This window comes from Populus nigra, chromosome 6 (genome assembly GCF_951802175.1).
Source record: "Populus nigra chromosome 6, ddPopNigr1.1, whole genome shotgun sequence".
Classification (NCBI taxonomy): domain Eukaryota; kingdom Viridiplantae; phylum Streptophyta; class Magnoliopsida; order Malpighiales; family Salicaceae; genus Populus; species Populus nigra.
The window spans coordinates 5,289,738-5,350,995 of NC_084857.1; the positions used below are offsets into that span (position 1 = coordinate 5,289,738).

The 61,258-nt window shown below is 34.8% G+C and overlaps 7 protein-coding genes and 2 non-coding genes across 15 annotated transcripts; 2 read left to right on the forward strand and 7 right to left on the reverse strand.

Moving 5' to 3' along the window:
- Positions 1-6,111: 6,111 nt before the first annotated feature.
- Positions 6,112-8,826, reverse strand: LOC133696922 (pollen-specific leucine-rich repeat extensin-like protein 3). The gene is made up of 3 exons (XM_062119220.1): positions 8,519-8,826; positions 7,131-8,048; positions 6,112-6,870 (listed from the first exon to the last, which is right to left on the reverse strand). Exons 1-3 carry the CDS (start codon positions 8,601-8,603, stop codon positions 6,839-6,841), a joined length of 1,035 nt encoding a protein of 344 aa, XP_061975204.1. The 5' UTR covers positions 8,604-8,826; the 3' UTR covers positions 6,112-6,838.
- A 3,609-nt stretch (positions 8,827-12,435) lies between these two features.
- Positions 12,436-15,348, forward strand: LOC133695742 (pentatricopeptide repeat-containing protein At1g79490, mitochondrial). Its single transcript, XM_062117686.1, has one exon. It carries the CDS (start codon positions 12,647-12,649, stop codon positions 15,167-15,169), a length of 2,523 nt encoding a protein of 840 aa, XP_061973670.1. The 5' UTR covers positions 12,436-12,646; the 3' UTR covers positions 15,170-15,348.
- Positions 15,349-17,123: 1,775 nt separating this feature from the next.
- Positions 17,124-18,923, reverse strand: LOC133696058 (zinc transporter 1-like). Its single transcript, XM_062118085.1, has 3 exons — positions 18,257-18,923; positions 18,002-18,151; positions 17,124-17,556 (listed from the first exon to the last, which is right to left on the reverse strand). Exons 1-3 carry the CDS (start codon positions 18,881-18,883, stop codon positions 17,251-17,253), a joined length of 1,083 nt encoding a protein of 360 aa, XP_061974069.1. The 5' UTR covers positions 18,884-18,923; the 3' UTR covers positions 17,124-17,250.
- Positions 18,924-22,516: 3,593 nt separating this feature from the next.
- Positions 22,517-31,580, forward strand: LOC133697493 (putative cyclin-B3-1). Of its 5 annotated transcripts, none has more exons than XM_062120082.1 (24): positions 22,517-22,671; positions 22,857-22,967; positions 23,057-23,114; positions 23,214-23,271; positions 23,367-23,399; positions 23,751-23,799; positions 23,884-23,965; positions 24,047-24,140; positions 24,711-24,768; positions 25,957-26,014; positions 26,091-26,178; positions 26,324-26,356; positions 26,449-26,503; positions 26,626-26,674; positions 26,781-26,874; positions 27,228-27,282; positions 27,786-28,067; positions 28,143-28,265; positions 29,654-29,743; positions 29,834-29,995; positions 30,105-30,164; positions 30,512-30,610; positions 30,873-31,051; positions 31,130-31,580. In XM_062120082.1, the coding sequence occupies exons 2-24, from the start codon at positions 22,953-22,955 to the stop codon at positions 31,263-31,265; spliced, it is 2,010 nt and encodes a 669-aa protein (XP_061976066.1). In that variant the 5' UTR covers positions 22,517-22,671; positions 22,857-22,952; the 3' UTR covers positions 31,266-31,580. The 5 variants fall into 5 exon arrangements, with proteins under 5 accessions (XP_061976066.1, XP_061976068.1, XP_061976070.1 ...); XM_062120084.1 differs by having other exon boundaries at positions 26,094-26,178; XM_062120086.1 differs by having other exon boundaries at positions 23,932-23,965.
- Positions 31,581-31,727: 147 nt separating this feature from the next.
- Positions 31,728-37,179, reverse strand: LOC133697492 (uncharacterized). Of its 2 annotated transcripts, none has more exons than XM_062120081.1 (5): positions 37,024-37,179; positions 35,547-35,685; positions 34,992-35,136; positions 34,835-34,912; positions 31,728-34,399 (listed from the first exon to the last, which is right to left on the reverse strand). In XM_062120081.1, the coding sequence occupies exons 2-5, from the start codon at positions 35,547-35,549 to the stop codon at positions 32,307-32,309; spliced, it is 2,319 nt and encodes a 772-aa protein (XP_061976065.1). In that variant the 5' UTR covers positions 35,550-35,685; positions 37,024-37,179; the 3' UTR covers positions 31,728-32,306. The 2 variants fall into 2 exon arrangements, with proteins under 2 accessions (XP_061976065.1, XP_061976064.1); XM_062120080.1 differs by lacking the exon at positions 37,024-37,179 and adding an exon at positions 36,718-37,017.
- Positions 37,180-43,230: 6,051 nt separating this feature from the next.
- On the reverse strand, positions 43,231-44,589 carry LOC133696086 (uncharacterized). Its single transcript, XM_062118123.1, has 2 exons — positions 44,109-44,589; positions 43,231-44,004 (listed from the first exon to the last, which is right to left on the reverse strand). The coding sequence occupies exons 1-2, from the start codon at positions 44,435-44,437 to the stop codon at positions 43,518-43,520; spliced, it is 816 nt and encodes a 271-aa protein (XP_061974107.1). The 5' UTR covers positions 44,438-44,589; the 3' UTR covers positions 43,231-43,517.
- Positions 44,590-47,805: 3,216 nt separating this feature from the next.
- Positions 47,806-47,896, reverse strand: LOC133698084 (small nucleolar RNA snoR116). The gene has a single exon (XR_009843008.1). It is a non-coding gene; the product is annotated as a small nucleolar RNA snoR116 (small nucleolar RNA).
- Positions 47,897-47,954: 58 nt separating this feature from the next.
- LOC133698085 (small nucleolar RNA snoR117) lies at positions 47,955-48,041 on the reverse strand. The gene has a single exon (XR_009843009.1). It is a non-coding gene; the product is annotated as a small nucleolar RNA snoR117 (small nucleolar RNA).
- Positions 48,042-49,810: 1,769 nt separating this feature from the next.
- On the reverse strand, positions 49,811-57,785 carry LOC133696588 (metal tolerance protein 10-like). Of its 2 annotated transcripts, none has more exons than XM_062118806.1 (6): positions 57,524-57,785; positions 52,508-52,620; positions 52,170-52,418; positions 51,543-51,623; positions 50,692-50,922; positions 49,811-50,341 (listed from the first exon to the last, which is right to left on the reverse strand). In XM_062118806.1, the coding sequence occupies exons 1-6, from the start codon at positions 57,714-57,716 to the stop codon at positions 49,997-49,999; spliced, it is 1,212 nt and encodes a 403-aa protein (XP_061974790.1). In that variant the 5' UTR covers positions 57,717-57,785; the 3' UTR covers positions 49,811-49,996. The 2 variants fall into 2 exon arrangements, with proteins under 2 accessions (XP_061974790.1, XP_061974791.1); XM_062118807.1 differs by lacking the exon at positions 57,524-57,785 and adding an exon at positions 55,812-55,958.
- Positions 57,786-61,258: the final 3,473 nt, after the last annotated feature.

The following is a 61,258-nucleotide window of genomic DNA, read 5'->3' on the forward strand; positions in this document are numbered from 1 at the left end:
TGAAAATAAATATTGAAAAACATATTGGTTTTAAAAAATAAAAATAAAAATAAAAACAAGTAAATTTGAGCGAATTTTCTAAAACTATGTTAATTTTTTAAAGTTGCAACCCATAAAATCCTAAATACAAACTCAATCAAGAAACTCAATCTACACTAATTTAATATTGAATGATGAAATTAAAAAATATATATATTTAAAAAAATTATCAAGGTAAAAAGTGAAGGGGTTTATTTTAGTATTTGAATAAGTCCATGAGTCCCTGGTCTTCAGGAAGGCATTCATGTTCAAGCATAAGTTAAGGATTTCAGTTGCTTATTTTTCGTTATTGTATGTGCCACGTTACTATGAACGTGAGCTACTTTTCAGTTATCTTGTTATTCTTGTAAGGCTATTTATTAGCCACTTTCTTTCAATAAAATTGATTCATTCAATTCAGTATTGTGCACTTTTGTTCTTATTCTTAACAATTGGTATCATAGCCTACATTGGCTTGTGACGAAGAAATAGAAACAAAAGGGAGGACACATTTTTTGAGTGATTTCAAACACAGAGTGAGTGAGTTCTTGAGTGACTTCAGTGGGTGAGTTCTTGAGTGATTTTAAACACAGAGTGACAAAGTGAGTTCTTGAGGGTCAATATTCAACAAATGGCAGCAGAGTCCAGCAATTTTGCATCACCTTGCATCCTAAAATTTGATGGAAACTATGAGCATTGGAACATGCTAATGGAGAATCTCTTGCGTTCCAAAGAGTATTGGAGTGTTATTGAGACAGGGTATGTCGAGCCTGCATCAAGGGAAATTTTGAATAATGCACAAAAAAAGACATTGGAAGAGACAAAACTGAAAGATTTAAAGGTTAAAAATTACCTTTTTCAGTCCATCGACAAATCCATTCTGAAGACCATTACTCAAAAGGACACAGCAAAGCAGTTATGGGATTCCATGAAGATCAAATACCAAGGAAATACAAGGGTTCGGCGTGCTCAACTTCAAATCTTTCGCAGGAATTTTAAGGTGCTGGAGATGAAACAGGGAGAATTTGTCACAAATTATTTTGGAAGAGTAATGCTGGTGGCAAATGACATACGAAATCTGGGAGAAAACATACCTGATGAGAAGATTCTACGCACACTTACTGAGAAATACAATTACATAGTGTGTTCCATTGAGGAGTCTAAAGATATTAATCATCTTTCAGTTGAGCTGCAGAGTTCATTACTTGTCCATGAACAGAAATTCAAAAGGCATGACACAGATGATCATGCCTTGAGAATCTATGATGACAGATTCAGTGGCAGAGGTCGTGGCAGAAGCAATTATAGAGGAAGGGGTCGTGGAGGTAGAACACAAGTATTCAATAGAGACATAGTGGAATGTTTCAGATGTCACAAACTTGGACACTTTCAATATGAGTGTCCAACCATGAACAAGGCATCTAATTATGTGGAGCTAGATGAAGAGGATGAGATGTTGCTAATGTCCTATGTTACATTACATAAGACAACACGGAATGATGCATGGTTCCTGGATTTAGGATGCTCTAATCATATGTGTGGTTACAGAGGTATGTTTTCCTATTTGGATGACAATTTTCAACATTCAGTTAAACTCGGAAACAATAGTAGAATGGCAGTAGTTGGCAAAGACAGAGTGAAGTTACTGATAAATGGTGTTAAGCATGTTGTTAATGATGTCTATTATGTTCCGGAGCTTAAAAATAATCTTTTGAGCATAGGCCAACTTCAAGAGAGGGGTTTAGCAATTTTAATTAAGAATGGAATTTGTAAGATTTACCATCCTGAGAAGGGCTTGATCATTCAAACTCAGATGAGTGCAAACAGGATGTTCATCCTCCTGGCACAGACTCAATCTCCAGTACATGCACAAACTCAGAATCATGAAAATTGCCTTCACACCAGTTCTCAAAATCCCTCCTATCTATGGCACAGACGTTTTGGTCACTTAAGCTACAAAGGCTTAAGAACATTACAATGGAGGCACATGGTACATGGACTTTCCACCTTCTTGGCTCCCACCATTACCTGCACAGATTGCCTCAATGGCAAGCAACACAGAGAAGTCATGCCAAAACACAGCATATGGAGAGCAAATCAGAAATTGGAATTAATTCATGCTGATATCTGCGGTCCTATTTCCCCCGAATCCAATAGTGGTAAAAGGTATATATTATGTTTCATTGATGATTTTAGTCAAAAATCATGGGTATTTCTTTTAGCTACAAAGTTCGAAGCTTTCTTTTACTTTAAGCAATTCAAAGCTATGGTGGAAAAAGAAAATTTATTACATGTAAAGTGTCTAAGGACTGACGGGGGAGGAGAATTTACCTCAAATGACTTCAACGAGTTATGCAGCCAACAAGGTATCAAACGACAGCTTACCACGGCGTACACTCCACAGCAAAATGAGGTCACAGAGAGGAAAAATCGAACCGTGATGAACATGGTCCGTTCAATCCTCTCTAGTAAAGGGATTCCAAAAACCTTCTGGCCAGAGGCAGTGAACTCGGCCTTCTATGTTCTCAATCGGTGCCTAACTTATGCCTTGATAGACCTTACTCCTCATGAGGCATGGAGCGGAATTAAACCATCAGTAGACCATTTCAGGGTCTTTGGGTGTTTAGCTCATGTCCACGTTCCAGATGTGAAATGGAGCAAGCTTGATAACAAAAACTTTGTTTGTGTGCTGTTGGGTATGAGTGAGGAGTCAAAGGGGTACAGGCTGTTTGATCCTTTAAACAAAAAAATTATGGTTAGTAAAGATGTCATCTTTGTGGAAGACAAACAGTGGGACTGGGATGTTACGTATGAGGAACAAATCTTGACCGATTTAGTTTGGGGTGTGAATGACAGAGAAGGAACAAGTGAGGATGGTGGTGAGGGTGATGATGATCACATGGGTGAGAGTGGTGAGAGTGATGCTGAGTTCTGTGGGGAAGAAGGAGACAAGCACAATGTCTGTGAAGAGAGAATTGGTAGGGATGAAGATGATGACAATAACGAGAGAGAGGGAGAATTAGCTGAGATAGGAAGAAATGAAGGTGATCCTACGGTGTGTATGCTGCCAGCTGGAAGAGTAGGTGAACATGATGATCCTATGGCATGGACACGGCCAGGTGGAGAAATGGAGATGACAGGTGGTGAAATGGATGTTAATCCAACGGCGAGAATGCTGCCAGACAGAGAGTGATCATCTGACAGGTGGCAACAATCTGCAGACAAGTGGAATCAATCCAACGGTGTAAATGATGACAGACGAAGAGAGTGGCCTGCTGACAAGTGGAAGAAGAGAAAGGGGTCCTCCGGTATGGATACAAGATTATGTTACAGGGGAAGACTTATCTGAATATGAGTCAAATATGGCATTAATTATGTCCTCTGATCCCATTTATTTTGAAGATGCTGTGAAAATTAAACACTGGAGACTTGCTATGGACAGTGAAATTAATGCCATCGAGAAGAACAATACCTGGACGCTCAACGAGTTGCTGGAGGGAGCCAAAAAAATTAGAGTCAAATGGGTCTATAAAACAAAATACAATGAGCATGGGGATATTGATAAATACAAGGCAAGGCTAGTTGCCAAAAGGTACTCACAACAACACGGAATAGACTATACAGAAGTCTTTGCACCAATGGCAAGAATGGATACAGTAAGGATGATTATTGCTCTCGCAGCTCAAAAAAAACTGGACTATTTATCAATTGGATGTCAAATCGGCTTTTCTTCATGGGGAGTTGCATGAAGATGTTTACGTTGACCAACCAAAAGGGTATGAAAAGAGGGACAGCGAACATCTAGTTTACAAGCTGCATAAAACGTTGTACGGATTAAAACAAGCTCCAAAAGCTTGGTTCAGCCGAATCGAGACTCACTTCATCAATGAAGGTTTTCTAAGGTGTGAAAGTGAGCAAACGTTATTCACCAAGAGAAGCAGGGAAGGAAAGATTATCATTGTAAGTGTTTACGTTGATGATTTAATATTTACTGGAGATGATGCATATATGTTGTCCGAATTCAAAAGTTCCATGATGAGAGAGTTTGACATGTCAGATTTGGGGAAGATGCGGTATTTTTTGAGAATCGAAGTATTACAGAATTCAGGTGGCACTTACATATGTCAAAAGAAATATGCACTAGAAGTGTTGAAGATGTTTGGTATGATGGAGTGCAATGCGGTGAATAATCCAATAGTTCCCGAATGCAGAGTCAAGAAAGATGAAGATGGAGTTAAAGTAGATGAAACATATTATAAGCAGTTAGTGGGCAGCTTAATGTATCTCACAGCAATAAGACCAGACATGATGTTTGTTACCTGTCTCATCAGCATATACATGGCTAAACCTACGGAACTTCATCTACAAATAGCAAAAAGGGCATTTAGATGTCTGAGAGGGACGATAAATTTTGGAATTCATTACAAGAAAGGGGGAAGTAGTGAACTACTCTCATTTACGGATAGTGATTATGCCGGAGATATGGAGGATAGAAAGAGTACAAGTGGATATGTTTTTTTGTTAAGCTTAAGAGCAGTTTCATGGAGTTCGAAGAAGCAACCAATAGTGACTCTTTCAACAACTGAAGCAGAATTTGTAACAGCCGCAATGTGTTTATGTCAAGCTCTTTGGATAAAAAGAGTCTTGAAGGAATGGGACATTCCAATGAAGAGTGCACACAAGTGAAATGTGATAACAACTCAACTATTAAATTGTCTAAAAATCCGGTGATGCATGGATGCAGTAAGCATATTGATGTGAGATATCATTTTCTGAGAAATCTTACTAAAGAAGGTACAATTGCATTAGTTCATTGTGGAAGTCAGGATCAGGTGGCAGATTTAATGACCAAGCCTTTAAAGCTTGATGCATTTCTGAAACTAAAAACACTACTGGGAGTTCAAGAAATTACTGATGTAAACTAACTGCATACTGCAGTAAGTTTAAGGGAAGGAATGAAGGGGTTTATTTTAGTATTTGAATAAGTCCATGAGTCCCTGGTCTTTAGGAAGACATTCATGGTCAAGCATAAGTTAAGGATTTCAGTTGCTTATTTTTCGTTATTGTATGTGCCACGTTACTATGAACGTGAGCTACTTTTCAGTTATCTTGTTATTCCTGTAAGGCTATTTATTAGCCATTTTCATTCAATAAAATTGATTCATTCAATTCAGTATTGTGCACTTTTGTTCTTATTCTTAACAAAAAGAAGAAAAAGAAATCAAAAGCATAAAGCTAAAATCTAATAGGAAAAAAGAATTGAGGATGAATTATATAAAAAAAATCAATTATAAAAATTATCTCAAATCAAATAAATATCCATTAAAATAATAGATACTAAAAAGGAAAAGCTTATGAGTGTAAGACACAAGTCGGTTATTTTTTTATAAATATTTTATATTAATTAAAATACTAAATTATGCCTAACCAAACCTAATATAAACCAAAAAAAAATCAACAATGCAATCATGAAAATGCCCTCACGCATAAGGTATCGGAATTTAAACTTTAAAAATAATTAAAAAAAATTTATTGTGCTCCTAAAAATAAAATTATGAAAACACCCCTCATAACAAATTAAATATTTTTTATTATAAGAATAAATAAATTATTTTATCATGCATCGAAAACCAAAAAAAAAATCCTGCATGATAGCTTAATAATTTATTATTTTTAAAGACATTGAAGTTAATTTATTGTTAAAAAAAGCAAAATGCCCATCATAGCCCTGGTCGATTTTAAATGTCGAAATGGTTTTACCAAGTATTAGCCCCCCCCCCCCCCCCGCGCCCCCCCCCCCCCCCCTCCCCGTTTTTTTTTTTTGGAAAGGCGAGGTAGAAAAATAATTCCCCGTCGATAGTGTATTATGCCCAGGGAAACAATGTTTTTACCACCCTTTTAATTTTTTTTTTAATACATCTAATGCCAACCCCTCTCCTTCGTCACGTAACAGAAAAAGTAAAGTTACCGATGACTTGAATTCATTGCCACAACCAGCCTTCATTTCCTTGGCTGAACTTTCTGTTTTTATCAGAGAATTGGATTAATGCAGGATCTCTTTAAACCTAACCCAGAAATTAACCCATGATGCAATTTCGCGCAAAGCTTCAATCCATTCATATCGAGCATCAAATGTAACCCATGGAACTAGGAAAACAGCACCTGGAAAACTGTGGCCATGTGTTCAATAACATAACAAGCACTGCATTCATCGGAGCAGTATAAGAGAAGAAGAAGAAGAAGAAGAAGTTCGAACGGAACAATCCCCAGCATGCAATCTCAGTGATCACATATGGATATCAGCCACCAATTCACGGTGCAGTTACAAGATTAAAACTCCGAGGGCACACAACAGCCTGTATCTTCTCTAGCCAGCGAGATGCTATCAATAATCAACACGAAGATATCTCCAGCTAGGAAATCGCCTCTCGTCTTATTTCCTCGAGATTAAGCATCTCCGAGCAGGTATCTTTAATTATTTTAGTGAACCCGCAGTGAATCCGAGTCACCAGACTCACCTTCTCGTATGTTTTAACTAATACAATTTGTACAACTCATGCAGAGAAGTATAGGTCCCTCGTACGAAAAGAAGAATTCCACGACGAGGATGACAACCTAAGAATAAATAGAAATCCAAGCCTGATCTACTTGGGACCCACCTAAGGATACAGCCCACGTGGCATTACTTACAAAATTTATGCTTGAACCTATAAATTCATTGAGAAATTAAAAAAAAAAATGGAAGGAGAGGGAGAGATTGGTCGTGGAGGCTGGTTTGCTATTCCTTATTCTCTCCAAAAGACGAATTGCCTCCGTCTCATCACCCGTAGATAAAATGACAACCGTCATAGCCTGCACAGATGTAAAAAGCAGATTATACTTTTACTTTTGCATGGAAAAAGAAGAATGATTACTGAAAATACTAAAGATATGTAATATCAGGTCAATTCTAGTGAAACTAAAGATTGCAACAGTAAAAAAAAAAGAAAAAAGATTGCAACAGTACTGAATATCTTTTTTTTTTTAAAAAAAAACACAGATTCAGAGATAGCCACCATGTTATCATAACAAGCTTAAATTAGAAATCTATCAATGTGATTTAGAAACCTTACTTGGATCCACGGTGACTAGTATGGCAGTCCCTCCAAATGAGCATGAACCACCAGCCACTCGGGTCCTCTGCCAGTAACTATTGAAAGCATAGGAAGCATGTGCAAACAATGTATTGGGTTCAAAGCATGAACCACTGGGTTGAATCGAGTCACAATCCGCCCCAGACCCACAAGCATAATTCATTGCTTCTTGAATGATCGGATCGGGCACCGAAGGCTTGGCTACACACCATAAGGCTGAGTATGGGCTTCTTCTTGGAGATGGTGGCCCCGTCGGAGGTGGATACACCACAGGTGGGCGAAAACCCCGTGGGCTTGGAACATATCCAGTTGGAGATGGAACAAAAGTGGGCGGGCTAGGGGTATAGCTTGGTGGGCTAGGCTCATAATAAGGGGGACCACGTATAGCTTCTGGTGGGCCTGGAACATAAATGGTTGGACTAGGTACTGATCCTTCTGGTGTGCCTGGAATGTTAATGGGCGGGCTAGGTACTATTTCAGGTGGATTGGGAATCGGGGTAAAACCGGGCGGGCCAGGTGCCTCACTAGTTGGGCTTGGAGGCGGGTTTGAGATGGGAAAAACCGGTGGTAGATAAGCGAAGGGAGGTGGAGGTGAAGATGGCATGGATCCCGTTGGAGTTGGAATTGCTGTGGAAGGTGGTTGTGGGGTGTTTGGGGGGTAGATGCAATTTGGAGGGGCATTATCGGGCAATGAAATTGGTCCTAATGAATCATAAGGCGGCAAAGTAAATGGTGAGCTCACATAGGGACCAGCATTTGATGAATCCATTGTTTCCTTTTGCAGAAGCAATGAAGCCAAGTCAAAGCGCTTCGTCACTTTCAATTCTTGTGCATGCTTGATTATTGAACTTCTTGCATGCACTGGACCTCTGGATAGATGCATTGATCTTCTTGCATCTGCTCAAAGGTTAAAAAAAAAAAAAATAGAGTCATGATCAGTTTCTATCCAAATTGCTTCTCGTGCCCTGAGAAGTATCACATTGGCTAGTAATTAGTTAAAGAGCAATTGTTTGATGTAGTGACTACTGATTCCTGGCTATGTAATTGGCCCTATGCGATGTATCTACCACATGAAATGGTAAATGAGGTGGAATATTCAGCGGAAAAAAGAGAGAGATTCCAGCACACACAATGCTGTAGTTCTATGAGTGTATTTTTAGCAGGGCCGATGAAATAAATTAGCAGCAATTCCTATATTCACAATCTACATTGCAATATAAGATGGTGATTGAGCTACTGAATTGCCCCATTTAATTTCTAGAAATAGTAGATTAGGGGGAGGAAGATGCAAATACAACTCGATTGTCAAAAGTAGATTGTTATGTAACTTGAAATAAATGCAGGGCTAGAGTGATCAGTGAGCTTACCGCAATGAGCGAAGAAGGAAGTAGCCGCAATCGTCAAATAGAGTAGTAGAACGCAGACTTTCTTGCAACCTTTGCTCATTTCCATGCCTTTCAGACAAACCAATGCCTGCAAATGAAAGCTCCAATGCTCAAACTCCACACCCTTCAAAGACTACAAGGTAAGGCTAGCCATTTGCTTATATAAACATAAGAGGGCAACGGCACCCTTGGACGGTCCTAGAATGGCTAAAAGTAAGGCCATGAGGGACAAGTGGCTGGGTTGGCCATAAAGATTGATTCTTTGGCAGCCTCACTTTGATATACAGTCACTTTGCTGAGAGCGGTGAATGTGAAGAAATGCTAAAAAGGGTTAAAAGGTGTGATGGAAGGTTTATTTTATACGACGTTGTCTCTGGATGTGCAAAATGATAATCTATTTCCTCCATTTTCCTATGGGGTGGCTACATATTATGGCATATATGCTTGCTTGACGTTGGGAAAAATGAAAGTGTTGGTTTGTGTTTGCCCCTTTTGTCTTGCTTGCTTTCTACTCAAAGCTGTCTTCCCTTGCTGGAGGCTGCGGCACCCTGTTGCCCTTTGAATGACTTCTTGAACTAGTTAGGCTCTCATTGATAAAACAGGACTTTCAATGCAAAACCTGGTCAAGCAGAATTTACATCTGATCATGGAATTTTCCTCATGAAAGTCAACAACATTCAATCTTTAAAAGATGCAATGCCATTTTCGTTTCGAAGTTCTTGGATGAGTGTGGACTGTGATGCAACTGCACTGAAAAAATATAAGCATGTTTATTTTTACGTTTCATAAGTTTTTTTAAAAAATTAGAATTTTTTTTATTTTCTTTTATATTTTCATATTGTTTTAATGTGATTTCAAAATTGATTTAAAAAAAGAACATTAATTCAAAGTATTTTTAAATAAAAAATATTTTAAAAAATAACCGTTATCACAATACAAAACAAACTTTATATATGAAATTTTTTTATTGGATCACATCAATAGGATCACTCTAAAATCAGTAGCAGAAAAATGGAAATTCTGCAGAAACGTGCCCTGTCATTGATTTATTGTCTCGTGTCTTTGCAAATCTAAAGCTGTTATTTCATTCAATGATCTGTGCTTAATCTGATTCTCCTCTTCCTTGTTATTCTTTCTAAATTGTTCAAATTTCCCTGCTCAGGTCGAGTTTGCCAATTTGTAGTCTAGTTAATAAAACTCCAGCGCGCGACGAACAGTACTATAATTGAAATGTTGATTTCAATTGATCTTTCACTCCTTTACAATATCTTTCAATCTTGAAAATTAAAAACAGAGCACTGGACCCAGAACTGTTAGATACTTAGATTAATGCTCATTTTGTCGGACAGAGCTTTGCTTGCATATATATCATTTGGTGTAATTAATGTGAAAGATAAGATTTTCATAAATCTCTGATTATGACAAAGGTATTCTAGTTTTGACCAGATTACAGATACGAAATTATTTTTGATGCGTAAAATCTGCTTTAATGACACCCTTTAATAATAATAATAAAAAATTCCAAGTATGGGATGGTTTTGGGTTAATGTTTTTCCACATCCCTCTGATCTTTCTTTTATATTTAAAAACTCCCTCTAATATATATATATATATATATATATAGAAAGTCCTTAATTAATATTTTTATGTTTATTATATTTTAAAATAAATATAATCTAGTCCCTAACTTATTTTTTTCAATTAAGTTCCATAACTTAGTCAAAATTAGTTACTAACGTAAATAGGTTAATGAATAAGATAAAAGTCAAGTGGATCTAAATGATTATAATTGTTTAAAAACTAAAAATTTTGTTCAGTATATATCTATTATTTTCTTAATTATAATCCAAAAAAAGAGGAGGAGAATAGTAGATATTAACCTACAATTCTAAGGACCCGTTTGTTTGCTGGAAAATAGTTTTTTTTGGAAAATAAATTCCGGAAAAGTGAATTATGGAAAAGTGAATTACTTTCTGATGTTTGACAGTATAATGAAAAATGAGTTGGAAAATATTTTCCAGTGTTTGGTTATGTCATGGAAAATGAGCTGGAAAATAACTTATTAATATTTTGTTTTTCTCAAGTTTATTAAAATAACGAGGAACAAATCTTACAAATTAAAAAGTTGAATGAGAATGAAATTGAAAAAAAATATAATTTCATAAATTATCTCAAATAAAATAAATAATAATCAAAATAATAGAGATCAAATCTAAAAAATAAAAAAATAATAAAGAAATTAAAATAATAATAATAATTAACATTTCATAAATTATTTTAAATAAAACAAGTAACAATAAAAATAATGAGAACCAAATTTGATACATAAAAAATTTCAATAAAAAAATGATAAGAAAAAAGTAAATAACAATTATAAAAATAAGGACCAAAGTTAATATAAAAATTAAATTTTAAGAGATGAAATTAAAAAATAAATATTCAAAACAAAATATATATAGCAATCAAAAGTTTGAGGACCAAATTTGATATAATCAGCAAATAATATGACATTTCTAAATTTTTCACAACTTTCGGAAAGTATTTTCTGCCCAAATTTTTCAGGAAAACACTTTCCTGGAAATCAAGCCAAATTTTTCTTTGACTGGAAAGTGTTTTCTGTTGACCAACTTTCATAATGACAAATAAACACATGAAAGTTTGAAAAGTGATTTTCTAAAAAATGAATTTTAGAAAACAAATATAGCCTAAAATTTTCACAACTTTTAAAAAGTTTGAAAAATGATTTTTCAAAAATGATTTTTCAGAAAACAAACACAACCTAAAAAAATTATGATTTCTTATATTGTTTTACATTCATATTCATATGAACAATAAAACAAATTTAAAAAAAATATATTTTTTAATTATTTGAATATCAGCATATTATCTAACTTAGAGATCGCGGGTTCAAGAGCTAAAGATAACAATATTTTTTCAAGAAACCAGACAACATGCTATAAAAATAAAGTCATTCGCCCTTTTAATAAAAAAATAAAAAGGGCAAGACATGCCAACTTAGCCTATTATTGCTTGGCTAGGAGCTAGGAGCCTAGGACTATCCTTTTAAGTTTTTTTTTTTCCTTTGGTTTTTCTTGTCATTCTAAATGTATATTTTTTTACCACCTTCACTTATTTTTTCAGTTTGGAAATGATTTTTACTTTAATTTTAATAATTCCTTTTTAGTTATTATGTAGTTAATATACAAATAATAATACTAACAATAAATTATTCATGAAAAATCAATTTAAATTATTTTTTATTCTTAAATTTTAAAAATAAAATTTAAACATGATTTCATCATATTTATAATTGTTTTTAGCTTTTAATCACACATGAAATATAAAAAAAATACTATTTTGATATATTTTTTTAACTTATCTTAATAATCATAAAATATTTTTTTAATAAAAATAACAATTCTTTTTTTAACAAAAACAATAATTTTAATTAAAAATATTATGTTGGCTAAAATAAACTAAAAAAATGTTAATAAAAGTTTAATAACAACGCAAAAAAATTTTTGGTTTTTTTTTGGCTAGAAATAGTTATAGCTCATCAGTTCATAAATACACATAAAGCCATTAAATTAATGAAATATATTGTTAGATCCCATATTAAAACTATAATTCAATTAAAATCATGATTCAATGACTCATAATATTTTTTGATTTTTTTTTCTTATTAGTTATCATTTGTCTAAAAAAATGGCAGATACTCTTTGATTAACGGTCAAAATCATAATATAAATATCGTTGTGTTGATCATCTGCCAGCTTGGATCTGCTTGAATATCTTGTAGTGTTTTTCTTTTATTTAAAGGTCTGTAAGCAAAATAAAAAACCATTTATTTAATTTAAAAAAGAAAAACCATCTATTTATAGTCTTAAAAAATCACAGAAAACCTAAAACAAATAACTAATTGGTCGTGATGCCTTCGCAGCCTCGCAGGTAACTCTATCAATACTCGAGAAGCACCATAGGGTTTTAGCTTTCTTCTTCTCAACAACAGAGGGTTTTAGTTTGGGCTTTGAAGAGGATATACAGGGAGCCACGAGAGTGTAAAACCATCAGGTAAGAATTTCCAAGCCCTGACTTTTCATTTTGAATTCAATGTTTCACATTCATCGCAGTAGACTGTACCCTAGAAATCTTTATACCCTCACCAAAAACCATAGCTCCAGGTCCTCATTTCTAACCCCCAATGTCCAAAACTCTAATTCACACACAAATGCAGCAATTAATAGTTTGAATAAGTTCGGTTTTTTCAGTGCTCTAATGGGTCTCAATTCAATTTCCCCAAATGTATCCCCATCAAAAAGCCCCAATTTGGTTAGTAACGGAGGTCATGTTAAAGCCAATAGCTTTGTGAGAAATTACTGTGCTGGAAAGAATGGTGAAGCTGGGTCTGGTGAATGGACTGAGGATATAGAATATTTAGATGAGTCAGGGAGTGTTATTTATAGTGGTAAAGGTATAAGGTCAGTTGAGCCGGGAGTTGATGACCATGTTATGATTGGTGGGCTAAAGAAGCCAATTTTGAATGCTTCTGCTGTTGCAAAGATAGTTGAGGTTGTTAAGAGGTGGAAATGGGGGCCAGAATTGGAGACCCAATTGGACAAGTTACAGTTCGTGCCAAATATGACTCATGTAGTTCAAGCTTTGAAGATTATTAATGAGAGTGATGCGTTGTTGAGTTTGTTCAAATGGGCTAAGAGGCAAACTTGGTATGTGCCAAATGATGAGTGTTATGTGATGTTGTTTGATGGGTTGAATCAAAGTAGAGATTTTGATGGGATTCAGTCTTTGTTTGATGAGATGGTTTGTGATTCAATCAAGAGTGGAACTCAATTTAGTGCTTATAACAGGGTACTCAAGTATTTGGCTAAGGCAGAGAAGTTGGAGGTGTCATTTTGTTGTTTCAAGAAGGTTCAGGATTCAGGCTGTAAAATTGATACAGAAACGTATAATATACTCATGAAGTTGTTTTTGAATAAGGGCTTGCCATATAAGGCATTTGAGATATATGAGACCATGGAAGCAGCCCATTGTTCATTGGATGGCTCAACTTATGAGCTGATGATACCAAGCTTGGCAAAATCAGGTCGTTTGGATGCTGCTTTTAAGCTTTTCCAAGAGATGAAAGAAAGGAACTTTCACCCAAGCCTTGGAATTTTTTCCTCGCTTGTTGACTCAATGGGGAAAGCAGGGAGGTTGGAGACATCGATGAAGGTTTACATGGAAATGCAAGGTTTAGGGCTCAGGCCATCTGCTATCATGTATGTTTCCTTGATTGAGTCGTACACCAAGGCTGGGAAATTGGATGCTGCTCTCAGGCTTTGGGATGAGATGAAGATAGCTGGCTTTAGGCCTAACTTTGGGTTGTATACATTAATAATCGAATCACATGCTAAGTCAGGGAAGCTCGATATTGCAATGTCCATCTTTCGAGATATGGAGAAGGCTGGATTTCTACCCACCCCATCCACCTATTCATCTCTTCTTGAAATGCATGCTGCTTCTGGACAAGTAGATGCTGCTATGAAGCTGTACAATTCGATGACCAATGCAGGTTTGAGGCCAGGTTTGAGCACATACACTGCCCTTTTGACTCTCTTGGCTCATAAGAAGCTTGTGGATGTGGCTGCCAAAATTTTACTTGAGATGAAGGCTATGGGATTTTCTGTTGATGTGAGTGCCAGTGATGTTTTAATGGTTTACATTAAGGATGGTTCTGTTGATCTTTCTTTGAGGTGGCTGCGATTCATGAGTTCATCAGGGATAAGAACGAATAATTTTATAATCAGGCAGTTATTTGAGTCGTGCATGAAGAATGGTTTATATGAATCAGCCAAGCCTCTCCTAGAGACTTATGTGAACTCTGCTGCAAAAGTGGATCTCATACTTTACACATCAATTCTTGCCTATCTTGTTCGATGCCAAGAAGAGCAGAATGAGAGGCATCTGATGGCAATCCTTAGTGCTACGAGACATAAGGCGCATGCTTTTATGTGCGGGCTCTTCACTGGCCCGGAACAGAGGAAACAACCAGTTTTATCCTTTGTGAGGGAGTTTTTTCAGGGCATTGATTATGAGTTGGAAGAGGGAGCTGCAAAGTATTTTGTGAATGTTCTGCTCAATTACCTTGTTCTCATGGGGCAGATAAACCGAGCCCGATGTGTTTGGAAAGTTGCTTATGAGAATAAGCTTTTTCCAAAAGCTATTGTGTTTGATCAGCATATTGCTTGGTCCCTTGATGTCAGGAACCTGTCTGTGGGAGCTGCCCTTGTAGCGGTTGTGCATACTCTCCATAGGTTCAGAAAGCGCATGCTGTACTATGGCGTCATACCAAGGCGGATCAAATTGGTTACAGGACCAACTCTACGGATTGTTGTTGCGCAGATGTTGAGCTCCGTGGAATCCCCATTTGAAGTTAGCAAGGTGGTTCTAAGGGCCCCTGGCGACTCTGTTATGGAGTGGTTCAAGAAACCAATTGTTCAGCAATTTCTTTTGAACGAGATTCCCTCAAGGGCAGACATACTCATGCACAGGCTAAACATACTTTTTCCTACTTCTGCACCTGAAATTAGATCACTGTCCCCTCCGAAACCACTAATTTCTTCAAAGGCTGTGTAATTATCTATGATATTTGAGATCATTTCCAGGTGATGTACTTGCACATGTTACTATAAACCAAGATACGGCCTTCGATCATCGTTTTCTCCACCCAGGTCCTGTCGAGTTACTTTGCAAACTGATAGTTTGAAATTCTTATTCTAAGCCAAAACAATTAAATCTCCGTGTTACTGTGCTAATCTGATTGGTGGAAATCTTAGCACTCTATCTGTGCATAAAACATATAGAATTTTGCTCTACAGTCCTTTTTGTGTTGTATAATGCAGCTTTATGGAGCTGTCTCTTGTTATTGGACAAATGCTACTAATCTCTTATCACCAATAGATGATCAGATAAGCAGGACACTCCTGGCAAAGACCTAAAATTATGAATCACGATCCTTCTGGGGCCAATACATATAATTTAAGTATTTAACAAAAAAAAATAAAATCTTCAATGCTGATGTAAAAAGCTGCCAAATTCAAGATGATTCCCGACTTTGTTAGACAGCAAGAAATTGCATTAGTTCTTGTTAATAAATGATTAGAACTTGTATATTGGAAAAGAATATATGCCAGGGTCGATTTTGTAATCATGTCACAACCATGACAGCTTTCCAGATCCAGAAAAAAAGGTTTGATGAAAGTTCGATTCCACCAAAGAAATAGTTATAGCTCTAGTTTTTTTAAAATATAAAAGCTTGCAATATTTTTTTTTTGAAAAAAAAAAGACGTGAATAAATAAAATTTCATATTTTTTATTGTCTAGTTATATCTATAGTGTTTTTTTTAAAAAAATTTTAAAGGTTTTGACTTGTAATATATACATTATGTTTCACTCATTATGTGTTAATTGATTTCAGAGCCTAATAATTATTTTATTTTAATGTGTGTGGCAAATAATTAAAAAAAAACTCAATGATTCTTAGTAGTTATTTTGCTTTGTTGTGTGTTACAGAATATGACATACTTATGTGGAAGGAGAAGAAAATATTTATCCTCAAATAAAAATTATCTAAAAAATAATGTGTTGTTTTTATTTATATAAATTGTTATTATTTAAAATTTTGCGGTGAAACTCGTAATAAAATAGCTTATACAAAGTTGTTGTGTTAATAATCTATAATAAAGAAGTCTATATAAATATTAAAGAACTAATAGAATGGTCTACATATAAAATTATTTTATTTTTACGAATGATAATTTATAATTGAAAACTGAAATCAACGAGTTTTTTCCGACTCGAAAAAACTGATACATAAGGGTTGAATTACAGCAAACTTCTTATTCTTTACTCTCGATTGCGTCGAGTTAACACTGCCAATTCCGAATCCCCTAAAAGGGTTGAATATTCTCTTATAAGTGAGTGACCTTTTTAACTCCGTGGGGGAATAGTTACGAGTGGATTTTGAAACACAACCACTCTTTTTGAGTGGCTACAAGCCTAGGCCCTAGAGCACGGCACCAGCCACCAAGCTGCAGTATTTTTGGCCTTTCAGCTGCAACTAAGGTTCTGTTTATCATTGCAAAAACATTTTTAATTTTTTTTTATTTTTTATTTTACTGTTAATATATTTCAGATAATTTTGATATGTTGATGTTAAAAATAATTTTGAAAAAATAAAAAAATATTATTTTAATATATTTTAAAATAAAAAATACTTTAAAAAACAACCATAACCACACTTCTAAACACGTACAAAATATTTATGCATTAAAAGAAAGGTTCTCTAAATACTATATATGGAGGGGAAACAAAATGCTGTCATGCAGGGCTCCGAAGATTTTTTAACCTCGAAAGCTTGATTCGACACTCCACCTGGGGTCGTTGAGGGTGGAGAATTGAGATGCGGTCTTGTTGTTTATGGATAGCTTTCACTGAAATGGAAATTTTAAAATATATAGACCTACGCATGTCGTCATTTTGCCAGGTATCTTTGCCAGTGTACTCAGCAAATTAAAAAAACAATGCCTCCGAATATGAAATAGTAGGTCGTTGATTTTTGCTGCTTCCAAATTAAGAAAAAATATACACCATAAAAAACAAGGGAAAGGGGAGTTGGGAAAAAAACAAAGGCTTGTGCTTATATAGCTTTGACAATTTCAAGCCCATTTGGCCAAGAAAGACATACAACCAGCCCCTAGAAGAAGCGAAACGTTTGCTCCCAGTTGAATCCGGAGATTGCTTTGCATCCTTGGACTCATGAAATCTGCTGCTAACAGGTCAACAAGTGCCATGTATATTAAAATCCCTGCTGAAGCTGCGTTGAAAATGCCCTCAACTACTTGAGCAGTTGGGCTGTTCTCATTGTAAATGCTAGAGATTCCAATACCGACGGCAATCCCCACTGGGGTTGTCAGGGAGAAAAATGTTGCCATTATTGCCATAGATGTAGATTTGAACTGTGCCTGTAAATACCAACAAAAACTCATCAGAGTGCAGAAAAAAACTCAGGTCAATGATAAAATTAACTAGTGAAACTGCAGGTTTCCCATAATCATTCACACGTGAGGCAATTTTGTGCGTGTATGGCCCACCTGTATGCATGATGAACAGTATTTAGGAACGTAGATAGCTACTTAAATCAATTTTGTTACACAAGGAATTGACCATTTGGGATTAATATAGCACAAAGTTTGATGAAAAGCGAAATTAGAAAGAAAGATGTTGCCATTCTGTCGACATCTCCAACCCAGTCTAGCAGACTATAAAAAGGCTTTTAAGACCTCTGCATACAATTCTACTGGTTGGAAAAAAGCATTGATTGCAAATAAAATTTTTCATTGGAAAAGATGTTTAATTTTTCAGTATTCTATACTCTTATAATTATTCGACGCGGCATAAATGTTTTACCAGTGTGATGCAGCCACCAAGTCCCATGCCTTCAAAAAACTGGTGGAAAGACAAGGCTACCATGAGAGGCTTTATTGTTTTTGGACTCCCAGAAGCACCCAGAGATATTCCAATAATTATTGAATGAACTACAATCCCTAGCTCCAATACCTGGAACAACATTCATCCAAGCACAAAACATAGGTTATGTTAGTTCATCATTAAAAACCAGTCTCAAGAAATTGCAAACAGATTAGATCATGAAATTAATCTTACCTGGGATATAATTCTCCGACGAATCAATTCGGACAGGGCCAAATCTTCCTCTGGGGAGGCAGAACCATGGGCATGACCATGTGTAGCATGTGTATGAACATGTACATGACCTTCATGCTCTTCAGCTGTCTCTTCATCTGTAGTGTTTACCGGTTTGCTCTTGTTAAAATGCATCCTCTTGTAAAACCCTGTTGCAAATGTATCCACCATTAGTGTCCCTATTGCAGTCATCATGGCAACAAAACCTGTGAATGGAAAGTCCCCCCATGGATTCTGGGCAAGGCATGGTGAGGTTAGGCTATCAAACGCGTCCGGTAGTATGTGAATGAATCCGGTTGCCAGGATAACACCAGCTGCAAATGCCTTGATCATGAAGAAAATATCATTTTCAGGGCTCAAGGCTTTTATTTTCTTGCCTAACAGAGGGAGGCCAACACCAATAGCACCAGCAACAAGAATTGAGAGTATTGAACCTAGCTTATACTTGAGAGCTTCACCTTTATCATGCTTTGAATCCTCAACCTCGCATGTGCACTCACAAGAGACTATAGTAGGGTAAAAAAGAAGAATGAAGACACATGATATGATCTTACGGACGTTGAAGGAGCAAACTTGAAGATCAGTCATGGCGTCTCAGAGAGGAGGGATTGGGAGAGAATTGACAGCTTTTAGGTTTGCGGGTTTAATTTAGAGAAATGATCAGTGAGTCTGGTCTTATATACACGGAAAGGAAAGAAGAGGAAGGAATGTGTAATATGCCGACTGTTCGAAATCACTGGATGGCCAATAACAACAGAATATTTTATACAGTCAACATGATCACACAAAAATAAGAATTTGCAGGAAAAGAGAAACCGAACCACTGGCCTAGCCTGAAATTAACTCCATTAGTATATATGTGTAGTCTGCATGAGTGATCTGCTTTATATATATATATATATATATATATATATATATATATATATATATATATAAAGCAGATCACTCATGCAGACTACACGCGCGCGCATACACGCACACACGCACACACGCACAAATATATATATATATATATATATATATATATATATATATATATATATATATATATATGTGTGTGTGTGTGTGTGTGTGTGTGTGTGTGTGGGTTGCTCGCTCATGATTTAGTGGTTCATAAACTGGGCACCAAAAGTAAATTTAGCAGTTTATGATTATTAATTACATTCAGTAATTATCACACAGGTGTCGTACGTGTTTACGTTTGTTGTGGCTGGACATATCTGCTGCAACCCTACCAATCGTTGAAATACATGAAAAATTATCTTTCATTTTTTTTAAAAAAAAAATAAACAACTCTTCAGCACATTAATGTCCATTCTACTTTGAACGGCAAATTCCCGTCATTAACAATGCATCCAAAAAAGAATTTCACATTTATGATTTATAGGAAGGATTCCAAGCTTTTATATAGATACGGTAGAATCCCTTCCTTCGAACATGTATGCAAGCATTAGAGATATAATATTTCATATTTGATACGTAATCAATCTATATAATTTTAGTCGTATACTTGTGGATGGTAGTGAAGCATGAAGAATCTATTTGTTTTGTGTTTTAAAAATATTTTTAAAATTTATTTATTTATTTTGTATTTTTTTACTTCAAATTAAATTTTTTTAATTTTTTTAGATCGTTTTGATATATTGTTATTAAAAATAATTTTTAAAATATAAAAAGTATTATTTTAATATATTTATAAATAAAAAATATTTTAAAAAATTATTATTATCTAATTTTCAAAAACTTCAGAAAAATAAAAAAGCTTCGGATGGCAGCAAGAAGATGAAGCCAGCTAAAGAGCCAAGTGTGGACAAAATGTTGTCATGCATTCACCTAAATCAAGAAAGCTTTGCTTGGATTGAAACGGTAGAACTTAATTTAACATTCTACCTAATATGTGTCGATATCATGTCGTTTCTTTTTCTTGGTAAGTAATGCAACTTTTTTTAACATTTTGTTCGGTGCCCCCTTCCCGGGCTTTTCGTGGACTCGGCCATCTCGCTGACTATTTGCTAGACAACTAATTAGTTAGTTAAGTAAGTAATCAGTTTCATGTTTTGTATATATAATTTTCTTGGCCTTGTTAAGCTGCTTAAACGACGCTGATGAAGGGATTTTTTAAAAAAGAAAAAAGAAGGCCCGTTTTTGTTCTCGTCTCACAAAAATTCTCTTTTCGGGTCTTAATTTCAAGTGATGAGAGGAATTCTTCATCCCAGGTGCATTTATTGGAAGTATTCATTTTAGTCCTTGTAATTATGGGGTGCAGCAGGGGCTGGAGTTTTGGCAGGCGTGGAAGTGTGTGAGGCAGATTGTTCAGCACCCAATGTGAGAAATGGGATAAGCCTCTTGTAGGATTTCTGAAGTGTAACAGTGGTGCAGGCATTCTTGATCAAGGCGCTGCCATGGGTGCTGGTTTTGTAATCAGGAATAATGAGGGAGCTGTGGTTCATTTTGGGTGCTGGAAAATTATAGGTTTTTTTTCACCAACGTTGGCTGAAGCATTGTGTCCAAAGAACGTGCTGCAGTTCATGATTTCTCAGGGGCTGTCAAATTTCCTTATTGAGGTGGATGCTAAGATTGTTGTGGATGGAATAAATGCTACTGGTATTAACGATTCTGAGACAGGTATGATATTTGAAGATTGCAGAGGGTTAATTAATCGAGGGAGTAGTTTTAATTTGTATAATGTAAGAAGTTGTAGCACACTGTCTATCAAAAAAAAAATGCAGAAAGTGTTTGTTAAAATCCCCTACTTTAGGGATTATTAATATCAACTTTGTTAAATTTATGAAAATTTCAAATCAACATCAAATTTATCACCTCATATTAGAGACTGGGACTTGGTGATTAAATGGCAGAGCTTACTGGGGACAAGCTCGGTAGTCTGTGAGGGAGAAAAGGTGACTGTTAGGCGATTGAAAGGTGAGAAATTTTAAGGGTTTTTGATTTGAAATTGAAGGTGGTAAGTGGATGCTGGTTGTGGTTGTTTCTTAAATAATTTTTTATACTGAAATGCATGTTAATAATATTTTTTTATTTTTTAAAAATTATTTTTGATATCAGTACATCAAAACAATCTAAAATATACAAAACATATTAAATTTTAACAAAAAAAAAATTAAATTTTTTGAAAACACGGTTTGCATCGCGTTCCTAAACACAATCTTAATAGATTTGGAGGTGGAGAAAAAAAGATCGTTTCGTGCCCTTACTTCTCCATTTTCTTTTTTCCTCCTCTCGAATTTTTTTTTTTAATTTATAATTAATTTCTGTGTATCTCATTCAATTTTTACAAATTTTAAAATTAACAATCTCAATAGCAATAGCAATAGCAATTCCTCCTCTCTTTTCATTTAATGTTAATAATCCCCGAGTCTTATTTTTTCGAACTTTCAAAATTTTATTTGAGAAAACCCTTTAAATTTTCAATTATCCTATTTTTTTTAAAGCCCTCTCAACCTCTAATTTGTCAGATAAATAGGCAATAAAGAAAATTCTAGAAAATCTAAAGCTGACTGTATCTCAACCCTTCAATTGAAATCTTATCTTGTACTCTCATGGATTTTGAACAAATACAAATTCAACTTATGAAATTAGTTGTTGTTTTTGTGTTGGATTGATGGGATGAATTATATGGTTGCTTGCACGTGTGCGAATGAGATTCTCGTTTGATGGGAAAAGGAATCTTCAGAGGAACTGTTTAAAGTGAGGTGGCTGGGACTAATGGATGGCTTGCTTTCTCTTCTGTCTGGAGAGGCAAGGATGATGGCACGTGAGATGGGAAAAGGAAGAAAAAAATATATCAAAATTTATCCTAAAAACCCATCAATCCAATTTCGTACACTTATGGCATTTTATTAATTATGGATGATATTATTGTAATTATTAATTAAGATGGTATTTTCATTATTTCAAGGTATTAATGGCTTTTTAATCGTTGAATAGAGTGATAATTATATAATTCATTAAATGACAATCATATAAATATTCATATATATATTTTTTTGCGGCTAAGGATATAAACTATTATTTAATATGTAAATCTCGTGATGTAAAGTATAATTTATAAAAATATAAAAAGAAAGCAATTTTTAACTTTTCAAAAGTTACTGATGACATTTTCATTAGTTATATGCCTAGAGAGTAGAGACCCAGACATTACATGGTTGAGGCTCCAATATAAAGGTGGCAAGCAAGCCCAAATAATCAGAAACAAAACTCGAATGAGGGCATAACCGTAAAAAACTCGAAAAATTTGAAACCATAAAAATCTAGCACTGATCAACATCTGCAACGGTAACCCAAACTCAGCCCCTCTCTCTCTAAAAATCTTAAGAGAAAACAAAGAAATTGAAGAGAAATTAGCGTCATTAAAGGTATAATCTAACTGTTAATAGCTTCTTTGATTGATCTTTCTTTAACTTCTATTCAATTTTCATTTTATATCCGTTTGCTTTTGTATTTTAATTCGAAGTTTAAGAATTAGGGTTTTTAGAATTATGATTATTTCTTCAATGCCTTCTATGATGTTGAAATTCTGTTTTTTTTTTTCCTTTTTCAGTTTAGGTAAACAAATTTAGTGAGAGAACTTTAGATCTGTTATCGTCATCGAGTTCGAGATCTTTCTATCAGAGGCACCGAGAAAGAAAGAAACATAATGGTGGCTGCTAAAGTATGACACAGACCCACACACTGTTTCTTTTTTTTAGTCTCTTTGATGAATTCATTGTTTATATTCATGTTTTCCTTGTGCTGTTTTAGGGAAAATTCAGCGTGGGGATCAACCGTGTAGCTGAAGATGCCCATACTTCCAGAACAGGTAAAGGGTTTCATTGGTTTTTGTTCGATCTGACTTAATGATTCAGATTCTTGAATTGTTTTATGTACCTAATTCTTTTTACCTTTACATTTATTGTAGGTGTTAGAACTTTTAAAGTCTATTCAGAAAACGAAAAGATGAAGGATGCTGCTAGCATGTAAGTATAATCAAGTTCGGGTTCACTTTGGAAATTCTTATTATTGCTTAATGCTTCTTGATTAGTAAGCGTGATGTTTTCAATTCTCTTTCCAGTAAATCTGCCCGAGATAATCTTCTTCCTGCAAGGTATGTGATGCTGTAGACTTGTTAAATAAATTTTCATAACTGCTTGTGAATTATAGGTGAAGAAAAGATCAGAAATCTGGGGTTTTAAGTTTTGTTGTTTGGCTTTAAAAAACTTTTATTAAGGCTCAGCTTAATGGAGAGGTTAAGGTAACTGATGTATTTCAAAGAATCTTATCTTCTAATATTGTTGGATGTAGAAAAGAAATTACATCATCCCGCTTTGATGGCTCCTTGGCTTGATTGAGATCATTTTCTATATAAATTGGAAACATTGGACAACGGAAATATATTATTTTATTTGTTTCTTGATATGTTTTTAACATCTTTTTTTTAAAAAAACAAATTCTACAGAAGGATATCCAACAAAGAAGTTACTCTTGCCATAACAAGTGATTCAAAGGTAAGTTTCCCCTTCCTGCATTGATGGTTGTTTATGTGAGAATGCTACTTTCTTTAGATATCCATTTGAAGTATGCTTTTATAGTTTCCCTTAACATGTAATATGAAGGGAAGTTCGAAAATTGTGGTGCAGAACAAAGGCAAACATGACACATCTAGACTGACTGGTATGGCTAAATTTAATAATAATTTATCTTTTTGTTGATTTTTTCTGTCATTGTAAAACTTTGATAGTGGCCCCTTTCCAGTAAATCAAAATGCCAGAAGAAAAGCATTGGCTGATGTAAGCAATGTGCAGAGTAGCTGTGCAAGGAATGCGGCATATGGTGGTTTGAAATCAGTGTGAGTGTTTGAATTGGCATGCCTAGTTTTTAATGTATGAAGGGCATTTTTATCTACTGGTTGCATATGTTTCCTGTTCATGTCTTACATGCAAATCCTTTTTTCATTTCTACAAGTAAAATTATGAGAAGTTCTTTTATCGTTAAAATTTATAAAAGTACTATAAAGGCAGAAGAGTTTCTTTGCAATTTTTTTTTTTTTTATGAAAGACAATTTGAACATTTAGGTATCCATGATTGCTCAGGGGAATATACTCTCTCTTGCTCTCTATCTTTTTGGCTTTTGGCTTCAAGATCAATGGACAAAAGTTAAAAAGAACGTTTTCTTTATCCAATTGAGTAAATAATCAAAGTTTATTCAAGTTACGGGGGCTTAACTATCTTTCTTGACTTTAATTTAAGTCGTCAGAGCAGAATTTCTTAGCATTCCATGCATGCTAGATTTTCTTTATAAATTAGCTACAGAGGGTAACTGTTAAGGATATTCCATATTTTCTTGTCCTTTGATTGATTGCTCCTTTGTTTCTGGTTAAGATTGACATGATTCTCTGCTTGTCATCAACTCCTTTAGGATTTCAGGCGGTACAGGCTCTAGGACTGTGAATCTTTCATCAAGAAAATCTGCAACGGTATGAAAACCAAATTCTAAGTACAAGTTTTTGTGTTCTGTCAGCTTGTTTCTTTTCTTCTGTGTTCCCATTGCATTGTTTATGATGTTTTCCCATTAATTATTGGTTTCTAACCAGGGTACTGGTTCTTTCTGCAAAATCAGCCTAGAAGCATAGCATCCAGCTCAATTGCTGGTACAATATTTCACTAGATTCTGTATCCAATTATGATGCCTTCATTTCAAATTAGTTAGATAACAAGGGAAGCACACTTTTGAGTGCTTGTTTGTTGGCGGAATGGGGAGGCAGGGAGGATGAGGGGAATGGTTGTGACCCAACATTTTTGTCCTAGCCCGCTTCTCTAGTGTGACAGAAGATAACTTCCTCCAAATTGTGAGGCAGGGAGGATTGACTTGCCTATTTTTTTATTTCTATATGGTCAATTATTTTGGATTTGCATACTGTCAGGGAGGTTCTTTGTTGCTTGCTTGAGTCTCCATGTTGCTCAGCAGAAATCATTTTTTTTTATTCTAATCAGCGTAGCTGAATTTCTTCCTTTATGGAATTCTGGAAAATTAGCCTCTGTTCTCTTGGCTTCACTTTTCATGCTTTGGTTGTCCTTGGATTAGCAAACACAGGCTTCTTCTTCTTTCCTTGAAAAGAAAATCCTAAACTTGGCTAATATTTTGCCATACAGTGGATGATTTGTAATTTCTCTCACTGTTTGCCACAGCATTCTCCAAATTCAATAGAGTACAATTTATGCTGCTTTTCTCCTTCAGATTTATGTTTGCTTTCTTCTGTTTCTTGATTGCTTCATAATTGAGAGAGAATTTCTACAAGTTGAATTTGGTATTCTTTTGGGACATAGCTCCCTCTAATTTCACACTTCAAACTTGTTTGCCCGAGGAATTGAGATTTTCATTAAACATGGATGATTCATGAGGAACTATTCGCCAATGTTGGATGAGGTTTCCTAACATTGAATCTGGTCACCATTATACACGTTATCTTTGTCATGAGTAATCATAATGTAAATTCATAGTACTTGTGGTAGCTGCCCTTTGTACCTAATTCTACCCCATTGTGCCAGTTGAAAGATGAAAGTTTTTATCATCGCTAGTAAATATCACTGTTCTCTCTTATCTGGCGCTTCAATTATCCCTCCTGTAATTCTAGAGTGCTGATAATTTTCTTGTTTCAAATTAGGGAAAAATGAAGGATAATACAAGTAGAAAGGCTGGTGACTTTCATGCTTCTAGAAAAGGTATAACAAAATACTTACTTTCATAGTATCTCTAAATGGGGATTCTCATTGGATAGTTACTGGTCTTGGACAATAGTAGGTAACAAAGATCCAAGGGCCTCTTTAGATGATCAGAAGACCAACACCAAGAATCATGGCCGTGATTTTGGCATTAATAAGAGCAGGTATTTGAATTATGTTAGTCATATTTTTTATCTATGCAGGAATATGGGCACAACACAAATCTGTTAGTATCAATGCCAGATGCTTTGCAGCTGTCTTGTGTGACTCAATAATTTCTTGAACTAAATTTATGTTTTAATTTTATAGGAGGAATGCAGGGAATTTGGTTGCAGCGATGAGGTTTGTGATTCTATCTGTATGAAATTTACTCATTAAAATAACAATTTATATATGCTATTGAAATATTTTTTGTTCCTACTTTTGACATGAAGGAAGTCTCTGCCAGTGCTGAAGGGGGTGAGCCATGCAGATGCAAGCAATGCAAAGGTTAATCTCATTACATAAAATTTTCGAAGAAAAGAATTGTTTTCTATTCCTAATGAAATATTTTTGTACTGGTTTCGTCTGATTCCTAGTGCCTTTTTCTGTTTTTTACCTTTCATTTTTAGGAGAATGATGAAAACTTTGAGAAAACTAAGAATATTAGTGGGTTTCCTGGTAAGACAAATTGATTCATGTCTCTTTTATACTTGGCTCTGCAGTCCATTGACTAAGATTCATGATATTTATATGCCTATTTATATCTCAATTCTTTTGGTTCCAGTTAAGGTTAAAGTGGGTAAGAAAGTAGTATCTCAAGGTGGCGTGGGTAGGAGCCATCTATGGAGAAATAGAGTGAGTGATGGCTTCATATTAATGTAAGTAACAATGATCTGTTTATCTCAAAAAAGGAAAAAAGGGAACTGCTGTCTGTGCTCTAATTCAATTTATTCTCTTGTACATATTAATTTATTTGCGTAAACAAAATGGTTTTCCTTTTCTTTGCTCATCAATGAATTGTATGCTATTTTCTATGTAATAGATGAGTCGAAAATGTCAAAACAAAGCATAGCATTACAATTACAAAAACATAAATTACCTACAATTTATACTTAATCCTTAAACTGAGAGAACTTAATTATTTTTCTGAATCATGGCCGAGAAATTTTTTCCTTTTATCAATTGATGATTGACCGGGCTGCAAATGATTATCTTTTCTATCTGTAAATAGGGCTCCCAGGGATCAAATTAATGCTGATGCCCGTGTATCCAGAAAATCTGTCAGGGTATGAGCTGTGTTTTATATCTACTTTTTTCCCTCTTATTTCCCAATTATCCATGCTTCATTCTTTTGTAACTTAACTCATTGTCTACGCTTACATAGACCACATTTATGGTGTTGCTTATTTCTATCTTTTGAATTTTTTGAGGCAATGTGAGAGTTTATAATTTGTTGTAGTCTTCAAGCAAAACTGACATGGTGTGGAAGTTTGAAATCATTTAAAAGCACTGGAATATGCATGCTGAATTTCATGACATGTCATCTTGAGATTGAAATCATTTTAGATGGCATCTTTAAGCTGCATAAGCCTAATTACAAATAATTGGCAATAAGTGAATGTAAAGCAAGATCAGGATTTTAATTAAATAGCAGATTAGCAAATCCTGATCTTGCTTTAATGTGTATAGCTCAAATGAAATCTCTATCTCACAACTTGAGAGTAATTTACAAAGATGTGTTCTTTTGTTCTTAGTCATGTTGACTCTTTTTCTGCATTCATTGGTCCAGCCAATACTAAAGACTGAAATTAACCATAAGACCTCAAGATCAAAGTGCATCTCTAGTTCAAACAAGTCCGAGTGCATTGCTGCTATATCATCAAAGAAAATAGAATCTGCAACGTCTTGTCCAGAAAACATGCCGTTGGTCGCCCATGAAGAAGTTACTCAAGGAGAACCTTCACCTGACAGCAACAACAAGTCAGGCGCTGATAACAAATCAAATGTCATCACCATAAGAAAATCAAGTCGAAGGAGATCCTATACATCTTTATTAATGACAGGATCAAAGGTTTAGGACTAATTCACTGTCATAATGTCTAACTGTTCTTGAGCATTTTTTCTAACAATTGCCATTATTTTGCAGTTACTAGAGGAGCATGGTGAAGTTATCGAGCAGGAAAAGCTACCAAGTATAGATGATACTTTCAATCAACTGGAAGTTGCTGAGTATGTTGACGAGATATACGAGTACTATTGGGTTTTGGAGGTGATTCCTCTTTTATTCCCATTTCGTTTTCTGGATCCCTGTGCTGTGTTTTTTATATGGTAGTTGGAGTCATTCTTCTAGTGGTTTTGATTGAACTTGACTCCATTATTCTTGAAAAAATTTCCTTCACTGGCACACCCATATTTTAGGTTGATTTGACATCTAACAGCATGAATCACTCTTTTTAGTTGTTAATTATCGTGTCTAATAACAGTTAGCTGTCAGATGAGATAGGAATTGACTAAGCTGAAATGTTGGAGGCGCCAGCAGTCTTCAGCTAAATAATATATGATGGAAAGAAAAGGTAGATTGAGAATTTTTTGCAAATTAACGTGTAAAAATCTTGTGGAGAAATGTCATTCTTCTCCAATATTGATCTGTTTGTCAATGCTGTTGCATACACAACTCATTTAACTTGTTAATTACTCTGTCTAATACAACTAGCTGGCAGATAAGAAAGAAGTTAAATCAGCTGAAATGTTTAGCAAGCATGCCACAGTTTTCAGCTAAATAAAGTAAAAGACTAGCTGCTAGAGACTAGTTCTTATATATATATATGATTGCAAGAACAGGCACCCTTGTGAGAGTTTTGTGTTTTAAGTGGTGAGAATGGGGCCAGATCTTCCACAGCAGGGTTGCATATAATTGTTCAGTGGATTTTTCAGTCATGTGCTCTAAGGGCACACGTTAATTGATATAAATGCAATTCTTCACTTTCATAATTGAGTGGATTCACTTCCATAATTGAGTAAAATCATAATCCATAATTCATTGTTGTTGATTATGGAAATTAAAACATCACATTTGCATCAATTAACCAAATGATTATGGTCAACTTAAAATGTTGGTTGACATGGTCTATGTTTTGCCTACTCAACAATTTCTATGTATTGCTTTAATAAACCAAATTATGATTGGTGGGAAGTGAGAAGCTTTAGTGTTGTTCTGTGACATTAAGGGAGAGATTGGTTTGGGGTGCCAAACATTGGACACTATTTGATATATAGTTATCATTGGGATCTCACATGGAAATACTGTTTGGTGTATAGGTATCATTGGGATCTCATCTTGAATGGGAAATCTGATATCAAGTGAATCATTCCAGGTCTTCAATGATGTTCTGATTTATCATGCGATGATGTTAAAGTCAATCCATTTTATGATCACATATCTTTTCATGTTTTTTCTACAAATTAAATCATTATAAACTTTCTAAGTTTGTTTTGGGACCTGGAGCTGATGAAACCAGGCATGTGAATGGTGGTTTGACTTTTACCTTACTGATCTCGTTCCCATCCCTTGTTCACTTCTTCTGTTGGCAACCCATTAGTTGTTGAATAAAGTCTAATTTGTTTTGTTGCTTGTGTCTGTTGATGATCTTTTTTCAGGTGCAGAATTTATGTCTGGAAAATTACATGGCAATTCACACAGAAATTACACCTCAAATGCGGGGCATAGTCATCAACTGGCTAATTGAAGTGGGCATCCATTTGTTCTCAATTGACTTTTAAGCATCTTGCTTTTGCTGCTGTTTTCCTACAGTAATTTATTTTCCTTTTTGGTTGCAGGTACACTTCAAATTTGAATTAATGCCGGAAACACTTTATCTAATGGTTACATTGTTAGATCGATACCTATCTCAAGTCGAAATTAAGAAGAGTGAACTGCAGTTGGTTGGTCTTACAGCACTGCTTCTGGCATCAAAATACGAAGATTTTTGGCATCCTAGGGTAAAAAAATAATATGTGAAATTCACACAGTTTCAGTTGAAATCTTATTTGATTTTTTATTTTTTGAGACAATACACTCATACATCTTTTTCTGTACCATGCAATGCAGATCAAAGATTTAATTAGCATCTCGGCTGAGTCATACACAAGAGGCCAAATGCTTGTGATGGTATGATGTTGCATATTACCAATCTTAATTCTCTGAAATTTAGTTTCTTGTAAAAGAGATTCTGGTGGTACTAGACATAAATATTTGGCATCGAGGATTTGATTCTCGTCTTGTAGTTATTGGGTTAGGAAAGTAAACATCTTTCCTGGATGGACTTGATCTGTAAACTTTCTCCCTTGTGCTGCTTTATTGCATATTTGTATGTTATTTACAAACTTGTATAACAGAATGATGCCAACTTATCTTCTTCCCTCTTTCCTGAAAGATGATGGCATAAAATATCAGTACATTCTGATGTTGATCTATCTCTTGGTCTTAGTGGTAGTGTTTTCTTGCTTTGTGTTCAGGAGAAGTTTTTTCTTAAGAAGTTGAAGTTTCGTCTGAATGAGCCGACTCCGTATGTTTTCATGTTGAGGTTTCTCAAGGCTGCTCAAACAGACCAGAAGGTATGCAGCTTTCAAAAGGGCTCTAAATCTGGATATACGAAGATCTCTTGTTGCATCTAATCTGCCATGTGCATATCGGTAAAAGCCTCCATGGTTGTGTTTCAGTAAAGAAGAGGTTGTCCAGTCATAGTAAGGCTGGATATTGGATAGTCAACAGCAGATGATCTTAGATTCTTAACTGATATAAAGTCATGCATTCATGTCTGTACTACTGTCAATAGCAATTTGAATCTACTAACCTAATATTAACTTTTGCTGCCAGCTTGAGCATTTAGCATTCTACCTCATCGAACTCTGCTTGGTTGAATATAAAGCTTTAAAGTTCAAACCTTCAATGCTATGTGCATCAGCTATCTATGTTGCTCGGTCTACCTTGCAAGTATCTCCAGCTTGGACTCCTTTGCTTACCAGACATACACATTATCAAGTCTCCCAAATCAGGTACCCCTTGTTAAAAGATTAATTTCCATGAGTGGGTATACTTTCCCGCCTGGTGATGATCTAAATTGATTTTTGTAGGGACTGTGCTGAGATGATATTGAGATTTCAAAAGGCTGCAAGAACATCACAGTTGAGAGTTACGTACGAGAAGTACATGAGGCCTGATCTCAGTGGCGTTGCAGCAATAAAACCCTTGAATGAACTTCCACTTTGATCTGATGGGTGTAAATTCTAAAGTTACATGCGATGTAAATTCTAATGGTACATGTGAAGATGCCCTTGAGATTGCTGCCTTGTATTTTTTTTTTCCCCACCTTATTCAAATTGGTTTTTTCACGTCACAGCTGAAGAAACTAAAGCTACTTGCTGTATGCTTTGTGTGGTTGTAATCCCTGGTGATTTTACATGCTGAAGGATATGAACCTCTGTAGAAGTTAGATCTCTGAACCGTCTGATTTAACATAGAAGTACCATAACGTCTTGTTGTAATGTTCCCTTAGCTTAATTTCTGGATTATCCTCCTTTACCATCTTCGGTGATATACTTATATATATATGAAGGATTCTTCTTTTAAACTGAAAAGATTTATAATAGAAATCTATTTGAAACTTGTGATGTGTTTGGTTCGACAGGAATGAGTTGCAAGGTCATTGTTATGAGTGTTAAAAATGCTAAATGAAAAAAATTACAATCTGACATTCAGCTCGCTCCTTAAGAATAGGCGAAAATCATGGAGAAAAAGAAGACAATGGGTACACGGTCATGCAACCAATTACAAGGAATGATGACCTGGACGAATCTATGATTCGAACAATTACAGAACTTTCACAGTACTCGTACCATCAACAAGTGCTACACGTTTTACTAAGAAACTCACCACCAAAGCAGAAAGCAACCGTATTTTAAACCTCTACAGTGTAATGGGACTCCACGCCAGCAAAATAAAAGGTAGTGTTGTATTGTGTGGCGTGGTCGGAACAGAGACACTCATGCAGTCCCAATTATTTACAGAAGAGAAGGAACGGCCAGAAGAATCTTCAAAATTGAGAAGCCATGTGGGAGCACAATCAAACCATTCTCGGAATTTTGAACTTCCTTTTCTCCCTTTAAGACTAAAAAAACCTCCAGATCGTCCAAAGCTTAACAAGCGACCCCTAGTGCTTAAACTCCATATTCTATCATTTGCTCCCAGGCAGTGAAAATGGTCGATATGATTTATGGATTCATTTATGCCGCTTACACCAGTGGAAAAGTCCTAGCCAGATGTGTCAACTTCCTTTCCATGGTCACCATCGTGAATATTTCTCCTTAATCTTCTTAGCCATATGTCATAATCTATAGGATATGGTGTCCCACAAAGACTGTCTACATAATCAGCAAAAGCTTTCAACACAGTTGATAACTCACCAAGCTTCTTCTGAATCAATCTCCTTGACCATGAGTTCTCTCTCCATTGCAGTGCCCCCTCAACCGAATCTAAATCAGGCAAAGCTCCACCACAGGCAAAGTAAAGCACGTATACCAGGCTCTCTGCATCTGAAGCTGAGCACAATTTTCCCTCCTGCAGTGCATAAGTAGATGAAAAATGGAGATTCATTGCAGGGCGATCCCTGTCTTCAAGAATCGCATGACCCCAACCAACAAGGACAAAATAAGGATGCCTCCCACCAGACACGACACAAATTATGTTCTCCGGCCGAATGTCTCCGTGCCGAATGTCAGCGGAAGAAGCCGTAGAAAGTGCAGATACGCAATCATGACAACACCTGATAGCCTCATCCAAACCAAATCTGCCAGCATTTACCATATCAGCAACTGTCTCACCAACTGGACTGGTAACGAGAATTGGGGTACCACACCATGGGTGATCACAGTTCCCACCTGAGCTGGGTTTTCGACACTGGCCAGGATGAACAATCCTGCCAGAAGCACTCAATTGTGGTAGATATTTACTAGACAGACCTTTCTGCCTCATAATAGCCAATATTTTAGTTTGTCTTTGGACTTGATACCACAAATTCATATCTTCCCATGCTGGTTCCAGTTGAGAAGGATGGGAACCGACATAAAGATACAAAGATTTACCAGGATCATTAACAGGCGATGCTATGTAATACCGTAGTTCATTATTGTGCAGGACATCATTGATCTGATAACCTTTTTGACATTCAGAGTCTTCCAACCATAGTACAGATCCTACATCCAGCTTCATTATCAACTCTTCAGACTTTATTTTGATAGATTCATCCAGAACTTCAACAATTTCAGGAGAAACACTCCGTTGCTGAAACCGGAATAGTCCATGGCCATTAACTCTGGAATCCCCTAACTGCCTTGCCACTCTTCTTGTTAGGAGGCGAGGACCATGATCAGCGGCTAAATCTTCAATAGAGTGCTTAGGCATCCCTGAATACTGCACTATACAATGGAAAGTAGCAAAAAGTACCTGTAGAGCACCAATGTCTCCCCAGTTGGCATTTCCAAGTTTGTTCCAGATCCTATCAACAGGAGAGACTGTGACTTTACAGTGTTTTTTTATCCAGTCCACAGAACAGTTGTAAACATTATTCACATCAAACTCCAATTTATCTACATCTCCTTCAACTTTTACAACCCCGCCATGTTGAGAATCAACAAGAAGAACATAGGCACAATTTGGACTATCAGAAAAATTCAATCTGCTCAAGCTTCTTGATAGTAGCATGCGTATAGCATAGAAGAGAGCCTCGCCCAGAACAGATAAAGAGAGTTGCCGGTCACTTCCCGCAGCAACACTTCCAATATCAGGCCTTAGAAGGGCCAATTCAAGAATATGGTCCCACTTTCCATGTGGATGTCTAGGGTTGTTAAGTAATACACCAGTGGCACAAAGACCACCAAGTTTTCCATTACCTATTGCTTTCTCAGCCTGGTAGAATTTCAAGTTTTCATTGTATAGACAAGCAACTGAGAAAGGCATAGGATCATCCTGACTCCAAAATGCCTCCCACAAGCCCTTCACACTTGCATGTAGAAAGTCTTCAATAGCAAGATAAGCAGTTGCTTCCACAGCATCAGATGTTGAAGCATAAACAGCACTGGGCATTCGAACCAGCTGCTGAAATGAAACCCCTTCCAATGCATAATCAAACTTTTGAAGTTCTATCAACTCAAAAGGAACATCAAATGCAGACTTTTTTTGTCCAGAATTTTCTGATATCAATTCAAACCAGTCTTCAAGCCTGGCTGTCAGAGTTTGACTGTCCACAAACCTAGAAAGAAACTCCTTGCGGTTATGAGACCTGCTGCCAGATGATACACTAGATCTTTTTGTTTCAGACCCTATCGATTCTTGGTCTGGGGATCTACCTGTCAAGTAATAAGTTTGCATATCTTATTTTCGATTGGAGTGTGACATCATAACATTGTATTTACAACAATAACACAACAGAGCACTCTCATGGAGAGTAGAGAAGACAGATCACATGCCGTGACAAACAAAAAAATTAGGGCCGGGTAATATGTATGTAATTTGTTTATTGACTTTCTGGAGTGATGCTCATAAGCATAAGCATTTGAGAAGTTAAATCATACTATATCATGTTCAGTACATTCACATGGTGTTAGACAACAGAAAAGGTAAAACTTGAACCCTAGAGGGTAACATGAAATACGAAGGATGGCAGCACAATAAAACCAAAATTTCCTTCTCGATGTAAACTTCCAGACTTGAACCAAAATAAATAGCTACAGCCTACAGATCATAGCAACATAAAGATGTGACCAAAATGCCCATCTACCCACCTTTTAAAGGAGGGCGTCGAAAGTCACGAGACAATAGCTGCTTCATGCGAGAAACATTATTTTCATTTGCAGTTACAGCTGCAAAACAAAAGAATCTTACTTCAACATAAATCTCAACACATCTTAAAGAGATTAAATTTTGGAAAACGTTGCATGCCTGGAACTTCAATATCAGCTTCTGAGACTGAAAAATCATCATCATTTATCCCTACAGAAATGCCCTTGGGCAGGGATTTATCAAGATTCTTCAATTCCTTCGCAAGTCTCTTTATCATGCTGGGCGGCAAATCTTCATATGTCGCCTTAAATTATAGCAAAATAGAGAATAGTAAGACAAGAGAAGTAGCAATCCATGAACAGAACCAACTATCATGCTTCATGAATGAACTCAGATAAAATAACTATCTTCTTTAACCTAGGAAGCAAGGATTTTGACTAGTGTAAGAAGTTCAACAAATAGCTTTAAGGATGTTTGTATCAACCAACCAAGAAATAACATCGAGCTAGTGAAACATTTACTTCGTGTTTACATTATAAAAAGCTATCCATGTATGGGCATTACTAGGGCATGACCTTATATAGCTATTCATTTCTTAGCTAATGCTCATAAATCATTATGCTTCTGTTATCCTTGACTTGCCAAAACCAAGTTAATTTCTACTATTTGAGAGGAGGAACAGAAAAAGTTTTGCCTGGATTTAGATAGATTTACCATATGTAAAACAAGTAACGGGATCTTTGCAAGGACTGATGCTTGCCGAAAAGATAGGGAACTTCAGCAAATTATGTGCAATAATCTCCCCAAAACTTGCTGCATGAAAATAAAGTGACCAAGACACTGATGAACGGACCTGTAAATTACAAGATCGCAGATCACTTTCAGATAAAAATTAAACACAATTCAGTTTATTCAGATGTTGCAATGGACAAAGAAGTGCATGACAATCAGAATGCATGAGGAACAGCGAACAGGCTCTGTGCAGAAGTTGAATGAACCTTGTCAGTAACTTCACACTTAACTAGTGTAAACATGTTTAATGGCACAACATAGGCAATATGTTCATGGGCCATGTATGTGATATCAGCGCTAAAAATTAAGAAACTACAGAAGTAACAGCGGCAGTGACATAGGTCCCTTCAATGGGTTACTACCCTTCACCAGAAAGCACTGAGGATACATACATCAATCGTCAAATAAATCAGACAATTAGATGCCCCTAAATCAAACCCACAAACACATCTCAATAGAATGTACATTTTGCAGAGATGCAAAAAAGGAAAAGATTCACAGAGAGCCAAGTTTAATCACTCTAAGCATCTGGAACTACAATGTAGAATCATCAAACATTAAACAGTTGTTGACAATATCCACATGCAAAGTCGCTTCACGGTTTTGGAAAGTAAGACCCAGCTCCCACCAGTGGAACCTCTTGGTTCCAGAAACTCAACATCTGAACCTTAAATGTAAACTTTAATGAAGATTCATGCACTTTCTGTGCGCAGAACCAGAGGTTTTCCATCATATATAGAGCCATCTAGATTCCCTAAAGTACTAGCAATACAGATTCTAAATCCACTAGATCTACCTAGAAAAACCAATCGTTCTAAAGTCTCCACAATCATGGAGAGCAGCAGCACTCAAAGCACAGGTAAACTCTCAAAATCTTGTGAATTTCTCATTCAATATTAAGCAACTTCACCGATTCCGTGGCAGTGAAGCAGCAAACACAGCCGTAAAAGAAAATTAAAAAGCCAAAGAAGTCTTCCATTTATCAAAAAAATAAAAAAGTTGGAATTCTTGAGCCCAATTATGCCAATAAGGAAAAGAAAAAACCAAAACCAAAACCAAAACCAAAACAATCAAATCAAATAAAACCACTCACCTGTTGAAACCCTAAGACACAAAGCTCGGAAACCTAATCAAAAAAATACTCGCCCATAAAAAGGTAAGTACTATCACAGTAAGACAAAACCAAAGAAAATTGACAAAAAAAGAAACTTTTCACTTAAAGCTAGACAAATACAAAATAAAAGTAGAGAATCAAGTCCCTAACAGGTAAGATTATCACTGTAGCTCCCTAATCAACAAAGTTTTAATTAAACATTCATTTTTAAAGCATATTGAGAGATTAAGTGATCAGAACAACAGGACAGCATCATAAAGAAAGAAAACCCATGTGCGAAATTACCTTATCCTCTTCTTCTTCTTCTCTTCTCCACACTAATAAGTAATAAGTGGACCTGACATCGTCTACTCCATTAATTAATCACTACCAGTACTACGACTCGTTATTTTTCATTTATGGTGGAGTATATTTTTTATTTCGTGGTAAACGGTAGCAAGCGAAATTTTGAAAGGACGACTTTGACCTTGAAGTGTGTTCGAATTACAGCCTTATAGCCCCGTGCCGGCGACTGCTTTGTTTTTGCAATTGCATGTGCTTTTTTAAAAATTTAAAGTTTTTTTGTTTTAAAATTTTATTTGATATTTTTAGCTTATTTTAATATAATAATATTAAAAATATTTTTTTAATAAATTTCAAAATAAAAGGCATTTTAAAAAATTATTATTATTATAATGCTAAATAGTATATTAAAAAATGAACGAGGGACCAAAATTTTCCTTGTTGTTTCTTCTGATATTCAAATTGCAACGTTTTCTTTTTGTTCGTTGAATTTCTATGGTTTCTTATTTGCCTTTTGACCTACTTAATTTATGCTGTTCATTTTTCGAGGAATATAATTTTAATTATAACTTGATATTTAGTCCTATTTTAATTATGAATACTTACAAAACGTGATTAACTTTTGTATATAATAAAAAAGGGGGAGATTTTAACGGAAGATTCACACTTGAGAATATATATTAATTAAAATCCGGTTTAATAAGCATATATATTAATGTTGTCTTGGCAGAAAATATAATGAACTCATCATATCTTATACTAAGTAGGACGGTGTTTGGAAATGTAATGTTTATTATTGTTTAAAGTAATTTTTATTTAAAAATATATTAAAATAATATTAATTATTTTTAAAAATTATTTTTAGTACCGAGATCGGATCTCAAAATCAACATGAGATTGGATGCCGAGAGGTTGGTGGACCAAGTTTTTTAATTGCTTTTCTGTTTATTTTTAGAAAAGTGATTAAAGTATTTTTAAAAAATAATTATAAAATACTGTTTTGACGGCGTTTTGAAACCGCGTCTAAAATTTTACTCGGACAGTAAAAGGTGAAAGCGTTTTGGCGCTTAGCATAATTAGTAGACGAATATATTCTCCGTGATATTTTTAAGATAGACGGAAGATCCGGTAGGCAAGGGAAGTGGTCATGTAATTTTTTGACTCGTGAATGTGAAGCCATAAAGAAGGTGTGGATGGAAGACTTGTCCGCAAATGCGTGAAGTCTGAAGAGGACACGTGTATTAATGCAGCAAGCTCCTTCTCTTGTATTTGTTATTATTACGAAAAAGTGCAAGTACACCACCAAAAGTGACATGTGACGAGAATCTCTATGTTTAGGAGCAGAGGTAGGTTCATTCAATCATGCCGGAAAGGGCACTTTTTTCTCTATAAACCATAGTTTTGAAACCGATATGGTAATCGACCCGGTCTAATGACCGGGTCATGGGTCAGATGGGTTGATCCGGGATGATCCGGATCAACCCAAAAAAAAAAACCAGCAAGCAGAAGGGGTATTGAATTCAAAAATTGGTACACATTTTAACATGTCACTTTTCGTTCTCTTTCCTGTCCGTGAAGGTGGATCAAAGAAAGGTATCTTGCTTCTCTCTTGGAGATCCACTTTTCCGACTAATGACAGAGCCCCCCTAGCTAGGAGGCATTTATTCGTCCTCATCGTTTAAAATGATGTAGTTTAATGTGTCTGTATAAAAAAAAAAGAGAGAGAGAGAGACCGGTCTCAGCCGGGTTTACCCGGGTCGACCGGGTTTTTCCGGACCAACTTCCAGGCGGGTTTTTACTTAGACCCGGACCGGTTCTAGGCCCGGGTCGGCCGAGTCCCAGGTCGACCCTTCAAGCCAATCCGGGTTTAAAAACTGTGCTATAAACCAAAAAGTTCAGAGGGGAAAGATTGGTTTCCAACATGTTGTTGATAACTAATGGTGACGACACAACTCGGCAAGGTTATAATGTGTGTTTGGCACACCATTTCACCTAAAAATTTTCAAAAATTGTATTTTTTTTATTTAAATTAATTTATATATATATATTCAAATTATTTTAATTTTTTAATATTAAAATAAATTTTTAAAAATAAAAATATATGTATTTTGATATATTTTTAAATAATAAATATCTTAAAAAAAAATAACCGTTACTGCTGCTGTCTTGAATACCCCTTCAAATAAAAACAAAATTTCAGGTCAAAACAAGGTGCAACCCATACATTAACCGCGAGAGGAGGCTAATTATTAGTATTTATTATTAGATGGAAGAAAAATATACATTGGGAAAGAAAAAAAACTCACATTATTAATATTTTTTCATTAACTTGCCATTGCATCCATTATCGTCGTAACCGATGATAAATCATGTTCTTAGCTAATCACATGCCATGGCATGTCCTTTAAATGCTTCAACTTGAAGGGAAAAAAAAACCCAAATAAAAAAACTTGACGCAGATATGACTGTTTGATGATAATTTATAAAATAACAAGAAAATAATCAGCTTTATCGAGGAACAATTTTCTAAACTCTTAGCTACAATACATGTGTTATATTTATGAATTTCATACTTGATGCATTAATATTTTTTTAATTTTTTCTTTGCTTTAAATTAATATTTTTTGGTGTTTTTAAATTATTTTAACGCATTAGTATCAAACATATTATTTTAAAAATAAAAAATATATTATTTTAATACTTTTTCAAAAAACAACCACAACCACACTTTCAAATATATTTATAAAAACTGTTTTATTACAAATAAATAAATTTGAGTGTTTATGAATATCATAAAATTTAATATGTCAAGAACCACAACTGAGCTTGTTTAATCAATAAGCTAATACAAGTCAAATCTTATGAAGTATGTTTTAATCAAGCAAAGCTTGATTTGAAGATAGCTTAGCTCGTTTAGACTCATGGGTTAATTTGAGTACTCGTTAATTTTATACTATACACAGAAATTATAATATTTAAATACAATTGAGTTTTATATCTATTATCATAATATTAGTTTACAGTGTTATAAATAAACGAATTTGAAGATTTAAGATATATCTAAATTGAGTACAATCCTACTCAATTTAGAAGAATCTAGCTTGAATTTTTATATAAAAAAAATTACACCTGATATCTTGTATGGTTTGATCTGTTTTATAATTATCTATAATATTTTAAAAAATTACAATTTATATATTGAGTTAATATAAATTTATATATTATATAAATAGATCAAACTATTTGTACATGTAATATATTAGAAACTCAAAAAAAAAAAAACAGATTGGAAATATATATATACATAAGATCAATTAATAACTTGATGGACGTGGCGTTACTTTACATAAGATCAATCAACCATGCCCGCATAATAAATATTTCTAGATGAATAACGTTGTCGTCAGATTTTAATGATTATTACAACAAGTAGGAAGGCTACATTGGCCTCCAAAAACATCCCCTCTTATTTACCTCGAGAGAAAAAAAAGAAATATGAACATGTGAGGCCCCACACCAAATATTTTTGGCATTTGGTGGGAGCAAAATTGACGGCTAAGCAAGAACCAAGCTGTGGACCAATTTGAAAATGATATTCCTCTCGCAAAAGAAACTAGCCTGTGAGAAGGAATTACAAAAAAGAAGAAGAGAGAGAGTCATGGGGCAATCTACAAGATATTATATTGCCTTGCAAAGAAACTCCCACATAAATATACGTTATTGTTATTGTTATTTTGATTAATGTGAATGTTCAGGCCAGTTTGTATATACCTCGATTAATCTTATAAATTTTAAAATTAATGATCATATAAATCTCTAGTAACCAAATCAATGATATCTAGAAAACAATTTAAAACTTAATTAGCATGTCAAAATTACATATTATAAAATACTCTAAAAGGCATGGGAAAGCATTGTAGCTTTCCCCATGCTTTTCACTTTCCCCTTATTAATATATATTATATTATAGAATTGTCTTTTTTTTTTTTTAATTTTTTTTTCTATGATTTTTTTTCTTTAAGTATGAATCTTGAAACTAACATTTAGAAAATTGACGTGTTAACATTTTTTGATAAAAATGTTTCTTCTGATTTTGTCTTTTAATATTATATACAGTCTATAGTGAAAAGGCTGATGTCTTTAATTTTTTTGTTTTGCTTTTTTTTTTATGCATTTCATTATGGATTGCATAGTGAAGTCCACGGTGAAAAGGCTGATGTTTTTTTTTTCTTTTTAATTAATCAATTTAATTATCACACTTTTACAACACGATCTTGCAGCCAAACCTACATTCAAGGCTATTGGATTTGGTATTGCAGCAAACCCACTTAAACTTGGGTCATGCAAGTTTAATGTTATTATTAATATTATAAATATTATTCTTAGATCAGACGTTGTAGCCAAACCCAAGACTCTTGGTATAACTTTACAGAAAAATCTAATACTTTTAAATCTTAGTTTTTTTTAAAAAAATTTATGTAAAAAAATAACTCGCAGCATCGCGCAGGTGATATAGCCGGTAAGTTATTATTATCCGTGCTTGATATGGCAATGATTGCCGGGTTCTAGCTGAACTGTGATGGTGGATGGATCTATATTCCCTCCTGTACTCACGTAGGCCATTGTCCCATGACATTTCCCCAATTTACCATCCACCGTCATAGCTCACAGAGTCTTTTGACCCCCTGTCTCGTTTCTCAAATGACTTGATTGCTCTGCTTGAAACACGAGAAAGTTCTGGCTTTTCAAACTTCACCGTTAATTTAGGGCATCTTCTCTCGAACTCCAGCATATTCTATGTCCACGATCCAACTTCTTGTAAGAAGGAAATTCATGAGTGCAATCCCCCGCAAGCATGACAGACTAAGGAACAATTTCCCACACCGAGACGCTATATGTTGATTTTGTCACTACCATGGAACAAGAGTTGCTCAGGGAAGGGAAACAACAGATGAAGACGAGAACTCTTCCTTTCTCTGATTACTGGCGGAGTTTCAGAGAGAAGGATCCTCCAGGAAGAGCTGGGAATGACACTGAATGGACAGAGAATGAAAGTTGCGGAGAATAAAACGGCCTGGATTGAGTTCAACAGCAGGATAGAACTCGGTCTCCATCAAGCAGGAATGTTCCTGTTTCTTTTCCACCTCTTTGACAATAGTCAGTTAGCTTACATCCACGAAGAAACTAGAAAAGTTCCTTCAAATCAAGGACCTTTTTATGCTTGGCATTTCTCCAATGAACCCAATTCTCAATTCGCAGCATATATTTTATCTCTAAACTTGTTCATTTAATCATTTTAATGCCTTCAACTACTAGCTCGCGTTCTTTTTGACTTGGCAATACTCTTTGTATCAACTATATGCTAAGACTACAACCACAAACAAAGAAGAGAAAAAGTTTGAACTGAGGCGCTGTAAGGATAAGTCATGTATAGAACAACCAGCTTATTTGTACAGCACCAAATTTTAGGAACAAGGCCTTTTCATTGATACACAGTGAAGTGACAGAAGGCAGCGAAATCCAATTGCAACACTGAACAATCAAACATGCTTGAGGAAAAACAAATGCGATTTACAACCAAAACAATACCACGCTGAACAAAAACATGCAGGTGCACAATGCTCCAGAGGAAAAAATAAAATTTCAAGGAACAACATGGCTGTAAGCTAATATTTCTCTGTACCTACCATCACACCCAAAAAATCCGACAAATGTGGAAGGAGAAGAAATCATTGACTACAGGAACGGAATCTAAGTCGTAAACTGCAAGAAGGGCACTCTTGCACAATTACAAACCTAATTCAATAAATAGATAATAACATAAACGATATAAGCTACATAGAAAAGCCCACTTCAAACAAATGCACATCACAATTTAATGTTCAAAGCAGAAATGCTTGAAAATCTTGCTCGCAGGTAGAATTTAATGCTCAGTTTTTCTCCCCCACTGACCTTCATTGATAGCATGCACTATGCATTTAGATTTCCTAGCTTTTTGGAAACCATCTCCTAATTTATAGAGCTAACAAGCTTAAAAATGTCAACGCAAAACCAATCTAAGAGAACTATATTGGAACATCAATAACATCGCGGTACCATCTTCAAAGAGAATTACGAATCACATTCAAAAACCCAGAATGGTCAGCATAAAAAATATAATCATGCTTTCAAATGTAAAAGGGAAATATAAGATTCAAATCTGTGATAGAATTATTGCAAAACAAGCTCTATTATTAACATACTGACTAAAGACTTTGTATACATACAAATCAGATCTGTATGAGTTATTAAACATGTCTAAGCTTCTCTACCTTCACTGAAGCATAAGCACATTGAACTCTCCAGCATCCTGGCCCGTGCACATACACCTTATCCTTCAACAAAATCCATTACTTGTTGTCTTTCAATATATCATTAATTATATAATGCACTAATAATACATATTTTTTGAGGAATCAAAATTCTTGATATACATCATATTATAAGTACCTCACTAACTATGAACAGGTAGCCATCTTGCAAAAGCAATTTGTACTGTTCTCCCGGTCCAAAGTCTCTCTAACTGCACGATAGAATTCCACCCATGAAGATGAGTAGACGTCCGCAGGTCCCCACAAAAACGTTGGATTAGGACTAGCAGGGCAAGCAGCCACCAAATCCAATACAGAAGCAGCAGGTTTGAGCTGCTGAGGAAAATTGAAGGCCAGATTATCCACTTTATGTTCATAAATTTTTCCATTTCTATCCAATTTATACCTTGAAGTGCCCTGAAACTCTCCCTTGGCCTCCCATGGGACCCTAGGAACACCCTTTAAGTTCCATCTAATCAATATCACATTCTCTGAGGGTTGCCAAATCCTATAAACCTCGAGTGAAATCTCTCTAAACAACATTTTACCATGAAATCTCAATGCCCAAAAGATCAATTTATAGTTGTCAATTCCAGTGAAAGTATTCAGAGGGTCTATAAATGTGATATCATCCCTGAAACAAAATAATACCAACACCAATATAAAAAAGTTACAAACTTTCTCAGAAAAAAACACTGAATTCAAAGAAAATAAGAGGTACCCATATGAGATAATTACCTATAGATGTCGTAATTGAGGTCTTCTGTGAATAAAAAAGGCAAATCCTCACGGAGTGTCCGCACAGCTAGGCCAAGGTTTACATAAAACTCATCTCTTTGGTGCTGCTCCTTATCCTGTGCACCCGGTGGAGTCTTAACCTGCAGTGGAGGGGGCATGGAAGAGTTAGTATTGGTGGGTTTTTTAGTTGTTGTTGATGTTGTGGTGGTGGTGGTTTGATAATGAGAGGGTAAAGTTGGGGTTTGGTACAAGACTGGTTTCTCCCTATCTTTGAAGGATTTGGAATTGATAAGGAGAGAAGGGGAGAGGTTTGGTAAAAGAAAAGCCATGAACTTTGGATGATTAATAGGGGTTTCCTGATTCTTTCTAGCTTCTCACGGAATGTATGAGAAACGATTTTGTATCTTGTCTTTGTGAATTTTGTGTTGTGGCGAGAGAAGAAACAAAATGAGCTCTCTTTGATTTTGAGTGGTTTTAAACACGGCCATGAGAGTGTTATACCATTTTTTTATTTTTTATTTTTGAGATTGAAATTGGGCTACAAGAGAGGTCTTATAGTATTTGCAACCTGACCCCTCTATTCTTTGTATATTCTTGTTTGTTTCATGTTCTCAACCTGTAATGAAAATCAAGGCAAGCACGCAACACCTTGTTGTCTTGGAATTTTTTTCATAGTCGATTGAAAGGTCAATTGATCTTTCAACTAAATAAAAGGGGGATAATCTTTACCGTCTACTTGTAACTAAATTGTATTTGAAATTGAATTGTATTATTTGAATTTAATTAATAATATATTATAATTTTTATATTTGAAATAAAATACTAAATCATATAATTGAATTTTTATTCTGCCTTTAATTCATAAATTAATTTTTTGTTACAATTTCTTATTAATGTAAATGATAAGATAAAGACAGTAGGCATGCATGATGTGGAAAATATTATGAACGAATGATACGATAAAATCATATTATTATTTTTAGTAATAAAGATATTTTTATGCCAATTTTATTTCTCATTACCAATAAAGATATTCTCATCTTAAATCGCTTGATATCTTAATTTCGCCGACCAAACTAGTTAATGCCGTGTCTTGAATTTTAGACTTGAGTTCCAATCAGAAGAATCTTGCTACAAAAAACCTAAACAAAACCTATTAATTTCCGTTCTATTTGTATTTGCTGCCCGACCGTCCAGCGCAGCATGCATGGAACAAGTTGTACGATCCAGAACTGCCTGTTTTCCTTCTCAAGGAGGAGAGCATGGCGAACTTGGAGAGAACCTCGTATGGTGAGGCTGTAATAACCGGGAAGTTCGAAGGTGGGTCCCAAAATTCGAGACATTGAAAAGAAAAGGAATGAAATAGAAAAGTCACAACGCCATGCTAGGCCTCGAATAGGTCAAGCAAATGGAAGGGCTGAATCCAATGGATAAGGCTGCTTCCTACATTATTGAGGACTCTTCCCTTCTTTCGATCGTTTAGTTTGTTTCGAAGAGGCGAAAGCAAAAGGATAGAAAAAGGATGATCCTGTCTCAGGGCATTGTAAAAGGAATATCCCCTTATCTGTAATGTGAACAAAAAACGTTATGGAACATTCCCTCAACGATCCCTCATTCTCGCAATCTTTACTTTTCCAAAATATTATTCAGAAAATAAGACAGCTTCTCTAGAAATTCTACGTGGAATTTTGCAAGATAAACCAGAAAAATAGAAGAGGATCTCTTGCTACTTGTTTTTCACTTAAAAATATATTAAAATAATATATTTTTTATTTTTTAAAATTTATATTTAATATTACCATGTCAAAAAATAAATAAATAAATTAAATTTTAGCACAAAGAAATATCTTTATACATCTTAACAAGTCTTGATTCAACCGATATTCAACATTAGGGGTATAAATTAGAACAATATACAATAAAATCTCAATGAAAGCCCTAAAAATCCGTGATCGTGGATGAAAATGTTAGAATACAACGGCAGATATTTATTCTCCATGAGGCAATAATTCCAAAGCCACACGGGGGATTCTCACACAAATGAGGAAAATTAGACTGCATGACACCGCGAACAAAATAACGCAGGGGAAATATCTCGACCAGAAACCCAGAAGGCATAAAATGGGTATGAAGACACCATGCTTCACAGAATAGGCCCATACAATATGTGAAGTCCTCATAGGTGTCGGCAACGGACAGCACTGAAGATTATTTTGTTATTTGCCTTGCCATTAAAAGTACGGTTTCTAAAATAATTGCCTTCTCTCGTCTTTCACTCGTACAAACAGATACAATAAACAAAAATAAACACACAGCAATTTAAAAAAAACTTAATATTCATTAATTTTAAATCTTATAAAATTAATTAAAATACATACAAACTAATTCCGATATTCACGTTAATAAATAAAAAAATAAACACACAAAACCAATAAAAAAAATACATCATTCAAGTAGATTTTTGAAGCACAAAATAAAAGATGGATTATTTATTATGTGTTTAGTTAATTCAATCTTTTTTTTTGTATTTTGCAGTAAAGATGGCAAAATGCAAATTTTGTTAATTTGTTGAAATTCTTTGATATAGTTGTTGAAATTCTTATATTCCTTTATTTTTATTTTTGTTGATTTTTCGTTGTTATTCTATTTTCATCGTTCATTATTAAATTACCGTCAAACATGATGGCTTGTCAACTTGAAGAAATGGAAGGAATTATTGATGCATTTTCTTTTATTGGGTGTGTTTATTTTTGTTCATATTACATCAACGTAACGAGAGAAGGCATTATTTTACATCCTAACAATTCCACACGCTCAAGCGTCATTATTGTGTTCAATCAAAGGATCAACAATGGTGTTCAATCGAAAACTCAGACTGCCAACATTTCGTTCCATTTAATGGAGTTCCTCTCATTTCAGAATATAACATAATAGTTGACCAGAATAGTGTATGTAATCAGCAAACGCTATATTATGAAAACATCTTTAAGCCATAATCACAGATGCAAGCACTGCTAAGTGTTTTTCGCTTGGATTTTTCACATCAGCATAATTCCGAAAAATCCAAGAAAAACTTCATTTAAACAAAGATAAATTTTTCCGGTATCTGAAAACACGGGTTTCGTGGAGGAGAATGATTTAAATGTGGGAGCTTCTGAAGGCACAAACCTTATCAAAATAAGGAATCATGCTATAATCTCAGCACCCGGATAGGTATTGGCAACGTACAGCACTGAAACACTATAGAAAGAGCGCATCAGAGACTCTAAATTGTTGCCCTCCACACCCAAATTTCGTTTCAACTACATCACAGACGAGCGCAGTTTATGTAACTGCATCGAATGTTTGGCTTTACCTTTGATTCTAAAACAAGAAGAGAGAACTTTTTTTCCAATTTTAAAGCAGGATTAATGACCTTAATATTAAAATGAATAGTGTAACCGAGTTGTTTTTATGTAAAAGAAGAAAGAAAAGAAATAGAATGTAGGAACATCTGAATGCATAAGCTTCAGTAAAACGGAAGCAAATGCCAGAATCTCAGCACCCAAAATTGGTGTCGGCAACGTACAGCACTGAAAACGCTATTGAAATTTAAAGCACTTCAGAGACTCTAATTTGTTGCCTTTTCCCAAAAGGGGAAAAAAAAAACAGGCAAAAAAATTACTGCTATTCAAACAGCACATGACATCGAAACAGAGGTCTCAGAAATTATTAGATGGCATCAACAAGCTCAAGTTTTTTTTGAGCTCTCAAAGTTTGATGGTATATGATTTTCATCGTCACTGCCTCGTGTTAAAAAATGATTTCCCTAGGAAAAAAATTTATAAAAGAAAGTTTTAAGAAACAAAGCCTCAGGATCTATACAAGTTTGTGTGTCATCAAAGATACAGAAAGATCTAAGATGGTACGGACAATTTTGATGCATCACAGGCTATACATTACAATAGAAATCAAAAACACTAGGAAAATGAAGAGAGCGTGGAAGGGTACAAATTTGAGGGATCGACGCAGGCTTGGTGTAGATGGAGAAGATGAGAAGTGGTGGCTAACGTACATAGGGGGCGGAGTTCCGAGAGATGAAGCATTTGTTGGGGATTAAATAGTAGTTGAGAATAGGGCAGAAACCCTAGTTTGCTGCTCTTTAAAATTACCGAACTGACCTGGGCTATGTTTCAGCCCAATCCAGCGTAAGAGTTCGAAACCCTAAACATTTTATGAGACAATGAAAGCCCAGCTCAGTAGTCTTTTTAAGTATGATATAGTGCCACCTCCGTCATAATTTAACTTTAAAGAGAAAATTATGTTCTTAGATTGAGAAATTATTAGAAATTAATCATTTTCATAGTTATTGAAAGGGTAATTAAGAAAAAGTTTGAATATAGAGGAATGCGTTTGGTGGAGAGAATGCAAGTGAATTTCTTTTGTTTATTTGCTATAAAGTATATTTTTTTAAAAGAATACTTTTCATGCAAAGTAAATTTTTAAAAAATAAATTATTTTTTTAATGTTTGAAAGCGTATGAAAAATAAATTAGAAAATATTTTTTTGAGTTTTTCTATGTCATACAAATAATCTATAAAATAAATTTTTATTGTTTTTTTTTCAAGTTTATTAAGAGAATATAAACTAAATCTGACATATAAAAAAAGTTGAAAAATTATGAATTTTAAAAATTATATAATTTTATAAATTATTTCAAATAAAATAAATAGTAATAAAAAATATATAGCAATTAAATTCAAAATCAAATTCTAAGGAATAAAAATCTATAGTTGGTATAAAAATTAAATTTTAATGGATGAAAAAAAAAAAAAATCAAAACATATTGAGTGCCAAACTTGATATAACTAACAAATAACAAGATATTTTTAAAATTTTTATAATTTCTATAAAGTGTTTTTCATCTAAAATAAAATAAAAATATTTTTTTTAAAATCAAACCACATTTTCTTTTAATTAAAAAATATTTTTTATTAACCAGTTTCTAATAGTAAATAAATATATAAAAGTTTATAAAATAGTCTTAAAAAAAACACTTTCCATGACAATCTTTGTCCATTTTCATTAGATAATTATTCCTTATAAAGTGAATTCATCAAACATGAAAATGTTTCGAGGGATAAAGATTACTAATCTATGGCAAGAGACTAAATATAGCAGTGATATAATGTTGTTCTTGTAAGTAAAGAAGGGATACGATGTTGGCAAAACAAATAGAATTGTAATGGTTTTAATAAATAAGATAATATTTATTTATGGAAACGAAAGAGTTCCATTTGGAATTCCATATAAAATAGTGAATTGTTCTTTGCATTTTTTTTTCTTGGAAATAAGATTCAAGGGGAAAATAATTGCAAAGAAGATTATGCATCTGGAAAATGAATTTATATACGATACTCATAGTTCATATAAGTTGATGTAGAAATAATAATAAAAAAAACCTTGTTTTAGAGAAAAACTCTGAAAGTTTTTAGTGTATTACGTTAATTAAACATGCTTAATTGAATATTTTCTCCGTAAAATGATTTTCGTTGTATCAGTCGACGTCTTCCTCGTCTACATTGCAAAAAACAAGAGTTCCCGACCAGCACAATTTTTTTTTTACCCCTCACAGCATCTGATGGAGAATTTTCATCGCCCTCAATCAGTTGAAGTTTTAACCAAAGGACGAGGAGGGGAAAAAAACATGTATAACAAAAAGATTAATCAAGAAAACATGACCTTAACTAATAGCATTGATTAACAGTATTAGAGCGGAATATTAGGTGAATTATAGCAGACAAGAAGCTACGGACTGTCAATTAAGCAGCGGAACAAGAGAAAATTAGTTGGCCTCGCAAAGAACTTGCAGTGAAAGGTTGAGCTCCAGCCATTATTACCATCACCCATTAGAACTTGCTCCTGTGTTCAGGCCTATGGGAAAACTCGAAATCTATATGCACAAAAGCTCGCTCAACTTCAGGTAATTGCTCAAGCTTCTCTTGGAGATCCTCGCCGATATTATGTGCTTGGTTCAAAACCATGTCTCCTGGCAAGACTATGTCAACCTCCGCAAAGTAATGTTTACCGAAAGTGTACGCCCTAACCGTGTCAATATGCTTGATCTCTTTATGGTGATTCCATATCAGGTATGTTAGCTTTGCTAGAAACTCAGGCGGGGCAGTTCTTCCAATCAAAGACCATACATTCTCGATAACTGTTCTGGTCCATGTGTTGATGGTATACAACGCTATCTGCGTATTGGGTGAAGAAATGATCGATAATTCTTAAACCAAAGTCTTAAATCCTAATAGGAGGAACCAAATGAGATTCTTATTTACTATCTATCCTACAGTGCCCTGCTAAGGACACCGATAGGCATTGCTATCAGCTCTTTGAAAGGCCAAGCAATTTTTACAAAAATAGCAGAGCATTTGAACATATTCTGCAGGACATAATAGGTGACATGGATTTAATCATATCTATCCAGATAGTTTTTTCTAAAAAAAAAATGAATAAAGCAAGAGAAGTTGAAGTGTGGTTAAACCAACTTGAAATACAGCAGAATAAAGAACTACGAGAATTCACAGTTTAAGAAACTTACTATAATAGCTCCAGTAGGATCGATCCACCAGTAATATCGGATTGCTAGGACGGCTGTTATCAAACCAACTGAATTTGTTACGACGTCAAAAAGATGATCTTGAGCATAGGCTCTGACAATTTCATTCTTAAATCTTCGACAATAGAGCATTAGCAGAAACTTCACTACCGTGACAGAAACCATTATGGCAATCATCCATTTCTCCTGCCCCTTATCCATTTCAGGCCCTTTCTGCATCAAATAAATAAAATCTATTCTAAGACTGCATAAGAGAGCGGTGAAGATGGTAGGAAGCTTCACATAGGAAATCAGGCTAGTTGAAGTAAAGAATGACTTTGTTGAGTCCGCTATGTTCCCTCACTGAGTGCAGAACATAGTAGGACAATCGAAGCCATACTCATGAAATTTTTCCTGAAGAAAATCTGTTCAAATTTAGATCTAAGAGGTCGTGGATATTAACAGAAAAATATCGAATCAGTTTTTCAACTCAATTCCATGTGCGATTACTCCCCTAAATTGACAATCTCCCTCCCTTTCCAAGACAGAGACAGTGGCAACTGGCAACTAATGTGATTAAACAAAGTTCAAAGCATGAACAGAGTGGGTATATCATTCAAATTTTATAGTTTAAATTTTCTTTTTCTCTGAATTTTGGCCGAAAGTATCATAGCATATAAGAAAGTCTAAGCTGTTTCTAGCAAGTGATCTAAATCTTTTCTCGAATGTCTGATCTGAAGAATAAAAGTCAAAGGTGAAAACGAGGTTAAAATCTAAGTACGAGTCCAACATTGCACTACTATTTAGTTCATCCTTTTTCTCAGATGAAAAATGAGTAAATCGTAGTCGCGTACCTTCAAAATGAGCCGCCGACCAGACTCAAGTAGAATTTGCAACCCCAGTGTCGCCATTACAGATGCAAAGACAATGATGCCCTGCATAATCAAGCGTGATTATCAGACATGTTGAAATGAAGGAAATCAATAATTTCATAATAATTTGAGTTGGAAAGATGTCCAGTTATGCAAAATTTGAATTCCTAATTGCTTTCTCTTGGAGTGTAATGCTGATTATTTCCCTTTCTTTGCTCCATATATTCGTTAATTTTCCCTGACAAAAAAAATGACAGTTTATCCATCTTGAAACCCAATTGGATTGTGATATTAGCCAGTCCCTTGCATCTTCTTATCCTTGGATATATCCAAGCAAATGCTATTGCCTGTAATCATTTTGAAATTCTATCGCAATAATTGAAGTACACCTTCCATGGCCCTCTATTGCTTTCTGTCACTGAATAGATTTTACTTTAGGAATGTTTGTGTAACATAACAGCACATAGAGTTGATATAACAATCCACTTACAGACCTCTTTGAGAGAATGAGAGAAGGAAAAATAGAAGATCAGAAGTCATGTCTGCAATGGATCTGATTCCAGACAAATAAGTATTAAACTGAGTGACCAAGTAAATGCACCAACTTACCACGGGCTGCATCCGTTTCTTTCCAATTGGATAGTGGTGGTAATGGTTTGGCTTTTTCATGGCATATGAAGTGAACCACAAAATAAATCCCGACAAGAGATCCAGTAGGGAGTCCAGAGTTGAAGCAATAACTGCCAAAGATTTGCTCTCCATAGAAGCATAAACCTTTGCTGCAAATAGTAGCAAGTTAGCTACATTGGAAATATAAATTGCTAGTCGCTCACTCTTTGCCAGCTGCTTCATTTCATCCTGAAAAGAAGAAGGATGCCTTTAGATTGAAACTATTATATCATTAGCAAGAGTGGGGAGCAGAGGGGGAAAAGAAGATAGCATCCTACCTCTGTCGGATTTCCAGGGAAACAACCCGATTCAGTCATGGCCTCCATCTCATTATACCCTTCAAGTAGCCTTTCTTGTTTCTTGTAGTATTCAGAAACCTTGCGTTGCTTCCCTGAGGCCAAGCATCGAAGAAAGAGATGGGCATAAATTCTACAATGTAGCACTAAAGAGACTGAAATCACAAGCAAATGGAAGTGTCCCAATACAATGAAAGAAGTTACAAGTAACCATTGTCATACAACTCCCTCCCTGTATCTGTCAGGTAAAATTTATTCTTCAAGAAGTCTTAAGAATCTACCAAATAGAGTAGTAAATTGCTAAAAATCAATGTAAACAGCTACGAACTCTATAATCAGCTCATTATTTAAACATGATGCTTTGACCAGCCACAGTTTTGGCATGAATGCAAGGGAGTCTGGATGATGCAAAAGCACAATAATGGTTATCTTTATCATGGTGAAAATAAACATGCAATCACGAAGTTAAGCATGGCATGCTCTCAACTCAAAACCATCTATTTTACTAATAATGCTTTTTGCACCACAATATTAGACTCGTTGTAAATTATCTAGCCACCACAAACTAGAATGAATTAGTAATTTTAAGTGCTGAATGCAGCGTTAACACAATTGATCCAATGATAAGAAATAGTTGATAACCTTCTCTTGCCAATGTCCAAACAAGAGGATAGAGAAACAAAGGGCTCTAGAGGCACAAAAACTACATATTGGTGTCCTTGGTGGAAGAGTACTGTAACTTCTTCTTTTTTATTCTTTTCAGGGCTTTAATATTTGAAGAGTAAGGAAGTGTTTGAAATTGCAACAATACTTGTTTTTCAAAATACATTTAACTTAAAAATATATTAAAATAATATTTTTAAAATTTTTTAAAATTAATAAATCAAATCATATAAAAACACTAAAAAAATAATAATTTTAATTTTCTTTTTCAATTTTTTGCAAAAACATGTCCGAGCTGCATAGCAAAACAACTTTAAACCTCGACAAATGATCCTTGTGTTTTGACAAGAAGCCAAAAAAACACATATGCTGTAACTGAACCAGACATGTAGTTCTTACAATATAACAACACGTCACTAGCCTAGAGCCAGGACATCAGCCTACAGTACAAAGTAGAATGATCAGAGGTCTTAGGAAACGACTGACAACCTGAGTTTCAGGTATTTGAGAAGTTCACAGAATCAATGCTCTCGAAATTGGGTTGGTATACATTGCCTCACTTCTCGTGGTCAAAGGATAATGCAACCCGAGTCATTGTTTATAAGCTCAGATCAAGCCGCCCCCACATAAGCAGAGGTTGAAAGTCCACTCACGATTATTTAAAAATTAAATTTGTTTGAGGATATATTAAAATATTTTTTTATTTTAAAAAAATTATTTTTAATGTTAGTATATTGGAAAATATTAAAAAAATAAATAAAAAATAATTTTTTTTCAAAAATAAAAATAAAAAATATCTAAATTAATAATATATTTGATAATTTGAAATTTTGCACGTAAACAATTTGTGTATGCTTGCATCATTAATTTTCAAGTTACTCAAAATCATCAAACGTCACTTAATGCTCATTCAGATGTAAACTAGATCATTTACAATTTTACATGGACGACGTAGATAGGATCAAATTTTTAAAAAATATATAAAAAATCCTAGCATTACTAACATGTTTTCAAGAAGAAGAAAAAAATTATGTAGAAATTGATCCAATATAACCAGAAAAAATATAACTTGACTAAAAAATTTTTCAAAACGATATTTTTTTTAAAAAAATATTGAGATGATAATATATTAGATTGACCCGAGTCAAACCAGGTTAACATGTAAAATTCATGATTCGAGTCATGAGACCATAATAATTTTATAAAAAATAAATAAAAAAATATATTAAAACCTAATTCTCAATATTGAAGAATGAAATTGAAAAAATTAATTAAAAAATGATAAAAAAACTCGAGTTAACATGTTAAGCCTCAATCATGAGACAAAGAAAAACTAATTAAAAAAAAATCAAAATAAATTATGAATTTCAATTCTCAATTAATCCAATATTAAAGAATAAAATTGAAAAAAAATCAATTAGAAAGAAAAACAAAACTTACTAAACTCTTAACTCAATTCATAAAACTAGATAACCATATATTAAACAAATTAAAACAAATTATAAAATTTAATTCTCAATCAAACTAAATGTTAAGGGATGAACTGAAAAAAAAAATTCAATAACAAAAAAAACTAGAAAAAATTAAATCAAATGGATTAACCTGCAAATTAAATCCGTGACACGGATCATAAGAATAGAATAATTTTATAAAAAATAAATTATAAAACTTAATTTTTAATAAATTTAATATTAAATTATTAAAATAAAAAAATTATTTCAATAAACAATAACCGTTATAAAAAAGAAGGGTAACAATAATTTTCACTTATCAATCAATCTTTGACAATAGTCAATTAATAAATAAACAAGCAAGCAAACAATCAAACGGCGACAGAACAGGGAACATTCAGAGAGCAAACAAATCAAAGTAGGAATCACAAAATTGATTACTATAACAATAATATATGCATCAGAATCCACTAAGAAGACGTGTAAAATCTTGTCATATTATTATATTAGCATCTTAGACAAATTAAGGTGAGAAATGACTGGGAAAGCTAGTATGCTTTTACGCTTTTTCATTTATATAAAAGGAAAAGGAAAACCCCTTATAAGGAATTCCTTTTGCCATCACCAACCTCGCAAAAAAGAATCAATGTCCACCCAGAAAAACCCAGCACTTAATTTGTGATAAGTCATGGCAATTGGCAACCCCACTAATTAATTCCACAAATACCAAACTAGAATAAATTCCAAGGAATCAGAGGTCACCTTCCACCTTTCCACTAAATAAAAAAAAATGTCCTGCAGGCTTAAACGGACAGTCCCAACTAGCAGGGAGCTAAATGCAATGGACAGTGGCTATTATTCATGGCCAAACTAACACAAATAAACAAGTAACAGTGTATAGAGTAGATGATGAAAAACAAAAACAAATAAATTCAGGGCATTGAAACTAGAAAATACAGTGTTGGATTTTGTTCATTAAAAACATGCTTGGAACTCTTTCAACTATAGCATAGAGCATTGGTGTCCCCTCCTCGTAGATCTAGGCTCGAACCTTTTATTTGGAGGGAAAAAAAACTATAGCATAGCGCGTTCATAAAAATAATTAAAATAACAGCTACAATATCCAAACAATTGAGAAAAGAGATCGAGAGAGGAAATTAAATAGTGAGCACTTGAAGTAGGGAGGAGACGGTCCAGGGAGAAAGAAGAGACTCGATCAAGACTTCGATGCTTATGACTTTCTCGAGGAAGACGGAACTTATCAATATCTAATCTCCATGAGGCCGGTGGAGGAAGCAAAAATGAGTGTTATCATCTTCTGTTGTATAATCAGTGCCGCCGCCGCCGCCACTCTCTCTAGCCATGACTAGTGTCGCCTTGGTCACTTCTTCACAACTTGTATACTGGTCGCGATTGGTGTTTTTTTTTTTAAAAGAACTTATGACTATCTTTTCAGGCTTTGTGGAGTTGTAGTCGTTTACAGCGGGGGTGGGCGGTGCAAGCTGTAACCGCCTATTCCTAAATATTTGGGTAAAATCTATTGTGGTGCAACACGCGGCATAATCTCTCTTGTTTCCTGAAATTTCCGTGGCGGGCAGAATGGTGCCTGATGCCTCTTGCTGCTCATTTTTACTCCAGCCTAAAGATATTTAAAAGAGTGATTGTTTTTGTGATTTAATTTATTTTTTTAAAATATTTTGTGTTTAAAAATAATATTAAATTAATATATTATTAGATATATTTTTTTGACCTATTACTGTTAAAAGAAAGTTAAAAAAAAATATTAATACATTTTCAATTAAAATATAGTACTTATGAAAATCCACCATACATAACATTATCAAACACACACACACAAATATTTGATCTAACCCTTCTTAATAAACAAATGAAAAATCAATCAAATTTCTCTTATTAAATTTTAAAATGGCATATATATATAAAAAGTAATCTATATATCCACATTGACAGTAATTGGTTGGATGTATTTACTAGATTTCAACTCAAAATATAATTAGAATCTTTCTATTTTTTTAACCTAATATATGACCAGGAAAAATGAAGTCGGGATAGCTATGATAAATTAATTCAATAGACTGAAATTGGCTAGCTTACATAATTTACAGGAGGTCGTCATATTCTCATCTAAGCTTAACAGGGACGGATAGAATTATATCTAGACCAGTACTGATCACAACAGGTATATCCATGCATATATACATAAACGGAATACATGTGTATACTTAAGATCATCCCATGTAGCAAGAAATTAATATTGAAAATCTTAATTAGACCACAATCTTAATTATATATGATCATCTGTAACCTTGTCAGGTGTGGAAATATTGTCTTGTCGATCCCAGGAAAAAAAGAGAAAAGAAGACAACCTAGAACATGCAAGGCATGTGAAGCACAAGCTACTGGCAAGATGCTAGGCAGATAGGAACAACAGAAAACTAGAAGAGAGGTTTGAAGGTGTGATGACGGCCACTTTTGAATTAATGTTCGCACATTTCAAGTGCTAATATCCTAATTAGAGAGTGCAGATCTCTTACAGCTTGCAACTACATAGGTTGCCACGAGCTTCCTTTTAACATGATAAAAGTTTCGGAAAGGTAATCGCTAAACACAAGTCGAAAAAAGAAAAAGCAGGAATTGTTGATGTATTGTCTAGCTGTAAGAAATTTTAAACAAAAATTAAAAATGCAACCTATGTAATTGCTGAGAATTGCTGGTTAATTGCTGTGCGTGAGGTTATATTTCTGGCTTTTCCACTCTCTATAATTTCTCTAGCGAGAGTTATCGTCAGAATCAACTTTGCAACTTCTAGAATTATACGCAGTTATCAAGATCAAGGAGAAGATCGAGGCGAGGAATGCATTACTTGATGATGTACGCAGGAAAGAGGACCAAGTTTGACGACCACGATCAGTGTCTTGCTTTTCTATGCGAAAACTGTCGAGACTGAGTCGCCATGTCAATGGGTCCTCTCCTACCGCTGATTTTGCAAATGGAAGAGCCTCTGCACTATAATCTTCTGTAACATTCTTTCTGTGATCGCTCTGATCTCCTTCCATGTAACTTTTTTTGCCAAGAGAGACAAATGAAAAGGTTGATGGCTGTAACTTGTGCAGATTGTACGCATTCAAGAATCCCCAAAACCGCCTCCTTGTTATAGGAAAAGGCCGAGCTACACGTGGCTTCCTTTTCTTTCTCCAAAATGAAAAGCCGGCTTCTTCAAACATGGATTCGGCTATTTCGTGAGCGGGACGCTACAGGGGCAGCGATATTTTTTACCTGAATTTTTATCAATAACAACAAAATCTTTACGGGTTCAGCAAGTGCTGTCCAGTTAAATAATTTTGAGAGTTGTTATTTTTTAAATTAATTTTTATTTAAAAAATATAAAAATAATATTTTTTTAATATTTTTAAAATATTTTTGTTATTAGTATATCAAAATAATCTAAAAACATATAAAATATTATTTTTAAGTAAAATATTTTAGATTTTATCCAACCCGTTTAAAATGCAATAGGTTGGAATATATTGTAGCTGTTATTTAAAAAGAGGCAAGGTCCGGCTTGCTACTAGGGGGCTGACGCTTTTATGTATTTTTGTTTTCAAAACTCAAAAACAAATAATTATCATGTAGATTTACTTATTCTTTCATTTTTACATGGTCCTTAAATAACACTATAAATTTAAATTTAATATTTTATTTTTCAATTATTATGTATATATATAATACGAAAATAACAGTATTAATAATAAATTACTCATGAAAATTCAAAAGTGATATATACATTATTTTAAAATGGAATCACTATTTATGTTAAAATATACTTATCGTGATCGAATTGGATGGCAGGCACTAACATATTCTTATATATCTAGTCTCATTCAACTAATTAGTGCAAGAACAATTACACATATCAAATCAATTAGTGCAAGAAATGCATGATACGAGGAAATCTACAATCTCCATTGTTAAAGGCCGACTAGTTTTATGCCCAGCTAAAGAAAAAGGTAGGATATCATTCTCTTTCCTGCAAAACGATTAAACAGAGAACGCACTAAAAAGTTCCTCAAATCACTTTTTAAAATATGGGACGCACTTGTCAAGATCAAAGAACAAGATTATATTATAGAAGACGTACTGCAGCCAACCAAAATTCTGATTGTCGCTGAATATGTGCTTCAAGGTGATTGATTTGCACCCATTTTGATGAGCGCACAGGTATGAGGTAGCAGAATCATGCTACAATTGGTTTTGCCGTAACTTTCATTGTTGTTGTTTAAAAAGAAAGGTATGAAAAGAATAATTTTATTTATTGACGCGGGACAACAAGCAAAATAATTAAAGCTGGGAAAAGAAAGAAGCTTTAGAAGAAGAAGAGAAGAAGAAGAAAGCCAAAGAAGAGAAGAGAGGAGAGTAAGGAGATGCAAAATCTGCAATTTTCATTAATCATCAATAGTTACCATGTCTCAAGATGATAGAACATATAAATAGTAAATCTTAGAACATCCCACTGGGCTCGGCCCATCAAATTAAACTGTTTAACATAAATAATAAAATAACAATGAGCAGGCCCAAATTGGCTACATAAATAAAATTACAATGAAATAGGCCCAAATGGGCTTAGTCTCCCAACCAAAGCGTGACGGGCTGGGCCATCCTACGTCGCCTCTGTCCATATACTCGTGTAGTCTGTGATGTGGGTCTGGTGTCCCCACCAACTCTCCCGGGGTTAGAGAAACTCGACCCTGTCGAGTGTAATACTGGCCGACTCTGATAGTACTCCCAAAGATCTGGGTCAAGCTGCTGCAAAGTATCTCTAGTAATCCAAGTGCAATCTGAGTCAGGTCGACCCACCCAACGAACTAGAAACCGTTGAACCTCACCATTCCTGTTAAAAACAACTTGTTCATCCAGAATAGCATCAATATTATCCTTTTGTGCTGATGTTAAGGTGAAAGGGATAGAGGTTTCAATAGGTTCTTTAGGAGGGGAGTTAAGTGGTAGCTCAAATGGATCATCTGGGATAGGAAGTGGTTTGTGGTAGGCAACTAGATCCTCAATATTAAATGTAGAGCTAATGCCAAAATCATGTGGTAAATCAAGAACATAAGCATTTGGACCAACTCGTTGTAGCACTTTGAAAGGCCCGGCACTGCGCGCATGTAATTTTCGATTGGCTCCCGGAGGAAACCGCTCGGGTCTAACCCGTATCATAACATAGTCTCCCACATTAAACTCATTATGTCGTCTATGTAAATCAGCTTGAAGTTTATAATGCGCATTACTTGCTTGAATCTGTTTAGTGATCTCAATATGCAAATCCTGAATTCTACGTGCAAAAGACTCGGCTGACTCAGATACTCTAGCATGAAGTGACATAGGAAGAAGGTCTAAAGGTTTCCTAGGCTTGTAACCATGTACAACTTCAAAGGGACTCATGCCTATCGACCTATTGATAGAGCTATTATAAGCAAATTGGGCCGTAGGAAGAATCAGATCCCAATTCCGATTATGATCATTCACTAGACACCTTAAAAGGTTGCCCAAACTCCTGTTAACCACCTCGGTTTGACCATCAGTTTGGGGGTGGTAAGCAGTAGAAAACTTCAGTTTGGTGCCCACCATATGCCAAAGGGTTTTCCAAAAATAGCTTGTGAATCTAACATCCCTATCCGACACTATGGTTTGAGGGAGACCATACAATTTGACAATCTCGTCAAAATAGAGTTTTGCAACTTTAGAGGCATCTGTGGTCTTAGTACAAGGAATAAAATGGGCCATCTTAGAGAAGCGGTCGACAACCACGAAAATAGAATCATGTCTCTTTACAGTACGTGGAAGCCCAAGCACAAAATCCATGCTCACATCTTGCCAAGGGCAAGTAGGAACGGGTAATGGGGTGTAAAGACCAGTATTTTGTTTTCTATGCTTAGCTAGTTGGCAAGTTCGACATTGACCTACCAATTTGGCGACATCTCTCTTCAAGCTAGACCAAAAAAACTGGCGTTCCACTTCTGCGATGGTTTTATTCCTTCCAAAATGTCCTGAGAGACCTCCAGCATGAATCTCCCATATCAAAAAGTCACGCACAGATGTTTTCGGGATACAAAGCTTATTATCCCGAAATAAGTACCCACCTTGGAGGTGATAACCATTTATAGCACGGTGACTCTCATCCTTCAATGTCAAGTATATTTCTCCAAATTCTGAACAAGATTCATACTCCTCTTTGAGTCTCTCAAATCCTGTGACTTCAACACTCATTACGGATAACAGCGCTACCCGACGACTCAAAGCATCTGCAGCCTTATTCTCTATTCCAGATTTATGTTTCAAAACAAATGAGTATGCCTGCAAATATTCAACCCAATGACCATGCCTATGATTAAGCTTCTTTTGGGAGTTAAGGTAGCGGAGGGCCTCATGGTCGGAGTAAAGAACAAACTCCTGTGGTAGCAAGTAATGGCGCCAATAACGCAAGGCCTGAACCACCGCATAAAACTCCTTATCATAAGTTGAGTACTTTTGTTTTGCCTCATTAAGTTTCTCACTAAAGTAGGCTACAGGGTGACGTTCCTGACTAAGTACTCCACCTATA

Coding starts and splice junctions, on each gene's coding strand:
- LOC133696922 (XM_062119220.1), bottom strand. CDS start 8,603: ATGGAAATGAGCAAAGGTTGCAAGAAAGTCTGCGTTCTACTACTCTAT. Junction 8,049..8,518: donor TTCCTTCTTCGCTCATTGCG/GTAAGCTCACTG, acceptor ACCTTTGAGCAG/ATGCAAGAAGATCAATGCAT. Junction 6,871..7,130: donor ACTAGTCACCGTGGATCCAA/GTAAGGTTTCTA, acceptor ACATCTGTGCAG/GCTATGACGGTTGTCATTTT.
- LOC133695742 (XM_062117686.1), top strand. CDS start 12,647: ATGTTTCACATTCATCGCAGTAGACTGTACCCTAGAAATCTTTATACC.
- LOC133696058 (XM_062118085.1), bottom strand. CDS start 18,883: ATGACTGATCTTCAAGTTTGCTCCTTCAACGTCCGTAAGATCATATCA. Junction 18,152..18,256: donor GTCGGAGAATTATATCCCAG/GTAAGATTAATT, acceptor ATGTTGTTCCAG/GTATTGGAGCTAGGGATTGT. Junction 17,557..18,001: donor TTGGTGGCTGCATCACACTG/GTAAAACATTTA, acceptor TGGTATTTACAG/GCACAGTTCAAATCTACATC.
- LOC133697493 (XM_062120082.1), top strand. Junction 23,115..23,213: donor TGCCCATACTTCCAGAACAG/GTAAAGGGTTTC, acceptor CATTTATTGTAG/GTGTTAGAACTTTTAAAGTC. Junction 30,611..30,872: donor CTGCTCAAACAGACCAGAAG/GTATGCAGCTTT, acceptor TTTTGCTGCCAG/CTTGAGCATTTAGCATTCTA.
- LOC133697492 (XM_062120081.1), bottom strand. Junction 34,913..34,991: donor AGCTGATATTGAAGTTCCAG/GCATGCAACGTT, acceptor TTTGTTTTGCAG/CTGTAACTGCAAATGAAAAT. Junction 34,400..34,834: donor TCGACGCCCTCCTTTAAAAG/GTGGGTAGATGG, acceptor ATTACTTGACAG/GTAGATCCCCAGACCAAGAA.
- LOC133696086 (XM_062118123.1), bottom strand. CDS start 44,437: ATGGCTTTTCTTTTACCAAACCTCTCCCCTTCTCTCCTTATCAATTCC. Junction 44,005..44,108: donor CTCAATTACGACATCTATAG/GTAATTATCTCA, acceptor ATTTTGTTTCAG/GGATGATATCACATTTATAG.
- LOC133696588 (XM_062118806.1), bottom strand. CDS start 57,716: ATGGAAGGAGATCAGAGCGATCACAGAAAGAATGTTACAGAAGATTAT. Junction 52,419..52,507: donor TCCCTGGAAATCCGACAGAG/GTAGGATGCTAT, acceptor TCTTCTTTTCAG/GATGAAATGAAGCAGCTGGC. Junction 50,923..51,542: donor GTCGGCGGCTCATTTTGAAG/GTACGCGACTAC, acceptor TATTTGATGCAG/AAAGGGCCTGAAATGGATAA.